Source organism: Bubalus kerabau, chromosome 4 (genome assembly GCF_029407905.1).
Source record: "Bubalus kerabau isolate K-KA32 ecotype Philippines breed swamp buffalo chromosome 4, PCC_UOA_SB_1v2, whole genome shotgun sequence".
Classification (NCBI taxonomy): Eukaryota; Metazoa; Chordata; class Mammalia; order Artiodactyla; family Bovidae; genus Bubalus; species Bubalus kerabau.
This window is the reverse complement of record NC_073627.1, coordinates 25039350-25100297: the sequence shown is the minus strand read 5'-3', so window position 1 is coordinate 25100297 and position 60948 is coordinate 25039350. Positions and strand designations below refer to the sequence as shown.

Below are 60948 nucleotides of genomic sequence, written 5' to 3'. Positions count from 1 at the left end.
GAAGCCAGCTCCTCTCCAGGGACACACAGATTCAGTGGCGTCACACCACCCTGAGGCCCCTCTGACTCTGGCCTCCCCCTCCAGCCCACCTGTCTTGACTCCAGGCCCACCCAGGCATGAGTGGATGGGAGCAGAGAAGCAGCAGAATTCAGTCATGTCCCGAGGGTGGGCAGGTGGGGCGCCTCCAGGGCCAAAGTCTCCTTACGTCCAATTTTCTAGCCTGATTTTGGGGTTGGTCCAATGTCCAGGTTTTCCTCCAGGAAGGTTTCTGAGGAAGGGGAAAAGGGGGTGTCTTGCTGCTCCAAGTCTCCGTGGCTCAGAGTTTGTTTGGAGTGCTCTTGGGAAGTGTGGGGGGAAAGTGAGAAGGGAGGGCAAGGGTGTAGGAACTTCAGGATGAACCTGGGAGAGAGTGTGGGGAAAGAGACAGGGGAAGGACGATGACAGGAAGTGCGCCATTTTGGAATAGGAAATCAAGGGAAGGTGGTGTGTTTTGGTCTTTAGTTTTACTGGTTTGCTTTTTTTTCTTTCCTTAAAAAAAAAAAAGACAAAAGTGAATCATTCAAAAAACCAAAAACACCAACAGGGGATGGGCAGAGAGAGCTGAGAGGGCCGCATCCATGGCAAACCCTTCAGAGATTCTGGACAATGAGGTGGAAACAAAGGGAAGCAGAGGAAAGAGAGATATGGCAGGGAAGGAGGAGGAGGGCAGGCTGGGCTGGGGTTATAAGGAAGCTTCTAGAAGGAGATGGAAGAATTCCTCGCTCCAAAGGAAGTCAATACGGGGATGGAGGTTCTGGAAGCCGAAGGCTTTTCTGAGACTGGGCTTGAGGTCTCATTCGAACCACTCATCTCTTTAGATGGTTTAGTGGCCTAGAACAAAAGCAGAGGTTGGGGTCAGAGAGAAGATGGGGAGCCTTTGTGCTGGCCCCCAGTTAGTTTTTTTAGGTTCTCAGTTATCTGTTTTATACATAGAAAGTGAGAGAAAGTGAAGTCGCTCAGTCGTGTCCGACTCTTTGTGACCCCATGGACTGTAGCCCACCAGGCTCTTCTATCCATGGAATTTTCTAGGCAAGAGTACTGGAGTGGGTTGCCATTTCCTTCTCCAGGGTTTCTTCCCAACTCAGGGATTGAACCCGGGTCTCCCGAATTACAGGCAGATGCTTTACCATCTGATCCACCAGGGAATCCCAATCTTTAATACATAGTAGTGTTTATATGTCAATCTCAACTCCCAATTTATCCTACCCTACAGTTTTAAAAAATGAAAAATTTCCACAAATCCAAGAGAAAATTAACTGCAAAAACCAGAAACCAGAGGAACATCTGGAGAGAGTGGTCCTCTGAGACAGGGGAGGAAGGTGCCAGAGCAGGGGTAGAAAGGGGAACACGGGGTTGGAACAAAGGGCCTGGGGTGGGCGGTTAAGTCTACAGTTACTGACAGGAAAGACAGAAGGCAGAAGAGAGACCAGAGAAGCACAAGGAAGGCCAGCCCAGGACCAGAATGGGAAGCAGGACAGGGAGCAGAACCAGACCAGGTGGGGACGGGGAGAGGGCAAGGAAGGGAAGGAAGAAATGAAACATTCGCTGCCAAAGGGGAGGCAGGAGGGGAGAAGCAGCCCGACCGGGGCCCCTTCCAACTTCAGCAGGAGGTCTTCTGGTGGAAGCTGACGAGTGAACTTGTCCTCCTGGAACCCTCAGGACCCCCACGCCCACCCCCACCTCCTGCCCCACAAGTGTTCCTCCAACTTTGAGCTGTGCCTTGTGGGTAATGGGGAGCCACCCCCTCATGACGTGTCTGGCACTCACAGGTCACCTCTGATAGTTAAGAAATAGCTGTGCCCCCTCCCCACCTCCAGCAGACCTCTGGCACCTACACTGGTCCTGGAGACGTGACAGGGTTCTAGACCCATCTGCATCTCCTAGAGGGGACGACCTCTTACAAATGCAGATTCCTGGACTCTGCCCCAGGATCCATCTGTCCTATGAGCTCAGGAATCTGCGTTTTAGGCCAGTGCCGCACGTGATCCTGCCGCACAGTTAACTCTGAGATCACTGGGTTAGGGTAACACAGACCAGGTTTTCTCCCTGTAGTTGTATCCACTGTCCCTCCCAGCCTTCCTTAGCTACTACTGGGCTGCCGTCTATGGGGTCGCACAGAGTCGGACACGACTAAAGTGACTTAGCAGCAGCAGCAGCAGTGTGATAACCAAAGTGCCCTGATTAAAGAAAAGAGGGACGAGGACTCGAAGCAGAGCACTGTGGCACACTGCAAGAGACGCCCTGCAGGTCCCGCCTGGGCATGGCCACGCCACTTCTCCTCGACCTACATAATTATCTGGCTGCTTGGCAGCCTCTATCAGATGCCTTGTGGGGGGGGTGGGGGGTGGAAAGCAAGGTGCCCCCTGCCACCAGGAAGGGAAGTGACCACAGTTATCTGACTGGCTGACAGTGAACCTGCCCTTGAGGTTGCTGATCACATTTCTTCCCACATGTGCACAGTGAACTATCTCTGGATTTTGCTCACCACACTGTGGTCTGTGGTCTACATTTTCCCCTTTATGAAAATCCAGGCATGAGTTCACTGTTTGGGTCTTCTATCTCCTTTCATCCTGACTGTGGCTGCTCACTCCTTTCTCAGAAGGGTTCCAGGCCCACAGCCCGCCATCCTTTGAATCATCCAGCCCTTTGTGGAACCCATGTGCCTGGCATGGCCTGCGTTGGAGGGGTCCCGGTACCCCGGCCTGGAGATGGACTCATTTAAAGACAACCACAGGAAGAGGAGGGGTGTGGGGTTCAACCCTTTGGGTGGATCTCTTACTCCCTTGTCACTTACTGTAGGCTCCAGTCTCGCCCCTCCCCTCCCACCATTTCCCATTTAGAGTTTTTTCTCCCAAACCCAGGCGGGCAAGGGGGCATGTCCCCTTCCTCCTGAGTCTCTCCACATCCCCCTGCGTCCCAAGTCAGCTGTTGGTTCCCTCCTGACTGTCTTCTTTGGTCTCAGCTTGCCTCTCTAGTTACGAGCTTTCCCCATTCCTTCCCTTTAGCATTTGTCAAGAGCCTCACTCCGTCCCAAACTTTGGTCTCGCGAACCTCCCTCCCAGCTTGTGCTGCCCCCTGACTCCTGCGTTCACTCAGGCGAGGTGTCCTCATTGGGAAGATGCCCCCTCCTTGTTCTCCCATAGCTGGTGCAAGGCCTTTAAGCTCCAGGGAGCAGCAGCGGTCACCAGCTTACGTGGACACCCCTGCTTTTCATCGACACCTCTTCTACTTGCTCCGTGAGCATGTTTTGTAACATCCTCTCAGGCCATCTTCCCTTCCAGGAGAGTGCCCACCACTTTTCTGAAACTGAGGGAACGTGTCCCACTGTGCCCAGTGACCCTGTCCCGTGCTGCTCAGAGTTCCCAACTGATACAGCTGCTGCCTCTGAAGGTTTTCATTGCTTCCCTGTCACCAGCCAGTCCTCCCCCGTTGCTCTTAATTATGTCCAGAGAAAGAGCTTTGCCTTTGTGACAGGCAGAAACCTCATACACAGATGGTCAGCTTTTAGCTGGGGGAAACAGGAACCATTAGCCAGATCCACCCAAAGGGTTGAACTCCACACCCCTCCTCTTCCTGTGGGCCAGAGTCTAGCCCTCTCCAGGCACCCTCAGCATGCTGACCTGTCCCTCCAGGCTATGAGACGCAGATTCCCACGCAAGTATAGGTTATCTTGGGGCTTCCCACGTAGCTAAGAGTAAAAATTCTGCCTGCCAGTGCAGGAGATGCAATAGACTCGGGTTCGATCCCTGGGTTGGGAAGATCCCCTGGAGTAGGATATGGCAACCCACTAGGGTATTCTTGCCTGGAAAATTCCATGGACAGAGGAGCCTGATAGGCCACAGTCCATGGGGGCAAAGAGTCAGACATGACTGAGTACCATTGCCCATGTAATAATAGATCATCTTGATGCTGCCAACCCAGTTGGTGCCTCCTCCAGGGTCATTCCCAGTGCCACTGTCCCCACCCCACATGCCCTTCTTCCTTATTATTTGCCTGAATCAGGCACTGGGTTGCCAGAAGAGGCAGGGCTTCCTCTAGCCCAAGGGGGAATAGAACCAATGGCAGTTCAGGCTGTTCCCTTCTAGCCAGTGACTGATCTAGGGATGAGCAATAAGAAGAGAGGGGAGATGTGTTGGGAGTCTCTGGGGAAGGTTCTCCTGTTTCTAAAATGATCTGTGGGGCTTCCCTGGTGGTCTGATGGTTGAGAATCTGCCTTGTAATGCAGGGGACACCAGTTCAATCCCTGGCCTGGGAAGATCCCACAAGACATGGGGCAATTAGACCCGTGTGCCACAACCACTGAAGCCCACGTGCCTAGAGCCCGTGTTCTGCAACAAGAGAAGCCACCACGATGAGAAGCCCGCACACTGCAATTAGAGAGTAGCCCTGACTTGCTGCAACTGGAGAAAGCCCTTGCAATAACCAAGACCCAGCAGTCAAAAGAAATTAAATAAATTATTTAAAGTCAAGCTTTAAAAAAGAAATGATCTGTATACTTACAGCCCTGAAATGAAGGAAGCCGTGTTGGGGGTGGGGGGTGGAAGGATGGGCCAACAGAACCAAAATACGGAAGGAACCCAGGTCCTGATGTCCTTGAGTAGATGAATTCCCCAACCCTGGAGCCTCCCGGCTTCTTGTTCTGATAAAACTTTTCCTTGCTGTTTAAGCCATTTTAAATTGGAGTTTCTATTATTTGTGGCTAAAACTACTCAAACTGCCACAAGTGAAGCCAAAATTGCTCCCTTGACGTTCTCGTCAACAGCATTCCCATCATGAGTGGCAGCTCTCCAAGGCTTGGTGGTGCCCACGAAGTTATGCTTCCCGCCAAAGCAGCAGAAAATCCAGCATTAGGACCACTGGATTTGTCCCCAGCAACTCTGGCTCTAAGTCCCAGCTCTGCCACTTCCTAACTGTGCGACCTCTGGCAGGTATCTCCCTGGATCTTCATGTTCTCACCTGCTAAGCAAGGATAACAGACTCTACAGCATCAGAATCAGGTTGAGATGCTGTACACAGAGCCCAAGACCCAGTGCCTGCACTCAGGACGCAGGCAATAAATGGTAGCTGTTATTATTATATCATTAGTATATTAATATTTCAAGTCTGCATTGTCTAGTTCCATTTGGATTGGGCCTGATCACTGGCAAATTCATTCATTCATCCAACCACTCATTCACCTAGCCAACAAATATTTACTGAGTGCCTGCATGTGCTGAGAACTATTCTAGGTGCTGTAGGGATGTGGCAGTGACAAAGTGGTTAATGCACATATGAAGATATAAAGTTGTTCTGAGCATTAAATAAGATATATATGCTTAAAATTGGTACAGAAAAGGAGTGCTATTTTCTATTTTACTTAACATCCCCAAATCTGATTTCTGCTCTGTGGCCAGTTTGGTCAACCCGGCCATCCCTTGGCTGACTGGCCTCTTGTTGAGTCTAGCCAATGGGGGTTAGGACAGGGTGGGAAGAGAGAAGGGGTAACGTTTCTTCTCTACTCGCTCCCGACTCAGTGTGGGTTGCAGGCATGCTGTGCCCCCTGTAACTATGATGCCTACTGTTCAGCTCTCACAGGACTCCCTAAACTGTACACCCCCAGGTCCCTCTCCCCAGGGAGGTCCAGCTTCCAGCTCTCACTGGTCCCTGAGTGCCTCAGCATCTCCTGTTGTTCACTTCATTATAGCCTCGTCACTGGAGTCATCCGAGGAGATACACAATATTCAGCAGACTGCTTAGCCCAAGTAGAAGAGGGGATGTTCAGTTTTCATGCCCACACCAAGCCCTTGATCCTCATCCCCTGGGAATCTGGTTCTTATCCCACCCCTGAATCTTTTTTTTTTTTAATGTATTTATTTATTTTAGACAGCACTGGGTCTGTCTCACTAGCTTTCTCCAGTTGCAGCGACTGACGGCTCCTCTCTGGTTGCAGCGCTTAGACTTCTCATTGAGGTGGTTTCTCTTGTTGTGGAACACGGGCTCTAGAGTGCAAGATCAATAGTTGTGGAGCATGGGCTCAGTCGCCCTGAGGCATGTGGAATCTTCCAGACCAGGGATCAAATCCATGTCCCCTGTATTGGCAGGCAGATTCTTAACCACTCGACCATCAGAAAAGTCTATCCCACTCCCTTGAGCACAACATCCAAGCACTTTTCCTCAATCATTTCCCCTGATTTCTCTGTAATACCAGGCACAGTTGTACCCCTTTCTCCACTCTTCTACCCCAATTTCTGTGTCTGGTCCTGGCGCTTCTATTCCTCTCCCTTTCATCACTGCCAAGGCAGCTTGGAGCTCCTAGTGTTAGACCCAAGAAGTGAGGGAGAGGCCTCTGCCCAGCCCCTGGCCCTGCCAAAGGGACAGTGCAGTTGAGCACAGCGGTGACTCCTCTTTGGAGAGCACTCTGTGGCTTTCGAAGCTATTTTCCACACCCAGTATTACAGGAGCTCAGAAGACTGCCCCTGGGTTCAGGTCCCCATTGTACAGATGAGAAAAGAGCCTGCAGAAGGCAGAGGACTTTGACCAGGGTCACAAACGGAGCTGGGAGGAGCAGTGCCCCAGCTGGAGGACGGAAGGCCAGGTGATGCAGGGCAGCTGAAACGAATGGAGGTGAAGCGTCAGGGCAGTCAGTGAGGGAGTTATGATTTTTTTTAAATCCAGCTGGGGCTGCAGGGCACAGGTGGTAAGCTGGGGCAGTGATACAACCCAATCAGCATTTTAAAATAGCCCTCCCCACCCCACGGGTCTGGGAGGATAGGAGAGAGGTCACAGAATTCACAGGAAACAGGAAGGCTTGCACTGGGTTCTGACGCACGGGGTGATTTGTTTCCCTGCCTCTTTGTGATGTCTCTTTACTAAAACACCTCTACAAGAAACATGTAATACTTCATTAGAGAGAAGATGCCAGGAGCAGACTGCAGAGTGGTGAAGAGGCCACCAGAGCCCAGGCATGAGGCTCGGAGTGGGCCCGGGCCGAGGAATGAACGAAGGAGAAGTGATAGAAGTAACTGGAGGGGCAGGAGAGAGGGCAGTAGGCAGAAGAGCTGGGTGCTGGGGGAGTTGGGAGTCAGGGGGAGAGATGGGGAACCTAATTACAGAGGAGGGAGATGCCCGCTGAAGAGACTGAGGCAATGTGTGCCAGAGTAGAGGGGCAGGAGGGGCGGAGGGTGAGAGACAGAGGTGTCAGGCAGTCTGGATTTGAAACCCCCTCCACTGTTTGTCAGCCGTGTGACTTTGGGTAAAGCGTCAGTTTCCTCATCTGTCAAATGGGGATAATAAGGCCCTTCCTCAGAGTGGGGAGTGTGCAGTGGGCAAACGTGTGTCTGGCAGAATGTCAGCTGCTGTTCTAGACCCCGAGGAGAGACCAGCCTGGACAGGACACGGGAACAAGGCGGTGACATGAAGAAGGGCTGGGGTGCATCTGGGGACCCGCGCAGAAGACAGCGGGCCAGTGGGGAGCTAGTGAGGGGCCTGGCTGGCCCGTCTCCACTGGACTCTGAGAGAACCCGCAGGCCCGTGTGCCCAAGGCGGCTGCAGAGCTGTGTGGTGGGAAGAGCTTTGAGATCCTGGGGTCCCAGTCCTGGCTCTGATGCCACCTTGCTGTGGGCCCTTGGGAAATTCCCTTCCTTTTCTGAGCTGTCCCCTGGTCTGTCAAGGAGGTGACTGGATTTACCCATCTCTAACCTCCTACCTCTGAGCCTAGAACCTTCTTCAAGTCATAGCATCTGGACATTTCCTTCCCCTACTCCCACCCAGCACTTAGAATACAGGAGCTGCTTGGAAATACTGAACCGCATGAGTGAACTAAAGGTCTTTCCTGACATCTAGGCCCAGGGACCACCCTGCATCTTCTGATCAGGCCACAGGTGGGCCATGGGTGAGGCTGCCACCTCTACATACCATCCTTTAATCTGAAAGAGGGTACAGCACCCTCACCACTCCTTTGCACCCCACTACAACCCAAGCACAAGGCTGAAAAGGAGATGCAAAACTGGTTTCTCCCTCACTTGGGAGGTGGCCTAAAAACTAAGAGGGAGGCTGAGTTGAGAGCAGAGGGCCAAGGAGCAGGTGGGATCTGAGAGCAGAGGGAAGGAGGCAGAGGAGGGGGAGGAGTGGCAGGAAGACCAGGAATAAAGGCCCCCTCCCACACCCCAGGGCACCGGCCTTAGAAGGGCCCAGGCACTGGGGTCCGCTCACTCCGTCCGGGAACAGCTGGGGAGATGGTCCTCTCTGGCCCTGAGTGAGGGGCCTTCTGCAAGAGAAGTGATCAGTGATCTGGCTATGTTCTCAACCAGATCCTGAGCACTGGTACTGGAGAGAGGAAGGAGAAAATGGTTTGAGGGACCAGTGGGGTAGTCCTGACTGGTAGGACCTCCCTGGACAGCCGCAGGATGGTGGGCACAGGAATACTGGCAGGAGACAGCCAGGCCCAGCAGGAGTGCACAGCACTGCCGGAGGCTGGAGGTGAGGTGGGGGTGGGGGCTGCGTGGGGCCGCGGCCCTGCCCCCGAGGCACTCAGGCTTACCTGCTGCTGGGCCTGGATCCTCATGTACTCGGCCCTCTGCTTGCCATGCTTGCCTTTGTCGGGGCTGCCTGCCTGGCCCTGGGCCGTCTTCAGCCGAGAGGCCCCTGGAGTCACCACCTTCATGGGGGGCACGCTGCCACCGCCGCTCTGCACGAAGAGGAACAGGGTCAGAGCTGGAGATGGGATCACACAGGCGCCCTAGGTACAGTAGGCCCTCTGAGACCTGGAGAGCCCTCCCCGGCTTCATACCCCCATCCAGGACTCAGGCCCACTCTCTGAGGCCAGGGTTAAGGCTTCCCCGCAGGGGAGAGGACGGAACCCCAGTCAGATTCCCAGAACTCCCAAGTGAGAGCTCTTTGGTGGTTTCCTTTAGTGGCCCAGGGGCAGCTGGTGCCCTTCTGGGGGAATTGTTTTTAAAGTAAGGGTCCCTGGCATCATTCCCACTCCTGGCAAGGGGCTCCATCCTGGGCCCTGGAGAACATATCCGAGATTTGGGAGAGAGGTCTTTATGAAAGTGAAAGTGAAAGTCGCTCAGTTGCGGCTGACTCTTTATGACCCCAAGGACTATACTGTCCATGGAATTCCCCAGGCCAGAATACTGGAGTGGGTAGCCTTTCCCTTCTCCAGGGGATCTTCCCAACTCAGAGACTGAATCCAGGTCTCCTGCATTGCAGGCGGATTCTTTACCAGCTGAGCCACAAGGGAAGCCCAAGAATACAGGAGTGGGTAGCCTATCCCTTCGCCAGCAGATCTTCCCGACCAAGGAATCGAACTTGGGTCTCTTGCGTTGCAGGTGGATTCTTTACCAACTGCACTATTAGGAAAGCCCAGGGGTCTTTATAATTGCCAACAAAGTAGGATTGGCAGCCCCAGGCCCACATTTTCCTTTGAATGGGAGGATAGGGGCGAAGTCTCCCTAGAGATGGACCAGTCCAGCCCCCTTGAACAACTCCAGGGACCAGGCCTGCCCAGAAGGGCTTTGGGGATCCAGAAGCGCAGGCAGAGAAACCACAGAGACAGAGAAAGTCAGACAGGAGAGGAGGAGGGGAGTGTGGGGATGGAAAAGGGGGAAAGTACTTTATTTGTTGGTTTACAGATACAGAGCAAAGGGGAGAGGCCCTGGTCCCCAACAGGGCTGGTTAGGCTGATCCCCGGGCAGGCCAGCTTCCCAGCCTGCCAGGGGCTTTGCCTGCAAACCCAGCCTGGCACCAGGCTCCCAGGAGGGCGGTGGGGCTGAGAGAGGCTAGTAGGAGGAGGGGGGCTGGCATGGTGCTCCTGCAGCCCCCGACTCCCTCCTGCTCTGAAGACAGACAGACTGGAGCGGCAGGCAGCCACCTGGGGACCAGGGGGCAGAGGTGGGGGGCTGCCAGGGGGCCCCGTGGCAGAGGCCATGCCCATCTGGCTCAGAGTGGCTTCCAGCTCCTGGAGCGTCTCCTGCAGGCTGTCCATCCGCTGGGTGATGGCAGCACACTGAGCCTTGCGCTCCCCACTGCAGGGCGGGGTGTGGTGTCCAGAGTCCTTGCGGGTCTCCTCTGGGGGGGTCTCCGCAGTGGAGGGTTCTTGGGTCCGCTCTGGGGCAGGTCCCCAAGGACTGGGGATCCCAGCTCCTCCTCTTTCTGGGCTGCAGTCGCCTGTCACCAGTGTCTTTAGGGCCACCCCTTCCTTCTCTAGCATCGGGCTGTTCCAGGCCTGGGAAGCCGCAGCCACCATCCCTGGCGGGGCTGGTGGATTATCCCGGCCCAGGAGGCCGCTGGCCAGAGTCCGGGGTCGTGGGGTGGGGGTTGTTCTAAGCCCGGGTTCCTCAAGCCTGGTCTCTGGTGGGGAAGGAGGGATGGGAGCACATTCCGTCAAGACGATCCGGGGGACAGAGAAGGGCCTCGGGCCTGTGGCAGCCTGAAGGAAGAAGAGAGATGAGGGAGGGTGTGATCCCTGTAACCAAACACCCCCGCGCTGGGAGGGGGGTGCATGTGGGTGAGCCCAGTCCCTTCCTGTAGCAGATGGGGAAACTGAGGCAGGGGAGGGTCCCGACTGAGTTCACCCAACAAGTTAGAGGCAACGCTGGACTAGAACTCAGGCCTCTTTTCACCACACCCTATCGTCTCCACCTCCCAGCAAAGATGCCAATTTACTTAGAAGCACAGATGCGTGCGTGCTAAGTCACTTCAGTTGTGTTCGACTCGTTGTGGCCCTATGGACTGGTTGCCCGCCAGGCTCCTCTGTCCATGAGGATTCTCCAGGCAAGAACACTGGAGTGGGTTGCCATGCCGTCCTCCAGGGGATCTTCCCGACCCAGGGATTGAACCCGAGCTTCTTACATGTCCTGCATTGGTAGGTGGGCCATTTACCACTAGGGCCACCTGGAAGTCCCACTCTACATGTTTACTTCTCAGCAGCCATGTTAAGTTCTGGGAGCAGGTCTCATGGTTACTGCCAGGAGTTTGCCCGTCTATGCGATGGGGTAACAATGACACAAGGCTGGTGGAGGATGACATGAGCTCACGTGGGCATGTGCTTGGAACAGTGCCTGGCACGGTGTAAGTGTTTGATAGATGTTAGCTATCTGTTACATAGAACTGAATGTCCGAGACCCGCAGCCCCATGAGGGTGGAGACTGGGTGTTGGCCTCTGACCTCGGAGAACGGGTCTGACATCCTCATCTTAGGCCAGAGATTCCTCGTCCCCACCCCCTACTTCTGGAGCTTTCTCTGAGGGCTTCACAGCCACAGTGGGCAGGGCTCGGCCAAGTCCTCTGCTGCACCAGCTTGGGCAAAGCTAGAGCACCCGCCTCTGTGTGAACGTCCCTGGCTCTGGCTTTTATGGGGGCACAGAGAGAGGCCCCCAATCACCCTACCACAGCTGAGTAAACTCTGGTCTAATTCTGAGAAGTCTTATACCAGGAACTGCCGCATATGCCTTCATCTTTAATCCTTTCTGTTCCCCATGAAACGGCTACTATTTTCACCACTTTACAGATGAGGAAACAGGTGTGTGAGGGGGTGTCCTGTAATTTACTCAAGGTCACTTACCCACAGCTAGCTAGTGGCAGAGCCAGGACTTGAACCCAGGAAGTCTGACTCCAAGTCCAGTGCTCTTGCCACTAAAATGAACCATGGGGAGATACGTGGGGGGCAGCAGGGACCCCTCAGCCCCCCTCCCAAGGGAACCCACCCAGCTCTGCCGCCTGCTTACCTGGATGTGGGAGGTGCAGAGTGGGAAGTCAGTGAGGGCGGCCCACGCCCACCCGGCTCCACTGCCTGCCGGCGCCTCCGGATGCAGGGGGCAGCCAGCCCGAAGGGCCAGTGGAGGGGCTCTGCCCGCTGGGCCCCTTCAGGAGCTTCCAGGGCCAGAAAGGAGTAGTGGCTGGGTGCAGCGTGCCCAGGTGCTGAGGGCACAGCTGGCCCAGTGCAGCCCTGACACACCACTCACCCCCAGACGGCTCCTTGGGCTGCTCCATGCCCATTCTCTGCCCAGCAGACAGCCTGTCTACCTGTTCACTGCCCATCTGCTCCCCCTGCCAGGGAGCCAAAGCACCACCAGGCCTCAAGCCAGGCTAGAGATCAGGTGGAAGCCAGCACTGTGGGCCCAGAGAGCCACACAAGACAGGTGACCACGTGTGTGCCTCCCCAGACCAGAGGCCCTCCTGCTCCAACCTGACTGGGCAGAGGGAGAGATGCTCAGACCACTGCCCCCCGACTCCCCCTCCCCAAGCAAGTCCCCCTGGGGTGCAGACAGCAGGTCACCCGCAAATTCCCGAGAAAGAATAAAAAGGAAATAAGTGCAGCAGGACAGCAGCAAGGACTGGAGTTAGAGTGAAGGTAGAACTTCCCAATGCTGAAGGACGGAACCAGCAGCCAAGGAAGCGCATGGATTTCTTCTATTCCAAGCTCTGTGACCAGGTGGGGCCATGGGGTGGGGAGAGAGGCTGTAAATGAGCCTTCCTCCTGGGTGTCCTGGCCCCCAGCACAAGGCATAGATTCTAGGGGGAGAAACAGAGCCCCCGCCTGGCACAGGCAGCAGAGTGGGGAGATGGGGGCAGGGGCTAGGCAAGTGTTCAAGACGAAGTCAGGTTTTGAGTTGGGCCTAAAGTCATGTAGCAAGCAAGATCCAAACTCCAATCTTGGACCCAGGCAGAACCTGGGCTTCGAGCCAGACCTAAACTCTGGCTGTAGATCAGAATTAAATACTCAAGCCACCAGGGGCCAGGCTCGGAATCAAGCCTGTAAGGAAATGCAGACCCAAGGGGCCACCAGATGCCAGGCTGCTGGAGTCTCGAGAGGGAAGGAAGGGTGATGCTCCTGTGCTTGGAGCGGGGTGGTCACGGGGTGAGGCTGTGGCAGTGGCGGGACTCGGGCACGTGACACACTCTGGCGGGTTAGCGTGAGAAGTGAGGAGAGGAAGCGTGGAGGCACAGGCAGAGAGAGCGCTGTGAGAGGTGGGGGGCAGCCCGTTACCTTCCATGTGGGGCCCGGGGCTGAGCCCCTGGGGGGGCCCAGGTCCGGGGGGGACAGCAAGGTGGGGATCAGCTGGCGGCGGGGCGTGGGGGGGAGGGGAGACACTGAGCTTCTCTCAAACACCTGGGGAGCAGAAGGTGGGGGCAGGTTTGGAGGAGGAGGTACAGGAAGGAGGGGTGGCCTGGGCGGGCACAGGGACCCTAGCCTCAGTCCTTGACCCCTCATCATGGCCACTGGTCACTCTGCCCTGCGAGTTATCTCTTTCCGGAGGCCCTGGTGGTCCAGGTCTCCAGCCTCTCAGGGAGGGGCGCTGAGAACACTTGAGTCTGGGGGACTTACAGCAGTGAGAGGGGCTCAAGGCACACGGGTGGAGGTTGTTAGAGCTTCGTTCTCAGAATACTAGGGGACGGGGTCGCAGAGCAGAGGAGGTGTCAGGGCAGTAGGGGGTCTCAGAGATTGCAATAAAAAACTCAAACATGCAGGGAGGGACTTACACCCCCTCCCCCATTACAGTGGAGAAGAAACCGGGTCAAGAAGGACAGAGGCCGGAACCAGCCTCAGTGGGGAGCCGGGAATCCAGCCCCTCATCCTAGCCTGAGCACCCCACCCTGAGATCCACATGGTGGGGAAAGGGGGGGCGCCTGGCTGATGACCTGGGGACCCCGACCCACCTCCAGCTCTGCGATGATGCGGTCCTCATCGTCCTCATCCTTGATGGCAGAGGCCATGATTGGGGGCGTGGAGGCCGGGCGGGCCACCTCGGACACAGTCCGGCGCAGCTTCACCTGGGGCTTCTGCACCTCCAGCTCCTCGGATTCGGCCTTCTGCAAGGCCCGGGCCTCATTAGACCAGGCTCTGCCTGCCTCCAGCTCACCTCCTAGGTCCTATCCCTTCCAGACCATCTCCCACCTGCCCACCCAGCTCCGCATCATCTACCAGGCCCCTTCCCATGGAGGAAGCACAAGCCAGAAGCAGGGTCGCCACCAGCCAGCCTCCTTTTTTACTTCCACTTCCTCTGAGGGAGGGGACCACTCCAGAGGGTCTCCAGAGGTCCTCTCAGGCATTCCTCCCACTCAACCCCATGTACCTGTCCGCTATACAAGGTGGGGGGTGGTACCTTGATGAAGGCCGAATCCTTCTTGCTGGTGACCACGACCTCTCCAGTGCGTGTGGTGGTCAGACCATGGGAGGAGGGGAAGCTCCGGCGGGGAGGGGGTGGCGGTGGGGACTTGGAGGGCTTCTCAGTGCGGTATCGGGGCACTGTCAGCTCATCTGCGGGCAGCCAAGGGGCTGGGGGTCAGGGGACCCATAACCCTGGAGTCTGTGCGCCACATCTGACCCCAAGGTTAGGGTAAACCTGGCTTCCTCCTCCAGGGAGGAGGAGAGGGGAAATCTCAGGGAAGGGACACAGGCCCCCTCCTCCTCTTCTACATCCCTGTGCGATCCAGCCCCAAGCCCTGTCACTCTTCCGCTTACAGCACTCATCCCTTCTACTCAGAGCCTGGTCCAGGGAACAACAGCGCTGGCCACCCCTGGGAGCTTGTTGGAAATGCAGAAGCTCAGGCCCAGCCCGAGCTGCTGAGTCAGAATCCACGTGCCAGCAGACCCTGGGTGATTTCACATGCACATTCAAGTTTGAGAATCGCTACTCTAATCCACCACCTTCCCGCCCACCCCTCAGCTCCGCCCTGGCACAGATCTTCATCCTTCCTCCATCAAGAGACAGTAGTTAGTACTATTGCAAGAGTCTGACCCTGCCCACCAGGCTCTCCCTGCCCCCAGTTCTTCCTTTGATCCCTCAGTGATTCCCCACAACCCCAAACCTCTGTGCCTGCCAACCTTTCAGCTTCAGCTCTGCTTGCTACTCTTGGGCCTGGACCCAGCTGAGCAACACCAAACACATACCTCCAGGCATTGGTACATGATGTTTCTCCCTGGAATGCCCTCTCTCACTAGCCAGGGAAATGCAAGACTCCAGTGAAAAGCCCCCTCCCATGGGAAGGACTTCCTGCCCTCTCAGGGTCTCCTGTAGAACAGCATTTAGCACCTGCCTCCTATTTCTGGTTTACACACTGGGTATGGCCTGGGACAGATTACTTAACCACATTGAGCCTTAGTGTCCTCATCTGTAAAATGGGAATAATTACTGCATCCACCTTCTGGACTTGTTGCAAAATTATAAAAATTAATACATAGAAAGCATTTGGGGTTGTTCTTGCCACACAGTAAGTGCCTGATAAACACAGATGTTAGTATTATTCTCCTACTACATTTTAAGCTCCTTGAAAGTAGTCATCTCCTTATCCCTAGCACCTAGCATATGTGTGCGTGCACACTAAGTCACTTCAATTGTGTCTGACTCTTTGCAACCCTGTGGACCGTAGCCCGCCAAGCTCCTCTATCTGTGGGATTCTCCAGGTAAGAATACTGGAGTAGGTTGCCATGCCCTTCTCCAGGGGATCTTCTGGACCCAGGGATCGAACCTGTGTCTCTTATGTCTTCTGCACTGGCAGGCGGGTTCTTTACCACTAGCGCCACGGGGAAAGCCCTAGCACACAATGGGCACTTAACAAATATACAAGTGGCAAGAATGAATAAATGAATGAGTGACATCTGCTGTTTCCTACTTGGGTTTCTGCTTCCCCTATGAGCTCACAGGCTTGGGGAGCACAGGAACCCCGTCTGCATCCCTCAGGGCTGCACCCCATCTCAGCACAGCCTGGCTCCTGCCACACATGCTTGGACAAAACGTGCAGGGGGACGACCCTCTGCCTGAACTTTCTCATCCTCCCAGTGTGGTCCTCTCAGCAGCTGTGGGAAAATCCCTGGATGCGGTCCAGCACTATCCCATCCGTCTCAGTCTTTCCTGAGTGGCCAAGGGTCAGGCCAGCACCCCGCTTCTCTAATAGCCCACCCACAAAAATTTTCACTCCCAAGCTCCACCCTCATCAACCTGAGAGTTCCTGAGGCTGGGGCTCCCCTCCTCTGGGCTCTTTGCAACCCCCTACCTGCCCCATACCTGAACCTCTCCTCCCACTGGGCTCCGTTCGGGGGGCTGCCTTCTGGCCGTGGGGGGTCTTGGGGGGTTTGTGGTCCGGGGTGGGGGCTGGGCCTGGGTGGGCCTTGCTCGCACAGTCTAGGTCAGGGATGGCCTTCAGCAGCTCCGCCTGTGTCTCCTCCAGTAGCCGGTTGATGTCCTTGGTGCTGTACTGGGTCAGGGCTGCCCGCTTCTCCTCCCAGTCCCGCTCAGCAGCCTTGAGAGGAGGGCCAACAGTCAGCACTGAAGCAGCTGCCCTGCTCCTGGACTTCTGGGGCCTCAGCCACACATGCAAGGAATGCAAAGAAAGCCTCCCATTTGATCCGAGCCTCGGGCTTCTCTTGAGTATTACATGCCTTTGCTGCGAGCCTGGAATGCCACCTTCATAACCAAGTACTCTCAGGAGAAATTTAGACCTGCTTTTAGACATTCTATTCTGTTTCATTGAGCACATAATCTTTTCTTGTACTGCCTTGATTATCACAGGTTTATGATATGCTTTCCTGCCTAGCAGGACTGATGTCACCCTCAGTATGCTTCTCAGATTGCCTTGTCCCCCAGGAACAAGTCCCACGTGTCGGCACTGGCCAACGTAGGTCGGTGGTGAGAATGCGTGAGCCTAGCCCCAGCCCCCCTATCCCGGGCCCAGCACCTCAACAGACACAGCCTTGTCCATGCTTCTCTTCCCAGGAGCATCCAGGCCTTTGGTGGGGTTGCCCGCCTTGGGGGCTGGAGTGGCCCCCTCGGTTGGCCCACTCAGCTCATGGAGGTTCAGCGGAGGGCTAGGGGGTGGCATTTCGAAGTCTAAGCTCTTGTTGAAGTCCGTCTCGGCCGTCATCTTCTTGGGGGACTGACTCAGGAGGTTGCTTGAGGGTGGCCACACACCCTCGTCCACTTGCCTGGGGTGGGAGAGTTGGGAGCAGCTGTGAGGTCAGCAGGGTCGTGGCTCCCTGGGAGGGAAGCCTGGCATGGAGGAGGCGGGGTGTGAGGGGGGCTCTGGGATCTTGCCGGACAGATGGAAGGGCCTGGGGAGGGGTGACTGCATCTGGGAAATGGGAGAGCCAAGCCTGCAACATGCAAAAGGTAACAGGTCAAAGTGCAGAGCCAGTCAGCACACCGCTGACCTCTGCGGGGAGTCGGGATAAGGGATCTGGGCCCGGTGTGTGACCCCATGGGAAATCGCAGGTCAGAGATAGGAGGTCAGGGATAGAATGACCTTCGGATCTGGGCCAGGGTGTCCGTAACCCCCCGGCACCGCTTGAGTAGCCCATCCAGGCGCTGGGGCTCCTCCTTCAGGAACTTCACTGCCTCCACCTCCACACGCAGCACTACCCGCATCTTGCTTTGCAGGCCTGGGAAGTGAGCTGAGGCGAAGGGAAGGAGTGAGCGGGAGGAGGGAGCAGCTCTGGACAGCTGGGAGGACAGGCAGTGGGGTGGGGGTGCAATGCCTGGGGTGGGGCTGGGGGTGCCCCCAGGCTCACCCTTGAGTTCAGTCAGTGTCTCCCCGAGCTGCTTCAGCAGCAGCGCCTTCTCTTCCAGCTCGGGCCCGGGCACCAGTCGGTGGTTGTGGGACACATCCCTCTGGATCTTCTCCACCGACTTCTCCAGGTCACTGCAGTCACAGAAAGACCTTTTCAGCCCCTCTGGCCCCAGCCCAGCCCCCTGAAACTGAACAGCTGGAAACAAATCAGGCCACTGGTCAGATCAAAATTAAAAGCCATCCACCAGGCCACAAGCCAAAGTGAAATCAGAAAGCCAGACCTCAGAGATGAGACTTCAGAAACACTCCGTAACAGGTGCCCCAGGTCCCTGTGTTGAAGTTCTCATCTTTAGCAGAATCAGCCAGAATCTCCCTCCCTAGGACTCACACCCTCTGATTCTCATTAGCCAAGGACACAGCAGAGAAATTGGCAGCTTTTCAAAGAACTGGAGGCAGGTGTGTGTGCTTTTTTGGGGAGGCGTCTACCTTTTCTCAAATGATCCAGACACTCAGCCTCTTTCCTCAATGACAAAGCTGCTTCCTATTTTCAGATGGCTTATGCTGAGCTTGTGTCATTTTAACACCCTACATCTTTCTGAAATGTAAATCAGACCAAGTCACCACCGCCTGTGTTGAACCCGAAATGGATCTCGACATTCTGAGGCTAAAATCCAAACTCTTTAAGTGCAGCCACAAAGGGCATGGGGGTAGTAGCTGAAAATTTGGGTCTGGAGTCAGACAGGTCCACATTCCAACCCACACTCTGCCTGACCCAGAAGAGATCTTGGAGAAGTTACCGACTGTCTCCAGATCTCAGCTTCCTTATCCCCAAAAAATGGGGATGGTAAGAGTTCCTCCCTCCTGGGGCCACTATGAGGATTAAATGAGCTGAAGAGCAATTAAATGAGCTAATGCATGGGGTCAGTCCCTGGGGGCTGCTCTTATTTCCTCTCTAGCCACATCCACTTCCTCCCCATCTGGTTTGCTTCTATTTCGAACCAGCCAGAATCTCCCTGAGGTCCTTGTATGTGCTGCTCTCCCTGTTGGTCATTCTTGTTGTTTGCCATGCTAGGTCTCCTTGCGGCATGCAGGCTTAGTTGCGTTGACCAAGGATCAAGCCCAGGCCCCCTGCATTAGGAGCGTGGACCTTATCCACAGGACCACCAGGAAAGTCCCTCTCTCTGGACTTCTATAATGCCATTTCCTCTGCCCGGAACACTCCATTACCACTACCTCCCCACCCCCCCACCCCACCCCCCCGCACACATGTGACTAACTCCCACTCATTCCCAGGTCCCAATGGGAAACTCTCCCCTTACGCTTGGTGTTGGGGGGTCTGCTTCCTGCCTGGAGCTCCTGTTTGCTGGGCTAAGCAGCTCTAGGCAGAAAATAAGATACCCTGTCTCTCTGATTCATCTCTGATTCCCAGCACCTGGCATAGTGCCTGCAGCAGAACAGAGGTCTGGTAAGTAATTATGGAAGGAATGAATAAGTGAAAGAAGGAATTACTGCTCAGGTAGGTCATCCCAGTCCTGCACCTGAGTCACTGATATCCCTGACCCACACGCAGGATGTCACATACATTCCTGTCAAATCCCATCTGTTGGAAATCAGCTCAACAATCCAGGGAGGAACAACTTTTGAATCTCAGTTCTACCATCCAACAGATTTGCTCCCCCTCAAAGCTCTGTGTCATCAGCAAATCTTATCAGCATGCTTTATATATCTTCATCCAACTAGTGGGTGAAAAAACAGACCACACTGGAGCCAAGGCCAAAATCCTGTGCGTCAGCACTACCAGTTAAAGAGGGATCTTGTACTAAGTGCCTACAGCGTGCCAGGCGCACATTCAGCCCCTCACTTTATCCTCACAACAAATCCTGGGAGTGGGAACCATTATTACCTCCAGTTTACATACAAATAGTAGCTCAGAGTAAGAAATAGAGGAAAACAATAGAATGGGAAAGACTAGAGATCTCTCCAAGAAAACTGGAGATACCAAAGGAACATTTCATGCAAAGATGGACACAATAAAAGACAGAAACAGCAAAGACCTAACAGAAGTAAAAGAGATTAACAAGAGGTGGCAAGAATACACAGAAGAATTATACATAAAAGCCTTAATGACCCAGATAACCATGATGGTGTGGGCACTCACCTAGAGCCAGACACCCTGGAGTGCAAAGTCAAGTGCGTCTTAGGAAGCATTACTATGAACAAAGCTAGTGTAACAAATAGCTCCAGTTGGGCTCTTTCAAATTCTAAAAGATGATGCTGTTAAAGTGCTGCACTCAATATGCCAGCAAATTTGGAAGACTCACCAGTGGCCACAGGGCTGGGAAAGGTCAGTTTTCACTCTAATTCCAAAGAAAGACAATGCCAAAGAATTTTCACACTGCTGTATGATTGAGCTCATTTCACATGCTAGCAAAGTTATGCTCAAAATCCTTCATGCTAGACGTCAACAGTACATGAACCGAGAACTTCCAGATAAAAGGTAAAGGAACCAGAGATCAAACTGCCAACATCCACTGCATTATAGAAAAAGCAAGGGAATTAAAAAAAAATCTACTTCTGCTTCATTAACTACACTATAGCCTTTGATTGCGTGGATCACAACAAACTGTGGAAAATTCTTAAAGAGATGAGAATACCAGACCACCTTACCTGTCTCCTGAGAAACCTGTATTCAGGCCAAGAAGAAACAGTTAGAACTGGACATGGAACAATGGACTGGTTCAAAATTGGGAAAGGACTACATCAAGGCTGTATACTATCACCCCACTTATTTAACTTACTTGCAGAGTATACATCATGTAAAATGTTGGGTTGGGTGAATCACAAGCTGGAATCAAGATTTCTGAGAGAAATACCAACACCTCAGATATGCAGATGATACCACACTAATGGCAGAAAGTGAAGAGCCTCTTGATGAGGGTAAAAGAGGACAGTGCAAAGTGAAAGTCACTCAGTCATGTCCGACTCTCTGCAACCCCCTGGACTATAACAGTCCATAGAATTCTCCAGGGCAAAATACTGGAGTGGGTACCCTTTCCTTTCTCCAGAGTATCTTCCCAACACAGGGACCAAATCCAGGTTTTCCACATTGAAGGTGGATTCTTTACCAGCTGAGCTATCAGGGAATCCCTTGATAGAGAGTGAAAAAGCTGGCTTAAAACTCAACATTCAAAAAACTAAGATCATGGCACCTGGTCCCATCACTTCATGGCAAATAGATGGAGAAAAAGTGGAAACAGTGACAGACTTTATTTTCTTGGCTCCAAAATCATTGCGGATGGTGACTGCAGCCATGAAATTAAAAGATGCTTGCTCCTTGGAAGAAAAGCTATGACAAACCTAGACAGCATATTTAAAAACAGAGACATTATTTTGCCAAGAAAGGTCTGTATAGTCAAAGCTATGGTTGTTCCAGTAGTCACATATGGATGTGAGAGTTGAACCATAAAGAAGGCTGAGCATGGAAGAATTGATGCTTTTGAACTGTGGTATTGGAGAAGACTCTTGAGAGTCCTTTAGACTGCAAGGAGATCAAACCAGTCAATCCTAAAGGAAATCAATCCTGAATATTCATTGGCAGGACAGATGCTGAAGCTGAAGCTCCAGTCCTTTGGCCACCTGATGCAAAGAACCTACTCAATGGAAGAGGCCCTGATGTTGGGAAAGATTGAGGGCAGGAGGAGAAGGGGACAACAGAGGATGAGATGGTTGGATGGCATCACCGACTCAATGGACATGAGTTTGTGCAAACTCCAGGAGATGGTGAAAGACAGAGAAACCTGATGTGCTGCATATGGGGTCACAAAGAGTCAGACACAACTTAGCAACTAAACAACAACAAGTAGCTCAGATACTAAACTACATTCCCCAGCCTCCTTTGCATGTAGAAGTGCCATTCAAATAAGATCTAGCCAATGGAATATGAGTGAAAGTGGTACATGCTGTTTCCAGGTCTGGCTTCCTAAAATCCTGCCATGCAGGCTCCTCCGCACTCGTTTCCCCTTCCTGTTGGCTGAAAATGACCCTGTGGGTAATCTTGGAAGGCACATATTGAAGACGTGCCTTATTGGAAGGCATTAGCCTGGGTCCCTGAGTGACTGCAGGGAGGAAAGCCACTAAGCCCCCCTTAGGCTCAATTAGCACCTCAGTCTTCTGATCGTGCACTCTGCCAAAGTTTGGGGGCCCATAACCTGAGCAGGCTCTGTAAGAAAGTCCAAACCAGCGCAAGTCTAGACATTGGGATCAGAAAGTGGTGGGGCTTTCCAGACCCAGCTTTAGTTCTGAAACAGTTGAGAGGTGAGGATCAGGGCAGAACCAGCTACAAAATGTGGGGTGGCCCAAAGCAAAATAAAGATTTTGCCCCTAGTATAAAAATTAAGAATTTCAAGATAATGACAGCAGAGCATTGAACCAAGTACGGGCCCTCACAAGCATGGGGCCCTGTGTGAATAACGGGTCACATGCCTATAAAGTTGGTGCTGGGCTGGGCCATGTTACACTCCAAAGGTCAAAGGTCTCAGTCAGTGGAGGCTGCCTCTAAGGGCAACATCTAGACAATGTGCTTGGCTAGAGCTACACGTGAGTACACCAAGCTGAGTGGAGCACAGAATCAGCTGTAACTTCCAGCAAGATGCCAGGGCAAAGTAGAGTGAAGCCGAGGAAGTGGACAGAGGCTGGTAAGCTAAGGCGGGGGTAAGGATGGGCCAGCAGGCCCATCCAATGCCCGGGGAGACTATGGAAATTAGGCAGGGAGGCCCCTCCCAGTCAAGCCAAAGCCACTGCAGCACCAGTCCAGATTCCACCCAAAAAGCCACCTTCGAAGTAGATGGAGAACCCTGCCAGAAGCTAGGTATCAGCCCCCAAGCTCTCTAAAGTGAGCAGTCAGAGCAATGGGTTTGATAGCAGGGCAACCCATATAGAGACTGTGTATTCCTGGAGAACTGAGGCCCCAGGAAGCTGAGGACCAGACACTCATATGACAGGAGCATAAATACATTCTTTCATCCTTCCTGCCTCCTCTGTACTTTTATATTTCCTTTTATTTTCCTTTAATGTCTCAGTACAGTTCCCTTTGAAAATTGCAATCCAGTTCCTCTGTGCTGAATAAAAAAGGGGGAAAAGAGGACAGGTAAGTTAGGTAAATGGAATTCCCTGGGGGTGGGGGGGGGGCGGGTGGTAGCCATCCGTCTACTTGGAGACCTGACCGGAGCTCTCACTCAGCTTTCACAGCAGGGGGGATGCAGTTGACTGCCACACCAGCTTATTTCCAAGTGGGATGGCCCCTTCTTTCATCTCAACCACAAGGGGTCATGGGAATCTTGCCCTGTGCGTCACTGAAATGCACATGGACCTCCAGGCTGTGTGGGCTCGAGGCTGAGGAGCAGCGACCCTTCTCAAGGAGCCCCTTGCAAGTGATACAACCAATTATGACTTTGGTGAGGAAGCCGGGTTCCTCTGAGCAGTCTTCCTTGGTTCTGAGTAGTTGACCCGTAGGAGCCAAAGCCCCCTCTGGGAAGAATTGTGAAAAGCTTAACCTTGAAAGCTGAAGCACGGAGAAGGGCAGAAACTGCTCTGATCGCCCAGCTGCTCAGAGCTGGAGCTGGAGCTCGGGGCCCTCATGCCCTGTGCTGCCAAGAGGGAGACCAGGCAGAGGAGCAGGGTCTCTGTCTCAGACCCAGGGACTGACCAGGGAAAGCTGCAGGGGGCTGGAGCTGCTCACTCAGTGGATGGACAGCGGAAGGCAGCCTCTCCTTGCAATGATGCCAGACAATCGAATCTTGGCCAGACAGCTATTTACTAAATTTGGATCAGAGGACTGTCTTCTGTTAACCCTTCCATGTCTAAGTCTTTGGGGGCGGGGTGTTCTCTGTTCCTGGAGCCCTGTTTCAGCAGCAGTAGGAGGGGAGGAGGGTTCTCCTTGGCTGTATCTGGTCTAAGAGCTGGTGAGGGTGGCAACGGTGACCAAGCTGGCCCACCGGAACACTCTACTCGAGGATCAGTATGCAAGGATCACAGGCCAGAACGAAAGCAGGCAGAGGACAGAAGTGAAATCGGGCATCTGGAAACATGAGAGTAAGGCTGCAGGCGACAGGGAAGCCAGATCTTGGACCATTAGGGAGTAAGACCACAGCAAAAGCAGGCATCAAGCCAGAATAAAAGAAAATAGGACTCCTGCCAGATGGTCAAAGGTTTGTGGGTCACAGAGACATCAGACCACAGAGGAGATGAAAATCAGGCTTCAGAACAGAGCCACGTCACCTGGGAGTCAGAAAGAAGGGAGTTGCGCCTCCCCGTGTCGGACACGACTGAAGTGACTTAGCAGCAGCAGTGATCCCAGGTTGGGGGCCACCGAGGCCGCACTCCCAGCCCTCCCCGCAGCCGCTGCGCCCAGCCTCACTTGAGCTGCTGGGTAATGAGCTCCTCGTCGTTGAGGTAGCGCAGCCGCTCCTCCTCCACCAGGGTGCGCTGCCGCTGCAGCGGGTCCTCCTGCCGCCGCGCCGCCTCCGACACGCGCATGCTCAGCTCCGCCTCCGTGCCCTTCAGCAGCGCGCGCAGCGACTCCAGGTTTTGTAGCTGCGGGACGCAGATGGGCCGGTGGACGGGGGTGGGAGAGAATGGAGGCGCGCTGCGGCGAGAGGGCTGGGAGGAGGCGGGCAGAGGACAGCCCGACCGCGGGGCGAACTCCACGGACGATACTGTTGCTCGGCTGCGGCCGTGAGCATCAGCGAAAGGGTGGGGTGGTAGGGGTCACAGGCCGAGGGTTACTTTCTGGGGAAGCATAGAGGCAGGAGAATGGCTTGGGGATGGTGGAGGGAGACAGGAGTGCCAAGTTGGGCAGTGCGGAAGGTGCGGCTGCTTGGCTGTGGCAGTTAGCTGCAGCGAAGGGGTCGGGGGAAGAGGACAAGGTTTCTGGGGAAATATAGAGGCCGGAGAATGGGGTAAGGGATATATGAGGGCAAGAGATGACCCTAACAGGGCCCTACCCACCTTGGGACTGCAGGGCTGTGGCTTCGATGAAGGACTCAAGCACTGTGGTTTGACAGAGTTTCCTTGGCTGGGACCGGAACATAACTAACACTTGAACCTAGTTCTAAGGCCGAGTTGAGGCAATGGTGGGGGTAGCCGAGATCTTACCCATTGCCCAGATGGCAACTCTCTGCCCCTTCTCCAGCCTGTCTCTACTCATTATTCTCACCTGATGGGCCCTGGGGCACTCTCGAGGAGCGGGCACAGGGATGCCAGGCTCCTGACTGGTAGGACCATCTGCTAAGCAGGTCAGGCTGGGGAAGGCTGTATGGGCTCAGGAAGGTAGCCCTGAGGGGATCTGGGGGAAAGGCTTCCGCCCAAGGGAGGGGAGGGGGGAAAAGAATGGGAGAAGGGAAGGGGCTGGGACTGCTCTGAGGGATACTGACAGGAGGAGGGGGCTCAGTAGGGTACGCTGGGGCTCCAGGAGGGCGGGAAGGATTCAGGGAAAGGGAAAGAGGGCACGCTGAGGGGGACACGGGCCAGGGGTGGTGGCTTGGTGAGGGAACAGAGATTCAGCGAGGTGACGGGAGTTCGAGGAAGGTTTCGGAGAGCAGCCCAGTAAACGGCGAGGGACTCGGGATAGGGCAGACTCTAGGGAAGGAGTTTCGGCAAATAGGTGGGTTCTGATAGGGCGGGGTTTGAGGGGGCGGGGCCCCGGAGAGGTGGTGGTACCTGGAGCTTTCGCAATTGCTGAAGCTGGCTGCGCAGGTCATTCGTGCTGTTTTGTAGGCCACGCAGGTGCAGCTGCATCTGCAAACGGTTGATGGCAGTGGGCTGCCCCGCAGGGGTGCTGCTGGCCGGAGGCGGGGGAGGGCCGGACACTGGGGTGGCCCCGCTGCTCCGGCTGCCTGACCCACAGGCTGCAGACAGGGACCACAAAGATGGGAGAAAGGGAATAAATCGTGAGCTGGGAGAGATCAGGGTAAGTTCTTTCCCACTCGTGGCCCCACAGAGTACCCAGGGAGAAGCGTGGCTCTGGCTCCCTGCCCCAACCAGTGGTCGTCAGCCTTTCTGAGGGGAGCAAAGCACCAGGCGAGACATCTTGGGCTAAGGTGACTACTCATTTACCCATTGAAGCCTGGTGTTGTAGCCCCTTTACAGACTAGGAAAAGACCAGAGAGGCTAAGAGAGGGCAAACACCTCTGGGGGAGGGAGAAAGGGTCACTCACGTGCTGAGGGGGTGGCTGCTCCATCGGAGCCTTCGATCTTCTCACTGTGGTACAGGGAAAAGATGGCCATCATGGGGTCCAGGCTGGCCCCAACCGTCAAAGCTGGGTAAGACTTTAACGTAAACTCCTCCAGTCCCCTGGTCTCAGGACGGAGTCCCCAAGAAAGGAAGGGATTCACCCCCAGCACCATGATGAGACATGGGCAGAGCTGAGCCCAGGGCTCTTGCTGCTCACTTTCCCTTCCTCTTGCCCCAACCACAGGCCTTTGGCAGTGGTGTTGGGAAAAGAACCTCACCTGGGGGTCTCAGGCTCCGAACCTCGCAGTAGGGCACTCTGCACCAGGCCTGTGAGGCTGGCAATTTGCTTCTCCATGGCCTCCATGCGCTCCCTAGGGAAGACAGTAGCCTTGATCAACCCCATCTCTGGGCATGGGGTCCCTCCTGCCCAGCCCCCCTCTCCTAAGATTGATAATTAGAGGAAAACCATTTCCTCCTCAGCACACAGACAATTCAAAGGGCCTCAACACCTAAGGATCAAGTCTACAGCCCTCCCACACACATAACTTTGGAAATGCCCTTCCCCATTTGACAGTCACCCTCTCCCTCTCCAGATTCATCTCTCGTCACTAGCTCCCTAATGGGCCCCACCCAGGGCTCTCTGGACCTCTGCACATGTATTCCCCTTGCTAGACACGCCCTTCTCCCTTCCTCTTCTCTGAAGTCATCCCAGAGTACCCAACTGCCTTAGGAGTACACCCTCCCAAGGGAAGAACAAGTTTTTTTTTGTTGTTGTTGTTGTTTTTTTTCACTGTGTCTCCCCCACTAGACAGGGCAGGAGCTGGGTTTGCCCAATTTGGCATAAACAGTGCCCAGTGCAGTGCCTGGCACACAGGCCACAAGAAAGCTATGTGAATGTATCATTTCTCCTCACCTCTCAGTGGTGCTGCTTGAGGGCAGAGGAGGGCAGGTCAGTGCCATGGTTACCTCCTCCAGCCTTGCACCCTTAGCAAGAAGCTGGATGATAGGCAAGAGTTCCCCAGCTCGGAGGCTACTTAAAGAAATGTGCCCCTCTCATCCCCACTTCTTACAAGCACCCCCTCCCCAGTGGACTTCAGCCGGCCTTGTGCTGGACAGCTCTCATGGTGGCACGTTTCGTGCCTGAGCAGGAAAGGCATTAAATAAAGAGTTCTGCTTCAGCCTCAACTCTAGTTGGGGAAACTAAGGCTCAGGGACCAGATGCAAACCCAGGTCTCCAGGCCCCTTGTCTGGGGCCCTCTCATCCATCCCTTGGGGCTGGCAGATGAAATGCCTGCCCTGCCGCAGCCAAGATACTCTGGTGACCCCTCAAGGATACTCCGGGTCTAGAAGGACTCCCGGGTCTCAGACAGACTCTGCCGTCTCCCCTCTCCCCACCGCACCCGCGCAGCCCCGAGCCTCGCTAGCTCCCTCACCTGGTTTCAGTGTCCTTGGCTGGCGCAGGCGGCCCGAACCCAACGAGCGGGCGCTCCCCAGGCCCGGGGAAGAGCTCGGGAGGGGGCGCTCCGGCCGTCGAGGAGCCCCCGGTGCTGCGGGTCTTGCCTCCGGGGCTCTCGGCGAAGACCGACGAGGAGCCCGAGTCTTTGCGGAAGGACTGGCGCACCGGCGAGCCGCGGCTGGGCGGCCCCGAGTAGGGGCTGTGCGGCGGCGGGGGCCCGCCGGGGGGCGCGGTCACGTCGGCCAGCTTCTGCGGCGACGAGGGCGGCAGGCGGAAGCCGTAGCCGTCGCCGTAGAGCGGGCCGCCGCCCGCTGCCTTGTACAGCGAGTCCTCCAGGTCGGACTGCAGCGCGGCGGCCGAGTAGGTGCTGAGCGAGCGCACCGAGCCGCGCTTGTACAGGCCTCCGGCGCCCGGGTAGGCGAACGGGTCGCCGGCGGCCGCGGCCAAGCTCAGGCGGCCCTCGTGAAGCAGCCCGTAGGGGTCGGCGTAGAGGCCCTCGCCCTTCACCAGCACCATGCCGCCCGCCTTGCCCGCCAGGTCCTCGTCCGGCTTCACATCGCGCCGCTCCAGGATGGCGCTGGGGCTCGGGCTAACTCCCGGGGCTGCGGGGGCGCCTCCCAGCCGCTCAGCCGCGTGGTGCACCGGGCTGCCGGCGTAGGAGGGCGGGCGCCCCCCGGCGTACGAGAGGCGCGAGCGCGACGGCGAGCCCGACGGCAGCCCCGATGGTAGCCCCGGCGGCGGCGAGCCTGAGGCCAGGTGTGGCGCCGGCGACAGGTTGTTGAGGCGCCGCGTGGGCGACGACTCCCGCGACGCATACACCATCTCTCTCTGTGCAGAAGACAATCCCGGAACCCCACGAGCCGGTCACAAAGGGGATCCCTTGCCTCCTGCTTAAGGAGCCAGCAGCTCCTCCCGCCCTCGAGACGCTGAGGAAGTCCCTTCTGTTCTCTGCCTTCCCACCCTCCTACTGCATCTTCGACCCCTTTCCCGTCAGGGCTCCCAGGACGGAGGAAGAAGTGGCAGAGGGCCAGGCAACAGAGAGAGGAGCAATCTCCAGCTCACCCCATGGTGGGGGATGGAAAGCAAAGAAGGAAGGGGCGGTTCCTGAGAAAGGTCTCCTAGGATATTTAGAGGCAGATTTGAGAAATCCTGATCTGACCAGAGGGAAAGTGGCAGATGAGGGGAGGGACACCTCCAGGACTCCACAGTTAATGAAGGCCATCCTCTGCTTCAGCCTCCACGTTCCCTTCTCCAAAGCTGGCCCTGGTCCCTGGTGACAAGTGGCTAGACTGCTCCTGGACCCATCTGCCCAACCTCCTCCATGCCCTGGGCCACCCCAGCCATACCCGAAGGTCCCCGTTGGTAAGGTGTGAGCCAGGGAAAGCGGCGTAGAGTGGCTCCTTCCTATAGATCTTGATAATACTGCGATCCTGGATGTCCCTGGGGGGAGGAAGGGGTGCAGAGGGTCACCATCCCCCAGCCCTGCGATGAGAGGGGGCACCTCCAGGCAAAGGGGAGAGGGGTGGCAAGAGGGGCCGCAAGCTCCAACCCCTTAACTCCTTGCTCAGTGGATCTCAGGCTGCCTGCCACCAACACACAACCAGCATCTTCTACCCCGTTTACCTCGGCCTCACGAACTGTTTTAGTTTAGCTCAAGCCAAGGCCAACCAGCAGGGGTGGATGAGTTAAAGGGAAGGCGGTGGGGCCGAGATGACCGAAGAAGGGGCGGGGTGGTAGGGCTCCGGGAAGAGAGGTAAAAGGGGCTGAGGCTAGGTGAGGAGGCAGCTGGGGAATGACCTGTGGATTCGAACCCCCCTCGGAGGCAGAGTAACGGGAAGCCCACCCCATTCCCCCCGGGGCCACGCCCACCGGACGTCCTCCAGCTCGTAGAAGACGTTGCGAGCCTCATCTTTGATAAGGATGGCTGTGTTGGGCGACTTCAGCATGCCCATGGTGAGCTTCTGCGGGAACATGTGCGCGATGAGTGCGTGCAGCGTGTCCAGGCTGCTAACCTCGTGCGTGATGTGCACGCGCCGAGTCTCCTCCCCGAACTGCAGGAACAGCACCCCTGCAAAGGAGACGCCACCCTTGGTGTCAGGGCCGCCACCGCCACCACGCCGGCGGTTCGGGGAGCCTTCGGGAGTCCCGCTGGTCCCGCAGAGGCAGGGTCTGAGGCCGGACGCCGCCCCGGAGTGCAGATGCACCCAGGCCCTCCTCATGCTGCCGGCCTCTCAAGGCACCCCAGGCAGGGTGGAGTCCGGGCGAAGAAATGGAATTGCGGGCCGGAGCAGTTGGGGCAGAAACTGAGAGTGAGGGGGAGAGATGAGGGAAGCGGGGAATGAAGGAAAGGGGGGCTGCTGAAGCGGGTGGGAGAGGGGAGGCTTAGAGAGGGAGAGGGACAGGGAAGGGGGTGCGGAGGCAGAGAGAAGTGAGGGAAGAGAGGTGGAGAAGGCGGGTGAGAGAGCAGCTGAGGAGGGAGAGGCCCTGAGGGGAGGAGATTGGAGGAGGAGGGGTGGGCGGGAGATGGGGATGGGGGAGGGGAGCCAGCGTCTTCCTAGAAAGGTGGTTGAGGAGAGATGAAGCGGTCAAGGGGAGGGAGAGGATGCCGGGATGAGCAGAACAGAGGGAGGAGCCAGTGGCCAGGAGGGAAGATGGACAGGCAGTACCTGGTGAGCGCAGCTTGGTCTGGCTGGCTGAGCGGGAGAGGGGCAGGCTCTGTCGGAAGCGGTTCATCCTACTGAAGCCTAGGGGGAGCTCGGCCTCTGACATGGTCTCCAGTGACTCGGCCGAGGCGTAGGACAGCTTGGCCGCCTGGTCGGCCAGCCCAGGCTGGGCTCCCTGAGTGTGGCGTGAGCTGCGGGTCTGCGGGGATGGGGTGGGGCGAGAGAAACCAGGCATGAGCCCCCTTTGCTCTGCCCATTGCCCCCATCCCGGGCTGGGGAGCCCCAACCGGCCAGACACACACACACACACACACACACACACACACACACACACACGAGAGTCTCCTGGATTTCAGACTTGTGTGACTGCAAGAGAGTTCCCCAAACTCTTGGGGCCTTGGTCTCCCCAGGATACCCAGCAGGTAAGGACTGGGCAGAGGACTCAGGCACCCTGGGAAGCCAGACAAGAAACCATCTGAGCAGGGAGCCATGGGCACGCCTGCTATTTTAAGCTTCCAAAGAACAACAACACAAATTTGTCACCGAGGTGAGCAGCAGAATCGTTGAGCAAATTGGGGCATTAGTTCCAGACATTAATTAAGCGGCGGTTTTGTGAGTGATGAATTTATCCTTCATGGAGTTCAGAGGGTTGGGGTGGGGGTGGGAAACAGGGTCCAGGAAGAAAGCAGAGAGCTAGGGACCCTGGGATCCCAGTTCTGGGAGGCATGGCCCCTCACAGAGCTGGGCACAATGTCCTGGACCTAGGGTGACTGGAAGAACCACCCCAAAACCCCCCAAACCAGTTGGACCCCAGTTTCAGACTACCTGCCTAGTACATGCAGTGCGCATGCTCAGCCCACACAAGCACATGGCCTGAGTGCCAGGTCTCAGCCCCTGCCTGCATGGCACATGCTGCCACACAGCCAACGTGCCTGGCTAGCCGCCCAGAAAGGCCTCCTCCAGTTCACCATAGCAGCCCTTGTCCTGAAGCTACAGCCGAGGGTGATATCTGCCTGGGGCTAGGGAAGGGTGTCACCCAATGACCATCCTCTGCCCCAGGGACAGTTCGATTACCCTCTCTTTAGGAGAGGGGACACCCTGATTTCAATTGCACTTCAAGAATCTACTTTTGGCTGAAGGGCTGGAGCTCTCATTCAGCCACAGTTCCTTCCAGTCTGCCCCAGCTCCTCCCCTCAAACCTGGTTGCTGTCAGAAACTCATTTATTTAAGGGAGAAAGATAATGAATCAGATCTACATCATTCTGTTATGCAACATTATATATATATGAGATGTATCACATATACATGTTATCAAGAAAAAGACCATGTTGTTCAGTTGTATTCTTTTTATAAAATAATTTTTAACAACCACAAATCATTCAAAACCATTAACACTGGTTATCTTGGGGCTGAGACACACCTTTCTCTTTACTTTATACATTGCCTGGCTGTGTGAACTTTATACAATCAGAATATATAATTTTTATATTTTTTGTTTTTTATAATTCTAGTGTCTTTTAAAAATATTTATTTATTTGGCTGCATTGGGTCTTTGCAGCATGGGGTATCTCTCATTGCAGCGCTTGGAGCTCTCTAGTTACAGCTCTTGGGCTCAGCAGTTGCGGCATGCCTGCTTACTTGCCCTGCAGCAGGCAGGATCTTAGTTCCCCAACCAGGGATCAGACCTGCGTCCCCTGCAATGGAAGGTGGATTCTCAACCACTGTACCACCAGGGAAGTCCTCATTTTTATAAAAACAAACAAACAAACAGTAAAAGTGTCTCTAAAAAGGAATTATTCTCCTCAGCTCCCCCTTCCGTAAATCCTGATTAACCCCTAATTCATCTCCATCTTCCTATTAACTCAATTTAATGTTCCAATTGGGTTAGCACTCTCAAAAGAGAAAGCATCTTCTTCTGATGAGCAATGTGCCCAGCGGTCCCCAAAGTGGCCTCAGAGCTTGGGGATGCTGCAGGTCAGATTTGGGGACATTAGTGGGCATCCAGCTTCAAGCATAATGCTTTGATCAGTGGGTGAGCGTGGGTCTGGGGAGGAGGGAGGCTGTGTAGGAACTGGGCCCACTTGGGGGATGCCCAGGCCCAGACCTTGGAGCCTGCAGTTCAGTTCTAGGCTGATCACCAGGGCTGGCCTGTGCCCCTCTCTTTCCTCACAGTGTGGGGAACCAGGCCTGGTCTGGTGGTCATGAGGTTGCCAGGCAACTGGAAGGTCAGTGGTTGCCAGGCTAGTGTGGATGAGGGGCTACAGAATTCAGGCAAGATGAGGCAGCTAGCGGGGATGAAGAGTAGGGGGTGGCCACAGCACCTCGGGGGGACACAAATGAGTTGCCAATAAGAAGATGGAACAGGAGCCAGAATGAAGGGGAGTAGGGATCCTAGGGTCTGAGAAGGCAGCCCCTTGCCCAGGGAACCCTGGGAGAAGACACACCCACATTCCCTGCCCCACCAGTTCCAGTCTCCATCCTGGTCTTCTGGGCTCTTATTCCATTCTCACAGCCTTTGTCGAAAACCATCCTGAGAAGAGAGAAAGTGCAATAGTGCTTCTCTCCAGCCCTGAGCTGGGACAACAGAGCAGAGAAAAAGTGAGACATCCAGAAGGACTTCCTGAATACAAGGGAGATGGGAAGAGAACAAAATAGTAATTCAACAGAGCTCCGCAAAGACAGGAAAGGGCTTCCCAAAGATGGGAAGCAGTGAGCACTGGTCCTTGGAGATGCTCCAGGGAGGACCTGATGACTCCTAGTCAGACATCAGATGGAGGGAACTTTGAGTAGGGGTGATCAGACTAGGATCTGAGGTTCCCAAAGACTGTCCACAGATGGGGGCAGAATCACTTGGGAGCTTTTAAAAACACTCTCTCCAGGGCTCACATTCACTGAATCTGAATCTCTGGAGGTTAGAGCCTGGGGTTCAAGGTTTTTGACAGGTTCCCAAGGTGATTCTGAGTGGAGAATCATGTCAGCATCCATGATGCTAACAGCTAACAAAGTAAGGCTCCCCATGAGCCAGGCATTGTATTTAGGACATGCAGTCTCTTGTCCCTTCACTTTACATCAACTCTATGACGTAGATACTGCTCCATTTTATGGAAGAGAAACCAAGGCTCAGGGAATTTATGTAACTTGCCCAGGTCACTCAGCTAGTTAGTAGCAGACGAATTCACCACCCGGCAGTTTGGCCCTCGGCCACATGCACTGAGCCCCTATGCGCTACTGCTTCCTACAAAAAGCCTATAATGCCTGACCCCACGAATCTACAATTCTGTGGTTCTCTGATTCAAGAACTTCTCTTTGGGAGGATGCATGCAAACAAGATGTTTGGAGCAAGATGGCACTGGGAGAGTTTGGAATGTATACCTCCCACCCCCTGTCATGATGCCCAGGATTTGAGGAACCGGGGACTCCAGGATGCAAGCAGCAGGCTAACGTGGTTCAGTTCTAACTCCGGTGCCAAAGAAGATGGGGAGGTCCCAGAGTGTGCTCCCCCAGGGGTCAGCGGGATGTCCTTGGAGGGCACAGACAGATCTCCAGCTGTGCATGGTCCGAACTCTCCAGAGGAGGCAGGAGAGCACCATCCTTGAGCTCAGTCCTCCACTTGGGCAACAGGTTTGGGGGGGTGCAGGGCTGTGAGTCTCTTGCCTGGCATGACCAGCTCTCTCCATAGTGGAAAGTAAGAAAGGGATGAGGGACCTATTGTAGTCACGGGGCCTCCCGTCTGGAGGGGCCTTCCTCCTCCAGGCTTGGAAAATGAAGTCTGAGTTCAGAAGACAAGGCCCTCAATAAGATCATGGGATCCAAGGCCCTCCCTCGGAGCCAGCTGTCTCTCCAAGCAGGGGGAAATACCTCTCTCATTCCCAAATGCCCTTGTGTCTCAGGGTAAGCCTGAGCACCCCCCACCCAGATTCCCAGTAGGGGTGGCCCAAACTGCCACACTGGCTCCACAAGCCCCTGGCAGGCGAACCCAGGCTCTCTCAAAGCAGCAGCCCCAGCCTGCAGCCCCAAGGCCCACCACCCACACCAGACGACCCCCTGCAGACGCACGCCCCTGTGCAAAGCATGTGCAGGGAGGGGGGAGGGCAGGACAGCACATGCAGTTGTCACGGAAGCAGAAGCACCACCACTGACCTTGAAACTCCAGTAGTTTGGCTGCTGATGGAAATAAGAGAAGAGATGGTTATGTGGGGGCTGGGAGGGGAGAGTAGGGCTAGGGGTAGGTTAGAGACCCTTGGCACTCAGCATTCAGCCCTGGGCCCTCCACCCTCCCAGGAACAGGAAGGCAGCCATGCCTGGTACATCCCACTCTCTTTGGAGACCAGGGATGGCCCTGAGCAGGCTCCAGGCCTGCTAGTGGGGGAGGGGAGAACCAGTCCAGATGTTTCTAAGTCACGCAATCTAGTCACGGTAGCAGTCCTCAGAGAGGTACAGGCAGGAAAAGATGCAGATGACCATGATATGAGAGCACGTGAGATGCTGGCAGAGATGAATCAGAGCTGCGGGATGAGAGAAATGGCATCTGGTTGTGCCAGCTGAGGGGAAACTTCCTGAAAGAGGTGGCATTGGAGCTGGGGCTTAAATGAACAGCTGGAGGTTGGGAGGAAGGGCATGGGCAGAGGGCCTGGGGCAGGCATGTGCTGGGTGTGTTGAGGAGACAGTCCAGTTTGGTTGGGGCAGAACCTGGGAAAGTAGCATATTAAGCTGCAAAGGGGCTGGGGCTAGAAGGGCACCCTTAAATGCTGAGCGAAAGAATTTAGACTTAACTAAACGAGGTGGACAAGCAGAAAGCATTTGAGTGAACCCAGGTGGGATGGGAAGTGGACCGCAGGAAGGTTGACGGGGCAGGGAGTGGAAGAGGGAGGCAGGGAGCCAAGGCCAGGGCAAGGAGGCCTGCGTGACATGATGGACCCAGGTTTCAGGGAAAGTAGACAGATGCCTGTCACCCCACAGCCCTGGGCAATGGATGGGAAGCCACGGGCAGCAAGGGATCGTCGGCGATGTCCTATGGGCGGACAGATGAGAGAGTAGGGCTCCTTGCTCCCCCAGAATGGGTTGTTAGGTTTCTCCTCATTCACAATAACCTAGAGTTACCCTGCCTTCTCCAGAGACCAGAAGGCCCCTCCAGATGGCTAAGGACAAGGGAGGAGTGGCCCGGAGGCTGGGCTGGTTCTTGGCAAAGCTGAGGACACCCTGCTGACCGGTGCCAGCCTCAGCAGGGAGACAGAGGCAGCAGATGGCCTGGCCCTGGGGTGCCTGGCACCAGCAGATGAGATTCCCTAGGCCTCAGAGCCACTGGCAGAGGAGAGGGACACCAAGGGTCCCTGATGGCAGAGGGCACCACGGTGGGGTGTCCTGTGGACCTGAATACTTTATGGCAGGGAGGAGCTGGAGAGGGATCCTGCTGGGAGGAGGCTTCAGACCTTTAGGGTGGGGATGATGCCACTAGGGCTTGGATGAAGAGGGTTACTCACCAGGACCATCCCATTGGGCCACACCCCCACCCCTCCCCCCAGCATTGCCTCTAAGAGATGCAAAAAAATAATCACATGCCTGGCAGAGGAAGGGGACAACGAAGTCTGTGCCCTAGCCAATATCTAGAACCATCTATGGACACATGCCACCCATGGGTGCTGAGTGGAGGCGGGGGCGAAGGGCTGGAGTAACAGGCTCTAGCCACAGCTGCCTGTGGCCTGGGGAAGGGAAGGGGGAGCAGAGGGAGTGGACATGTGATCAAGATAGGGGCGGGGAGGCAGAGCCAGGCAGAGGGCTGGGGAAGGTTTATGATGAGAGTCATGTCTGCAGCCCCAGTGGTGATGGACGGCTCTGCAGAGAAGGCCTCTGTCCCTCATCCAGCTGCACGTCCCCAGAGTGCAGACCACCCACAGAGCTGCGCACAGACTCTCAGACAACCTCCCATGAGGACATCACCACAAACACACCCAGAGCAACAGACACACCCACAAAGGGACACAAACACTTGGAGAAGGGCCGGCCACAGTCAGAAACAAACAGAAACTCAGAGACAGAGATATCCATAGGTGGACCAACCCCATCCATACAAACATGCACCGCCTATTCCCACCCCCACCCGACACCAGACACTGACCTGCTCACACACACTTCTACAAGCAGAATCACAGAGGCACCCCCCCCCACCCCCGCCAGCCCTAGCCCCTAGGAAGTCACGGAAACACACAGAGACATGGATGCCCACTCACACATATGCATACGCATACACAACGACTGCAGAGACACACAAAGCAACGTGCGTGCACACACACACACACACACACATACTATGCACACACACAAAGAGAGTCACATGCCTCCCTCCCCCCACTAGCCGGGTCATGGTGCCTCTGACCACCTCAGCCACTGTACCAGGCCTATGATGTCCCAGACATCATGTGTCAGGTAGGACAATCATGTGTCCTGATTCAAAAGAAGCAGAAAATGCCCCTCCCCCACCCAGCCCCAAAAGTCAACATACCAGGCTCAGTATGCAACTGGTGCCCACCTCACATCTCTGGGAGCGGAAGAGGGATGGGTCCTGGCTACAGCCATGCTAGCTGTGCCCCCAACATGGGCCTGCCTCAGGCTATGCTAGGCACATCCCTGGGGCACTCAGACCTGGAGAGATCACTAGCTGGGCCAGGGGAGAGGACTGGGTGGCACCAGTGCCACAGGACGGGCCAGCCAAGCCCCACTAGCGGGTAGAGGGAAGAGTTGCTGTCTTTGTGCTTGGTGAACTTGGAGTGAGGCTGGGACCAGAGTCCCGGGACTCGGGGCGCTGGCTGGTAGGGCATGCAGAATGCTGCCCCTCTGTCACCTCTGGAAAGTGGGGAGGATGGTCCTCTCAGGTTGTACCCACCAGGGTGAGACACAGTCTCCTGGCAACTCAGTGTCCTTGGAGAGGAAAACCGTGGTAGGGAGAGGTCCTTGGGGATGTCCTGCATCCCTGTCTGGCTCTTTCCAGGGTATTAAATCCCTGGGACAGCTTTGGGTGACTGAGAGGAGCGGAGGCAGCTCCTTTGCAAAAGTAGGGCTCTTCTTGTCCAGTCACCAGCCCTTTCCTCCTCACCCTCTTCCTGGCTGTCAGCTCCTCCTGCCCTGGCCCACACGGTGCCTGGTATAAGAGGGCCTCTCAACAAATATTTGGCCACAAATCATTGCCAAGAACTCAGAACCAGCCATGGGCAGGGGGGTGTGGTGGTGTATCTCTGGGTACTCTTCCCTGGCACCACTCTCCATCTCCTGGCACTCTGCACTGCTCAGCCTTCTAGGTCTTTTCCCTGGGAATTGCCCAGCACCAGAAACCCCTGGAACGAGGACAGAGGGCAGGAAGGGCCCAGAGAGATCTGGCTCCCCAACCCAAGGGTAAAGCTGTCTCCCTCCCCCAGACTCAGAAAGGGGTTGTCTCACCTTTCCAGAGGACAGTGAGACTGTGGGAAAAAGGGCTGCATAGGAAAGCCACTTGAGGGTCATGAGAAGGGCTCTAAGAGGATAACATGGAAGTCAACCATCTACTCTGTAGGGACCAGGCTTTCAGTAATATGGGATGGGAGCTTCCTGGAGACCCAAGGAAGCAGTGCCAGGGGGTCCTCAAACTCCCAGGTGAGAAGAGGAACCAACTTCTTTCCTGCGGGGGGGAGGGGGGGCTAAGGAGTTAACACCCTGCCTCCTCCACCCTAGGCACCCTTGGGGGGGGTGTGGTTCTTCCCTCCCCCTGCAGCTGGTCCTTTCTCCCCATCTCTTGCCCTGGGAAGGCGGGGCCGAGTCCCCTGGGAGCCTCAGCCCTGACAGCTGAGGTCTCTCTCCTCCCCTGGGCAGACGTCCCCTGCAGGCTAGGTGAGTACATGACCCCTCCCTGACCTCAAGCCCCGACGACGACGCAGCCTCCGGAGAGGGATGGGACCCTATGGGTCGCACCCTAGTTCCAGTCCCTTGGATCCTCCGTGCAGCGCACACACCCACCTCTCAACTCCAGTGAACTCGCGTCCGCGTAAACACTCGCCCCCCCACCCCGCCCCAGGCTGGGGCTCCTTAACGCCCCCCGACGTCTCCAGCCTCTCACCGCGACGCACGTGCCCGACTCCCCTGTGAACCCGGCGGCCTCCTACCCCTTCCCGGTGCAGAGTGTGGGTGGGGGGCGGGGGAGGTGGTGCTGCGGGACCGGCGCTGAGCCGGAGGCGAGGGAGCACCCCGAAAAGGTCATGACTTTCTGAGGCTGGGGGAGGGGGCGCCAGCCGCATTTCGGGGAAGGGGCCGGTCCCCTGCGGAAAGCGGCGAACGCGATGGCGGAGGGGAGGAGGCGTTTCTCGGGGATCGGGAACCTCAGCGGCCTGCACGCCCCCAGCCCCAGACCACCCCTCCGAACCGGGTGGGAGGGCCTCCGGTCTCCGCGCCCCCGCCCCGCGGAACCCGAGGCGGCGACCCCGGCCCCCGCAGCCGCTCCCCCTTACCTGCGGCCACAGGTGTATGCGCGGGGGCCCCCAGCCCCAGGTCGCGCGTCGGGCGAGGGGAGGGAGGGCGGTCCCCTACTCCCACCCACCCGGGCTCTCCCCTCCCCCGGCCGCCTCCGCAGCCGCCGCCGCCGGTGCCCTTTGCTGCAATGCGAGAGCCGCCGCCGCCGAGCCGGCCCGGGCCCCGGTCGCCCCGGTAACCGCGACTCCACCTGGCGCGGCACGGCGCGCCGCCGTGCACATCCTCTCTCCGGCCCCCTCCCCGGCGCGGCCCCGCCGGCGCAGCCCCGCCGAGGAACGGCGGAGGCTGGTGGCTGCGTCGCCGCGGTCACCCGATACGCCGGCCCGCCGCCCGGGACTCGGGTTGCAGCAGGAGAGAGGGACGTTAGACAGCTTAGTGGAAGCGGGGGAGGGGCTGCGACTTGGAGTCTGGCCTTCGGTCCCCTCCCAGGGTCGTCTTCAGGCCTCCACCCCTAACGATCTGGCCTAGGGTAGCGGGGAGGAGAGTGGCCCGTCTCCGGACCCGCCACCCTCTGAGCTTACAGCCTCTCCCCACCAGGGTCTCCGCGGTGCACCGTGACCCTTCTACCTCTCCAGTGATTCAATTCCCAGCCAAGCCTGGGCGACCTAGGGTGCCTAAATGTCCTCGGTGACATCTTATCCTGCCCGACTGTGTGACTCTGGCATTTGCTGAAAGTCTCTGGTCCTGCACTTCACAAAAAGGGGCCTCAGACACAGCCATTCGGAAAGAGAAGTTCGATAAGGACTAGGTATAAAGTGATGACAAGATCCCATTCACAGCCACTGTTCTCTGTACTTCAAAGCCCTGGGGTGAAGACCCCTTCAAGCTCTCCCCTTCCTTCCAACAGAGTAGATTCCAGATGCGGACAGTCCTGGGGCCCCATAACCTGGGACATCAAGTTCACCAAATCCAGCCTCACTTCCCTCCATCACTCCAACTCAAGACATTTCATCTGCTCCATTTGGGGCTCACACCTCATCCCCATCCCTGTCCCAGTCTGACCTCCACTGCACATGTGACCACTCTAGATGAGCCCATTCCACTTGCTATGTAGCCTTGGGGGCAGACACATCTCTGGTCCCTAAGTTCAGTCAATACTGGGCCAAGAGCTGGGAAGGGCAATGAGCTGGGTGCCCTGTGAATGATGCCAAGCATGCCAATCTCATGGTAGACTTGAGTTACACACAGCTAAGAGTCCCTGCTCTGGAGCTGTTTCCTAGGCTGTCACATTTTTCCTTCTCCTCATTCTCATTGAAAAACTTGACTTCCTGCCCTTCTCCAAGGGGAAGGAAGCAGGATGCACAAAGAAGAGAAAGGGTTCCCTCTTAGATTCTCTGCCACAGTACCTCCTCTGCCACCCTCAAGTCAAGGCCTCCTCAGGGCTGCCCCCGGCCTGTTGCAACTCTGACTCTCTGGTCCCTCCTCCCCTCTGGGGCTTCAGATGCCTGTTTTTCTCCCACAGAAATGTCCAGGGCTGAGCTGGGAGGCCGAGCCCTTAAGATACTGTCTCAGGGTGTCCCTGTCCATCTTCCCATCGAGGAAACTGAGGCTTGATGAAGAACCAGGCAATCAGTTCAGAACAAGTGGCTAGATGCCAAGGTTGTCTTCAAATTTTGAAATTAAGCATCGGACATAGCAAGAAGGGTGGGAGAGAGACATCATGAAGGACTTCCTGCTGATGAGACATCAGGGAAAGGCTGGGTCTACTCAGAGATGGAGGGCGGGTGGGGATAGCGAAATGAGATGGTCTGCAGTGGGGGTGGGAATCGGGCACAAGAGATTCCTGAAAACCAGTGGGGGAGGGTAGGAGAGATATACTTCTGTTTAAAAGAGAGAAGAATTAAAAAAAAATTTTTTTTAACCTATTCCCCTTCAAAAAAATTCCTTCCCCAGAGCCAAGCTTTGGCACAGGTTTGGGGAGGTAATTGGAGAAGGAAATGGCAACCCACTCCAGTATTCTTGCCTGAAAAATTCCACGGACAGAGAAGCCTGGTGGGCTACAGTCCATGGGGTCGCAAAGAATCACACACAACTGAGCAACTAACACTTTCCCTTTTCCTTTGGGGAGGGAATGGTAGGAATTAGACTATCAGGGGAGAGTACAGGGCATTGGAGTCTTCTGAAAATGCAGGCTCCACATAAGAGAAAGGGGTGCAAAATTAAAATCCTGGATCTCCCCTTTCCAAAAAAATCTCCCCAAAGCCCAAGTCTGCCATGGGTTTGGGGGGTGGGAGGAGATGGGTGACTCACCTGGGCCGGCTGGCCAGCCCCGGAGGGGGCGGAGTCGCCATGGAGGTGGGAGCAGAGGGAGCTGAGGAGGCACACGGGGTCCACGGTCCAGCCGCCAACCTGTGTGTGCGAAGCGGGGGACACCCCATTAGGGGGAGCGGGCAGGAGCCGCTGGGGGATGTGACGGGGCGGGGCGGGGAGTTCCTGGGGCAAGTTTGGCACTGAGCTCACACTGCAGAAAGACCCTGTGACGCTGGCTAGTCCCTTACCAAGTCTACGTCCCCTCCATCTGTTTCCGGGGCTTTCTCTCCAGTCAGGCTGGGGGCTCTCTGAGCCCAGGTCAAAGCCCTCCCCAGCAGATACTCCTGAAGTCCTGTTCATCAATTCTTCACTACCTCTCTGGACATTCTGCAAGGGAGCTGCCCCTCACCTCTTCCCTCTTCCAGCTCTTCACTCCCTCCTGGCTGAAGCCAGACGTGGGAAGGAGGGGGCCTCACCCCAGTGTACCTCTGGCCCTGCAGCACGGCTTTCCTCCCCGCCATCTTAGGGAGGCCGCTTTCTTCTCCCACACCACACGGAGACTGGAAACCCATCCCTTCCTGGTTCCTCCAGGCCCTCTTCCCCCTCAGCATCCTCAAAGTCGTCCACCTCTCACTCGGTCACCCCACAAACATGTACAGAGCCCCAGCTAGGCTTAGGCACTGAGCCCTAGATACAAGTGAAACATCTGTAGGTCCTACCCACTTGCGCGCACGGCAGGGAATGAAAGAGTGAAGGAACAAAGGCATGAATCTGCGGGTGGCTATGCTTCGATTCATTTACTAAGTATTTACTGAGTGCCTGCCCTGTGCCAGTGACCGTGCCAGGCACATAGGAGGCTCTCAGACATGCCCACATCCTCTCTCCCAGGCCTGCTGCCCCTTGAGGCTGCCATCCAGTTTGTCTCCATGTTTTTTTCTGGCCAGACCTCCCCAGACAGGTCTGCAGCCCAGGAGTCCTGTCTCCTCACCACCTCCAACCCCTGACACTAGCCGTTACATCATCATAGCTCGGGAAAGGAGTTCTCTATACCCTATGGATCCAGAGATCCTGGCTGGTTGCAATGGCTGTTTCCAGACTTCAGAAGTGCAGGGGGCCCTCCTGCTGGGCCTTCCTCCCCTTCCTCGGGGATATAGGACATTCCTGGTCCCTTCTCCCCATCCATCCTGGGCCCTCTCTCTTCTCAGACTCCATTCTGCCTTGGTGACTACACTTACCCCAGGTCCCACTTCCATTTCGGCCCACCTCAACCCCTTTTCTAGAGTCTTGAGTTGTATATTCAGTGCCTAACAGATGTCCCTGTGAAACACCTCTATGCCCCCTCTAACTCATCTCTCCTCTTCCAGTCCCTCATCGCCCCAAATGTTTCCCTCCCAACCATCTTATTTCCCTCTAAGCACCACCAACATCTCCCTGTCACCCAGGTTTTTCTGTTTGCCTTCTGGATCCAGACAGCAAACAAGCGTTGCTCATCTTCCTTCCACCCCACCCCCACCCCATCCCTTTCCCTTCATCCTCCCTAACACACTCTCTTCCTCCTTTCCTGCCCTGCCTCCAGCCACTCCCCCTCCTATTCACCATCTAAAAACAACCATGGCCCTCCTAGTCTCCACCATCTGGCCCCCACACCTCCCACGGCTCCCACCCTGAGCTTTCTGCATCAGCCTGTTGGACCTCTACGCCAGTCCCCAAAGCAACTCAGATCTATACTCACCTCCCATCTTCCTACCTCCTAAAACTGTTCTCTTCCCCCATGACCATTCAGACGTTTTCCATCCTTCTAAGCCTAGTTTAAGTACCTCTTCCTTCACGAAGCCTTCCCTGACCAGGGCTGTCCACCTGAACTCCCTTCCTCCAAACCCTCTTCTGACTGACTGTGCTACCTATACTTTAGTTTCACCCCATCTAGATCACAAAGCGCCTTGCCCCCTCCTCCTAAGCCAGAGCAGCAGAAGGAATCCGCTGAGAGGGACCCCTGAGGGGGAAGGCCTGATCTTCTTCATTTGCAACTTTCCCTTATCCCATTTGGAACTCTGTTCCTGGGAGGGCTCTGGAGATGGAAAAAGGTAATGGCTGGACAGAACTGGAGGTGATAGGAGAGGCAGATAAAGTACCAGATATGTTCCAATATATCCTTGTTCCCTGCAGTGAAGATGGAGGTGGGCACAGTCTTCCTCCTACCCAGCCACACCCAGCAGTACTTGGAAAGGGGGACAGAGCTAGACGGCTGTGGGATCAGAGACTGACACCCCAAGGCTTGACTGAAAGGATGCTGGCGTGCTGATGGGAACAACTCCCCTCCCCTCCACTCCTTTTCCCAGCTGAGTCTCAACAACCAACATGCAGCAGCTGTCAAGGCCCCACACCAATGTGGGGCTGTAAGTAGAAGGCCAAGACAAAACAGGCCTTACTTGTAGACAAGAAGGCTTTACTCGGATGCAGAGATGCATCCAGAAACCAAGGATCTGGGAGAGTTTTACAAAGGAAGCATTGCACCTCATGTAGAAGGAGGCGAGTCCTGGACCAGGGAAGCTGGAGTCCTGACTCCCCTCTAAGGCTTACTGATGACAGGAGAGAAACAAGGCACAGAGTGGGGAGTCCTCTACCTCAAACTCACCCAGCAAGTCTTGGGGGAAGGAACAGGGTGAAGAATGGGGGAGGAGGGAAAGGCGTCAGGAATTCTGGGCTCTGTTGGGGCACAGCCCACCCAGCCTTCTGAAGCTCCTCCCAAGGTCTGACCTTCCCTTAGGGGCCATATCACAGAGGTGCCCACCCCAAGGTACTCCAGCGCCAGATGGACCCTCAGACTCAGAACAGTCAGTCCTGGAGGCTGTCCCCTCTTCATCCCCACCACTCTCTTGACCTCCCAGACAGCCTTCCTCTGCTCAGCCCACCAGCCCCAGTTGGAGGCTGGGCTTTCTCTGCCCAGTCCCACACTCCCAATTCCAAGACTGCAGGCAGAGGTCTGGGCTCTGAGCCTCCATCCCTTTACTCCTCAGGCTCCCAAGAGCCAACCATCAGATTTCGGCGTCCCCCCCTCTGCCCCAGAGGCGTCTCAGAATCAGGATGAGCCTGGCGGCAGGGCCGCACAAGGCAGACCCCCTCCCCAGCCCGCGGCCGGCCCCACTCACCTGCTCCCGCATCCTGTCTTGCTGACCCCGCAGGGCTAGGGCATGCTGCGGGTACTTGCTCTTCAGGTGGTCCATGAAGGCATCGCGCTTGCGGTCGGCATCGGCCTTCTGGAGCCCGCTGAGCGCCTCCAGGCTCTGGGCGGCGATCACCGTGTGCCGCCGCTCGGACGTGTGCACCAGCCCCACGTTGGAGAAGCGCCGGCCCCCGCTGCCCCCGCCGCCCCCGCCCCCCAGGGTCCGGTACTCCCGCGGGTACTCGGCATCGTCTGCAGACAGCATGGGGGGGCTGCTCCGCTCCGGATCTGCGAGGGGGGAGAGGGGGTTCGTCGGGGTCACGGTGCGTGCTCTTCCTGGGACTGCCCATCCCCCACTGGGGTCACTGCGAGGAGGGGCTGACCTAAGGGAGGCGGCAAGAGGCACCTGGGGTGAAGCAGGGGCTGCCCAACAGGCACTAGGAACAGAAAAGGCAGAACGGGGGCTCCAAGAAGGCTGGAGGGCAGAGGCAGTGTCCAGCTTCCTGCTCTTCTGCAGGGTTTGGAGGATAATGATGCGGGTTAGGGGCTGGCCTTAGGAGCCAAGGAGGGGTTGGGAGCAGGGGTCCTGGGCACCTCTCCAGCCACACATCCCCTTCCTTCTTCCTTAAGCTGGGGTGAACAGGGGAGGGAAGCAGGGTTCCTTTCAGATGCTTCCTGCAAACTGTGGAAAGGAGCCTGCACTGTCTTTCTTTCAAGAGCATCCTCCTGGGAGTGGGGTGGAGGCCAACCTCCTCCCTCAGACTAGCATGTCTAGGACACACGTGTCTTTAGGCTGGGGGTTGGCCTGGAAAAGGGCCAGGACTAGGGAACAATGGGGCAGGGGGAGTGAGGGCAAAAATCACACTTCCAAGAAGATGCAGGTCCAGGGTCTGGGGCTGGGGACCCCCTTCCCCGCCCACCCCGAGACAGACAGACAGACAGGAGAGGCTGGGCACAGAGAAGACAGTGAGAGATGGACTGGGGACAAACTCAAAGAAAGCAGACAGAACAGCTCAAGCTTTCCCCGCTGGGACCCTCCCCTCCCCACCCTTCCTTCAGTCTCCCTCCCAACACACACAAGTCCAAGACCTGTAAGGGACGCACAGGGGACAAAGGACAGTACAGAAGCGAAAGAAAGAGAAGGCCGGGGGTTGAGGTCTCCATGCAGAACTCTGAAGCCCGTTCCCACTTGCCCACCAGCCCTGAGCCCTCCCCTGGCCTCCCCAGGCCCAGTTCTGCGGTCTCGCACCCTCCAGCCTCCATGCTGACCTTCCCATAGCCCAGCAGGGACAGTGGTTCCAAGGTGTCACCCACACCAGGGATGGGAGGACCTGCTGGGGCTTACTTGAGCCATATTCCTGGTCATAACACGCATTTGCCCTCCCTCGTTTCCAGAAATCACCCACTTAGCAGACAAACACGGTTTTCCCGGCATACCCCCAGCCTCACAATCCACTAGTCTCAAGGGTGAAACCCTCAGGGTAGCCTCGGTCGGGAAGAATCAAGCACCATAGCAGACACAGGTAGCCCAACGCAGGGGCTAACTCACAGAAGCCAAAGCGGGCACAAGTTGGGGGGGCTGAGGATTCTGGGACCCGACCAGGTTCCCTCCAGTGCAACCTCGCTTGGCCCCCTCCCTCTACACATCCACTGTTCCTCAGGCCCCTTCTGTCCACCGCAGGAGGCAAGAGGACATTCAGCCACATTCCAGAGAAAGCCACCCCTCGCCCAACACACACATACACTCCTCCCTGGATGTGGCCGAGGCATGTACATCTCCGGTAGCCCCAGTCGACCCAGCACCTCCCACCAAAACCAAGGGAAGAATGGCCCCCATAGACCCAGAGCTCTGAAGTTTCCAAGGGTCTGACCGATCACTTATCATGGCCTTCACACCTTGCTGCACCGCTGTGGGGGTATTACCGTAATCCCATTTCAGAGATGGGACTACTGAGGTCAGTGAAGTGCAGTGACATGCCCAAAGCTGCAGTAAGTGGTAGAGGCCAGATTTGGCTCCAGTATTTATTAGAGTCACCTCACCCCTTCTCACCACGCCTTCCTGGCCAGGCGACAACTGTTTGCCGATGGAACAATGATGCCATTGGCACTCCTTGTTTACCTGCTGTCTCCCTACCCTGGCGCTGGTCCCTCCCCCAGACATCTGTCCCTCAGTTGTGCTCCCCAAAGTGAGGTCCAGACACTCAAGAGATGACTATGGGAGGAATGCTGTTTCAGAGCTTAATAGTTATACTTTTATTTTCAAGGATTAAAAAAGAAAAAACAAGAAGGCCCAACTCCTGATTTCATGGGTATCATTCCTTGGGATGGCAGTGAGCTAAGGTTTCCTTTTAAGTGAATGCATTAAGTTCAAAGTGAGTTAACAAAGAACAAATTGAGTTTGCATTAATACAGTATGAAGGTTCCCTGGTAGTGAGGAAATTCCCGAAGCTGGCACCTGACTGAGGCTGGGAGCCCAGGGCCATCTTGATGGGGACCCAGCCCTTGCTCTTGAGGAGCTAGTGGCAACCCATGGTGGCCAGTGAATACGGCTGAAAAGAAGTGACCTGAAAATCATCCAGAAGAAGGATGGCCGGGATGGGGGGCTGCTCTGGGTGCTGGAAAAATAGCCCCAACTGGAGTCAGGGGATTGCCTCCCATGACCCTTAAACTCTGTCTTCCACTCACCCTCACCACCAGCTGGAGGATCGCTACCTCATGGGACACAACTGAGCTGGAAGAGACCCTCCATGGCGGAGCGCCCTGGATACTTTGTTATCTTCCTTTGCCCAGTGTGGGGTGGACTCTGCCCACAGCCTCATTGCTGGAAGCCCAGCTTTCAAGCCCAGCTTGAGCCCTGCCTGAGCCAGAGGGCACCCCCCACCCCCTGCCTGTGCCAGCCAGCTAGGCTCGCCATGCCGCCTAGGGCTCTGGATACCTAGGTGCACTGGGAAAGGTCAGTTCTCATCTGCCCTCCTGCCCTTCCATGCCCCTGGACTCAGAAGAGTTCCTCATGCCCACCTGCACCCTCTGTGCCAGCTCCTGAGGAGCTGTGCCAGCATCCTTCCCTGGCTTCTATGCCAGTGTCCTTCCCTGGCTCCTGGGGGTAGGGCAGGCGGTAAGCCAGCCTGAGAGAAGCAGGGAGGGTGGGGAGGTCCAGGGTCACCCAGGCTCTCCCAGGTCGATTAAAGGGGCCGAGGTGGGGCTGGCAGGGAGGGGTCCGGGCTGCCAGAGCAGGCAGCAGGGAGGCAGAGGCTCCAGACACTGAACGTGTGCCCACAGCCCTATTGATGACTACAGCCCCGTAATCCTCACAGGAGTGGATGGCACTGGGGGTAGGGAGGAGGCCGCTGAGCAGGCCCAGAGACAGTGGAGCAAGGACCAACCCCTCCCTGCCTCCACCACGACAGGGCTCAGCCTCAGGCGCCCGGACACTGGCAGGTGCACGCAGGGCCATGGGTGAGGCCGGACCTGGATTCTAGGGGGTGGCAGGGAGAGGAGGAAGTAGGAGAGACAATGGGCTGTCTCTGAGGGGAGGTGGGGCTTTGATTTGAAATCTTTAGGCTCTTTTGAAAACTAAGAACCTGCAAGATCCTTGGCTTTCTTTAACAAAGAAACTCAGGGAAAGAGCTGAGGTACCTGCTGACCCAGGAGTCCTAGCTCCCTGCTCTGCGCAGAGTTCTCTCCGCTCTGTGGGCCCCAGTAGACTGAGACAACTGGCCTGGGATTCTTGGTTGGGGCACCATCCTGTTGCCTGGGGATAAAGAGGCCCTTGGGGGCACGGAGGGCTCAGGCAAGAATTTATCTGAGCCAGCCCCGGGCGCCCAAGGTCGGAACACTGGGAGAACAGAAGCCCAGACCAGAGACCTCCTGGGTTTAGAGTCAGCTCTTCCTCTGAGGGGTCCCAGGTTAGCCATTCTTTTAGTTCTCCATTCTAAAAGCCTCTTCTCTCTCAGAGCCTGAGGGTACTAGTCTGTAAAATGGGGACAACATCTCTAAACCCCCCTCCTGGGCAGTGGGTGAGAAGCTGGCAAGACAATGAGGAGAAAGCACATTTTGAACTAAAGACATTCCTGGCATGTGGGCTGTGGGACAGAAGGGCAGCCTTCCCATTGCCCCGGGCCTGCTCCAGCCACCACCAAGGCCTCAAGGGGCCCTGACCCTCCCCAGACAGAGCAGCTCGGTGAAAAGCCAAGGAGATCAATTCCAATCTAGCAAGCAGTGGCTCTGGGTAGCAGCGGCCCTGAGCAGATCGATGCTTCTGTTCACCGGCAGAGGCTGCTGAGGGATCTATCTGGGCAGGGGTCTTGTGGGTGGGGGGACCTGGGGAGGCAGATGGGACAGGGAGGCCTGAAGGCAGTAAGCAGACTGGATTCTACTGGGGCAGGGTGGAGAGACAGGGGATGCAGGGGAAAAGTGGGTGACCCTGGATGGGGAAGCAGAGCTGGGGTACACTGCTGGAAGGGGCCTTGGGACAAACAGCCCCTGAAGCATGGGGGTTGGGGGAGTCAGAGAGATAAGTTGGAGGTCTTGCCATCTCTCCAAGGATCCTCAGTGCGCAAGGCCAGCTATAATTTTTGAGTCAGAGATTCAAGCTACAGGAGAGATGCCCAGGACTAGTGGAATCCAGCTCAGAATGAGGGGAAAGGGAAAGTGGAGAAGGGGGGGTGCTATCGCCTCCCTTAGCTCTGCCTTCCCTGCCTGGGCAATGGGGAAGTGAACCTGTCTGGAGGCTGGGATGACCAGGGAGCACTGGGCGCCCCCCAGTGGCCAACTGCGGATAAAGGCGCAGGTGCTTGGGAAGAGAGCGACATTGTTATTTGCTCCACCAATTCCAAATTCCACGTTTATTTATGAGCCCAATTTATTTTTATCCTCACTGCATTCTTTCACATGAGATCACTGTAACTCATGATGAGAATTAAGATCCCAAGGTTTCAGTGACACTGTCTCATAAGCCATCCAGCCCCACCCCACCTTGCATCTTTACCCCAGATGTCACCATCGCTTTGTCCTCTGGCTGCCCCAGGGCAACATTTACACATGACATCATCTTCAGAGGAAGAGAGTGTGGAAAGGCGAGGGGGAAGGGAGAGGGGAGAAGAAAGAGGACGGGGAGGAAATAGAGGGAAGAACAAAGCCAGGAGCTACAGAAAAGAGAAGGGTCTCACTGGGGCCCCTGCTGGGAGGACCAGAGTTTAGGTCTCTGGGTCCTTCTCCCCAGAGATTGGGAGGGCTGGACAAGGCCCCTCCCATGGGGACCTGAGGTCTCACAAGCGGGACCCCAACTGTGGCCTGGGCACCAGCTCAGGGAGTCCAGAGGGCCTGGGTCGGCAGGCAGGGCAAGCAGTGGGGAAGGGGGTGGGGGTGGTGCATGGAGATTGCCAGAAAGGTGGAGGGCCTGGCTCAGACCCCAAAGTGCCCCGTCCGCGTACACACACACTCTTGAATACATACAGCACAAGTCCCACCATCTTCAGCCAAAGCAAGAGGTGCCCAAGTCACCCAGGAGGAGCCCTGAGGCGACTGCCACCATCGATCGTGCCTGACAGTTCCATCCTGCTGAGTGGCTGGCTGGGCAGTCAGGAAGTGCACTGTGCTGGGAGGTCAGAGGCCAGAGGACAAAGGTCAAGCTTGGCAGAGGCTTCAAGAACCTGGATGAGGCAAAGGGATCATCCCTTCCCACCCCTTCCTTGGTGAAGAAGCTGACCCCTCAGTCTCCAGGCGCCCCTGGCTCTGGCCCCCTGTGTGCCCACGGCCCTCAGTCAGCTGTCTGTCTGTGGGTCCTTGGAGCAGAAGCCCATCTGTGTCTGTTTTCTACAACCATCTTTTCCGCCCCATACCACAGCAACCAAAGTCATTTTCCGGGCAATTGCCTTTCTGTAAACATTCCTGTGTAATATCCCCCCAAATTGCTAATGCCCAGCACCCTGTTGAGTCTCCCTGTCACTCCAACCAGAGCCTCGGAGGTGGGGGCGGGCAGAGGGAGGAACAGGCATCAGGAGGAGGGGATTAAGGACAGGGCTTCATGTCCAGCTCCTGGCATGAACCCTCATACCTGCCCCCGCCGTGTTCTCCCATTCCCCACCAACCCAGCCCCACTCCCCTGAAGGTCAGGCCTCTTCAGGAGACTCTGCCTGGGCCAGGAGGGATGACAAAGAAGAAGAGGGAGGGGATCCCATGGCAGAGAGGCCTGGGAGGAAAGGGAGAGGGCTTGAGAGCATGCGGGCGATGGTCAGACAATAAAGGTGACTCCGTGGGACCTGGGAGCACAGGGGCAAGGCCAGGCAAGCTGTCATCGCTGGGCCCCCAAGGGAAGGCAGTTCCTTTGTTCCTGAGGTGTTGGGAAGGGAGACACAGAAGTGGGAAGAGGCCAGGTGGAGACCATCCCCACGATGGACCAATTCCCCAAGGCAGGGCAGTGCCGGGGGACGGGTGCAAGGCAAGAGGGTATCAGAGGCAGGATGGTCCTTGGCTGGAGACACGGATGCCCCCTCACCACCCCCCAGCACTGACCTACAGAGCCACCATGGAGAAGGGCCTAGGTTGGGTCGATTCTCCTGGCAGTACAGCAGGGAAACCAAGGACGGGGGAGGCTGAGTGAGTTAACTGTGTGGACTCCCTTCCCCAGGCTGGGGGGAGAGGAGGAAGAGGACTGTGAACCCCCTGGACTCTTCTAACCCCTTGCTCAGGGAACCCTGCTCCCCTGCTCCTCAGCCCCGAGGGAAGCTGGGCATCTAGACTCTAGAGGGTAGCAGGGTGGGGACCACAGAGTCTGCCCGGGAGGGAGCCAGGAGGCAGGGGCGGGTGTAGGGCACCGTCAGTCACAGCTTCATGCAGGCAGAAAAACACGAACCAATTTGCACAGATTTAAAACCCACCGAAGACCACTTAGTTGGTAAACGAGTCGGAATCTAATTAAAGGACCTGTCAGGCCTGGGGGAGGGAGAGCTCACCTGCCTGGGTCTTGGCTGCTCCCAGCAGGGCTTCTGGAACTTTCCCTAGGGAGAGGGCATCTGAGAGGGAGGGTGTTGGGCTCCCTGGGGGTGGGGCAGGCACTGCCACAGCCAGAGGCTCCCTGAGCCAACTCTTCCCTCCCACCCTTCCACAGGCCGACTCTGTCCTGTGACCCTGTCCGCTTGCTCAGACCAGGAGCACCGCAGGGCAGGGCTTCTTCCCTCCAACTGGGCACATCGCAGGGCAGGGCCCATGCCTCCTCCCTCAGACTGAGAGCCTTTGTGTCCCCCTCTTAGACTGGGGACACCCCAGAGCAGGGCCCCTGTCTCCCCCATCAGACTAGGGGCTCGCCTAGGACAGAGCCTTGTCTCCCCTTAGACTGGCCAAGACCTGGGCCTCCTCTTTGGGGGCACTAGATAGGGCCCCCATTTACCGCTTTGGATTAGAAGCTCCCTCAGGGCAAGGCCCTCATCTCCCCCTTAGACTGGGGCCTCCTTGAAGGCAGAGGTACCCCCTTCCCCCACCCAGACTGGGTGGTCTTGCAGGACAGAATTAGGTGGGGTGAAGAGACTCACAGGCCACCTCAGGAGTGGGGTGGGGCCTGGGGACAGTCAAAGATGCCAGGCTTGGCCTCAGTGCCATCTCTGCCAGTGCCCTGGCTCTGCGTGGCCGTGGAGTCCTTGTCCCCTTCGACCTGCTGCCCTCTCTCTATGACTCCCCACAACCATAGGACAACCCTCTCTCTGGCGAGTTGACCGCTCTTCTCTCTCAGCAAAGCAGAGTGATGTCTCGAGACTGTTCAACTAAGCCCTGCCTGCGCCTGCCTTCACTCCAGCCAAATGCCTCTCACGGGGATGGAAACCGAGGCACCAAGAGTGAACCTGAGTCACAGAGGAGCTGGAAGCAGAGCCAGGAATGGAACCTGAGCATCCTGGCCCCCAGGGACAAGGACTTTCCCACTCCCCTTTGCCACTTCCCAGAAAGCAATGGCCAGGGGATCCCTTCTCCAGGCCCCAGACCCCAGGAGGGCAAGACTAACAAGCTCCTTAGGAGAAATCAGCAGTGAGGAGGAAAATGCCATGGCACCCCAGGCCCCAGAGAGAGAAAGGCCATGGGGCACAGTCCAGCTACCCCCTCAGGTGCCCATCCTGGCCCAGCAGCTGCTCACCGCACAGAAACCAGGGTCCCCATGTGGCACCTGAATCATACTCCTCAGACAAGACTCCCTCCTGGTGAAAGAGCTGACAAGCCAGCCTCCTGCTCAGAATTTCAGATATGCAACCCTCCCCCACTGCAGGTGAAGCTATGGCATGACCAAAAATTCCTCGACTTGGAGGAGAAAGAGCTCTGTTCAAACCCAGCTCTGCCACTGTCTGGCTGTGTAACCTTCAGAATGTTAGCAGCCTCTTGGAGCCTCAGTCATGTCATTTGTTTTTGGTTTTTTTTTAAAACTGTTAACACTCAGACGGGTGTGCAGGTTGTACACTGCACAAAGGCATCGGCCAGGGGTGTGGGCGGGGGACAGGCCCTTCCTGGTCTGCCCGATCCCGTGATTTCCTTTCACTCCACAGTCATTATCACAACCAGGATGGTAGGGGGTTGCATTTTTAGCTGATGAAGATCTGGCTAATTGGTTTCCCCAGGAAGGGCGGGGGCGGGGATGCAGAGGGGAGCACGTCACCCCTAGTCTGAAGCCCTTGCTGGAGAAGCTGGGAACGGCCCTGGCGTGTGCCCACACAGCCCGCGCTAACAAGCTAACTCCTGCCTGGCGTCTCCACCACCATCACGCGCCCAGGGAAGGTGTCCTGTCAGCCCCACATCTCCTTGGAGAGGCAGCGGAGAGGAACACAGGCAGTGAGGAAGGGAGGGAGGTGGGGGGAGGCGGGAAAGCAGACGCCTGTGCTCCAGCTCTGCCACTGCTCTGGGGAGGCTGCCAGAGAACCCTCCATCCCCTGCAGGGGAACTCGAGCCTCGGGGTGCTAAGACCTGGGCAGCGGGTGTAGGTGAGGAGACCTTTACCACACCCGAAGCTGCCTCGGGCTGAAAGCGAGCCCAGAGGGAGGCATCCTGTTCCCAGGAAGAGGGACTCCAATCTGTTGGAGGCAAGGGAGTGGAAGCCCCACCATGCACCCCAGCTCCCCAGAGGGAAGTGCCGTCAACACCCAGGCTTCCTCGAGGGTCTCACAAGTGTTGGACAGGAGCCCCAGCCTGGCTGGATCCTTCCACATCCTCCTCTGAGACACCGCTGTTTGTGGGGTCAGGTTCTCTCGGGGAGCTATTCCCAGCCCCACACCCCAGCATCCAGACAGCTCCCTCAGCCACCAGGACAACGGGTCCTGGTGTCTGCAGTCTCCAACCACAGGCCACGCTTCCACTTGTCAACGCCTGTGCACCGTGGTGCAGGCCGACATGCCCAGCACAGGCTCACAGACACGTGCCCAGTCACCAGGGGCTCCCCTGCACCCACCACAGGCATCCACACACAGAAGGACACACCTGGGCCCAGCCGGGACTGGGTCACCACAGAGCCGCCACCCTGACCCACCACTGTGCCATCTTGGATGCCATGCAGGCAGACAGGGCATGGTGCCCACACACACATCGTGTACATTTACCATCCCCTGACAGATTCACTGCACGTGGGAGCTCCCTCGGGTGTTAGTCTGAGGCCTCTCCAGTTTGGACTGAGAGACACTGGGAACCCCATTTGCCATCCTGAATCCAGCCACCCTTTCCCAGAGACGCGATTTCCATGGCCCTTCTCTTGCTTTGCCAAGTTCAGGGTCTCTGAAAGTGTTTACATTTCGTCTTGACATAAAAGCCACTCCACTTTCACCAGTGTTTACCCAGCCAGGCAATGCCAAGGACCGAGAGGCCGCTTCCAGACCTGGCATGCCCAGCCCTGTCTCCCTCTACAGGTTCTCAGCCTCCTGAAAGGAGCTGGCGGGCCTTGGACCCACTTCCACCTGCTGCCAGAGGGCGAAGGACAGGACTTCGAGTTTCAGCCCTCACCTCACAAGGTAGTTACTCTGCTGCCCTGAAGGCCGACTGAGAACAAACAACAAGTGTGCATCCCATCAGGTTCCCTCCCCAGGGACGCTGAGGTTAGTACTGGAAAGACTCTGGAGGATGGAAGAGGCGGAGCCTGAGAAGGCAGGAGGAGACTCAGGGTTTCCTGCCTGCTTGCTGGGTCCTCACTGACCTGAAGGTCTGCTCAGATTCCAGGGGCATCTTTCAGTTCTCCCTGGTGTCTAGACTGAACCGTCCACCAGAGCAGCATCTGGGAAGGTGGCGCGTGAGCTGGAAGGCAGGGAAGAAATGCACGGTCTCGCCTTCCATCTGCAAAAGACTCGAAAACTCCAACCTCCCATCTCAGTTAAATCCACTCATCCGTGTGGAGTGATGAGATGTGAACTCAGCACCAGGCTTGCTGGGTGCTCTGGGGGAAACAGACCAACCATGAAAGACAGCACTCCTGATACCCAGCCTCCCACCAGCATACACTCAGGGCGGTCCCCAAGGGGCTCTGATAGCCACTCTTCATTCAGTGCTCAGACACACCTTGTGAGGTTGCTCTCCCCCATTTTACAGACGAGAAAGCAGAGACTCAGGAAGGGGTGACTTGCCCACGGTCAGAGCTGGTAAATGGAGAAGCCCTGGTCTCGACTGTGGGGTTCTCAGCCGGGATCCCCCTTCCCTCCTCGATGCCCTGCTGATTCATCCCTGAGTCTTTGTCTCAGCCCCTGGGCCAGAACTCCTTATATCCCCTCAGTCTGTCTAGCTTCCTAAGAAGGAGGACTTGAATAGCCCCCTCCCTAGTGAAGCACAGAGACCCTCAACACCATCCTTTCTGGGGAGACCACACAGCAGAAGAGCATGAACCCTTCCCCGGGACAGGGCTGAGAGAGGATGAGGGGCAGGGAGCAGGACAGCCCCAGGGCCCCTAAAGCCCAGGATGGGAAGGAGGTTCCACTTTTCCACAGCCCTCCCCCATACCTCAATTTGGTGCAGACCCACCCCCCCAGCCCCTGCCACAGGCTGTGCCAACACCAAACTGCAAGTCCTCCATATTTCAGGAATGCCATCCAGTCGGGACTTGGATACCTCCAGAAACAGAGACCTCATTATGTCTAAGGCACCAGATACCTTGTGGGACCCCTCCTTCCTTAAAGTGAGCCAGAGTCTGTGCCCACGGCCCTCAGAGGGACCTGGGGTGGGTCATGACTTCTCTCTTGGGGCCAGAATGAAGGCTCCTGAACCCAAATCTTCTCCCTCAGCCCGACACCTCAAGTCCCTCCATCTGTGGGCTGGCTTCAGCCCTGGGCTACCTGCACTGCCCTCTGCTGGATCAGCCTCATGTTGTCACCACTCCTGTTAGTTGGTGGCCTTCAGAACGGCTCCAATTGTCCAGACGAGGTCTGAGCAGCCCAGGTGACCCCACTGCGTCTGCACTCACCAGCCCTCCTCCTGCCCCCAGCCTGTGTGCCAGGAGAAATCAATGCCAGGGCAGACACAGCCCTGCTCTGGGACCAAGATGGACCTTCCTTATCCCCTGTTCCTAACTTTCAGGCCTCCCCTGACCTCGAGCCTCAGGGCCAACTTGACTCTTCCTGCCGGGGATGAATGATTCCTGGCAAAGTGAGTTCAACCTGCCGGCCCCATCGAGGCACTTCCCTCTGCCTTCTGATGCCTGGCCTCACCAATGTGGTTCCAGGAGTCTGCTCAGGGTCTTAGCCTCTTCCTAGCAACTATGGGCCTGTCAGCCCAGCCAGGCATATCCCAGCTCCAAACACCAAAGCCTTTGCCCAGGAGTTTGAGTGGGCAGCCTGCTCTGCCCATAATTCTCTGGTTAGTGGCCTGAGGCCCTTGATACCCTGTCCATCGGCCAGGCATTGCAGGGGTGTGTCCAACCACTCTAAGGACTGGAAAACCACAGCCCACACGATAACATCTGAAGCATGTTAACCATACAGTGCTTCCTCCTTGTTAACCTACTTCCTCCTCCCCAGACTCTGCCCTACTGCCAGAGGGCCCTGGATTGGAAGGAGAGGCTCCCTCCCCGCCCCCGCTGCTTCCCAGCACTCTGCCCCGTATCTGCATGCCATGCTCGCACGGTGGCTAATTCTGGCATCTCATCAGACAGTGATTATGGGGGAATCAGCAGTACTGTCATCTCTGCAGCTCGGCACCTGTCACCACGCCACCATCCCCAGGCTGCTGGGCTGGGACCGGAAGCTGAGGGAGGAAGGGTTTACTGGGGTGAGGGGCATCTGCTCCCTCCTCGCCTCTGCAGCCCTCACTTCCTTCAACCCTTTCTCCCCACAGGTGTGCAGCGCATGTCAACCAGGTGGCCACTAGCCACTCCAGAGCTCCCTGATAACCAGGCCAGGTATGGAATGCACGTGCTCTGGGTCACACACAGGTGTGTCGAGGAAGGACACAGCACGCCAAGGTTCAAATCAAAAAATGCCCCTTCCCTTAAGTGTGACATTGAACAAGTTATTTTACTTCACTGGAGGTCAGTTTCTCTAATGGGGAAAACAATGCCCACCTTGAGCAGAGGGGAAGAAATAAACATATAGAGTATCTAGCACAGTGGCTGACGCACAGGTGATCATGTATTCAGTCAACAAACAATGCGTACACACCTACTGTGCGCTGGGCAACATGAAGATGCCAAGGTAAGTGAATTGCAGTTTAGCAAAGACCACACTGGGTCTAGGCATGGGTCCTGGTCACCCTGGGGTGTAGGCATTTTGTTTGGCTGGTAGTGTTTTGTTTTGTTTCTTTGCTTTTTAATGCCTTTAAGGAACATAAGCAGGCTTCTCTATGGTCCTCATCCACGGCTTCACTCATTTCCGGCCCCTGAAAGAACTGGGTTTGCTGCCCCAGGAGCGAATGTGAACTCAGAGGGGCGACACCAAACTGCAAGTCCTCCCTATTCCAGGAACGCCACCCAGCCGGGACTTGGATACCTCCAGAAACAGAAAGCTCATTACATTTAAGGCACCAAACATCTTGTAGTGCTCAGAGGGGCAAGCCTGGAGGTGGTCAGGGAGGGACACTTCAGGGAGGAGCAGAGGTGGGAGGTAACAAAGGCAGGGCGTTCCTGGAAGAGGAGGTGCAGGAGCAGAGGGTCACAGAGGGAAAGGCGAGGCCCACTGGGAGCTGATGGAGACAGAGGCATCTCAAGGGGTCCTTCCTAGTGCTGGATTTCCGCCAGGCTGTAGCGCCTCCCGCTCCTCCAGACCGTTTCCCAGGTGGGTCCTACTGGTGGAGCTATGACGTACGACCACGGCCCCTCGCCTCACGAGCAGCATCTGCCGCCCCAGCCTCGTCACTGGGTCTCTTCCCTGGCCCCACGCAGCCCACCCTCACCAGAGTGGAAAAGGACTCTGGCTAGAACCGAAAGGAGATATGCACATGAGAATTCTCTAACCTCCAATCCACTTCTGACCCCTGACTTCAGGGTCAGGAAGCCCCCCACCCCTCCCCGAGACTCCCCCAGGGGTGGACCCAGGAATGCGGTAGTGGGAGGGAAGCGGAAGCGGATTCCCAGTGGCTTGAATCACAGGGAACCGTGCTTGCGGGGGTGTAGAGAGTGAGGCAAAGGCACAGCCCTCTACATGCAGCATGAGGGACAGAGGCTAGACTTCAGGAAGACTTCAGGTGGAAGGCACAACGGCAGGACGGGGAGTAGGGCTGCAGTTACCATCTGTGTGACCCTGGGCATGTTACTTAAGCTCTCTGGTCTGTCACCACCTTTGTGAAATAGAGATTACAGCATGGAGCTCATGTGACAGCTATGAGGGTGAAATGAAGGGACACAGGTACAGGGCTTGATCCAGCATATGGCTCATGCAGTTTTGAGCAAAATTCAGTAAATATTAGTCATTTGTATTTTTATTATTACCAGGAACACTTCCCCCCCCAAACTCAGTAATGACTAAACGAACCCCCCATACCTTTCCAGCCCTGCACTCCCTTGCTCTCGCTGAGCCACGGAGGGAACGTGGAAGTATCTTCTAACTAGAGTCGGCAGAAGAGCTGACCCCACAGGGCCCACTTCCAGGGAGGCCTCTGGCCCCAGATGACGCCTGCCCCACCACAAACAATCTAATAACCCTTCACAGCACATTTTCAACCCCCTCCCCACATGTTATTCTACTCTGGGTGGTAAAGCCGGACAGGGGTTGCTCTGGTTCTTTACAGATGTAGAAAGTCTTGGGAGGGACCGAGCTCCCTGTCTCTGGGAGTATTCTGGAAGAGGGTAAGCGAAAGAGGAAGACATTCACTCTTTCCTCTTTTCCTAGTTCCTGACCCTCAGCCTTGGCCCATCTGTTTGTGTTGAGAAGTGGGGCGGGGTGGGTGGTGGCTTGTGTGACCAGGACAGGGGCCGAGGAGAAAGGCAGCAATTTCAAGTCACTTCTGCCTTCTCCTGGCAGCAGCCACTGATAGGGGAGGGAGGGGAGCAGCATCGTTGCTCTTTTAGGAAAACGGTAATTTTAATTAAGAGGCAGACAAACGAGCGCTCTGCAGATTGTCTCCGAGCAAAGTTATTAAAAAGCCATCAAGGCGGCGGCAGCCACAGAGGCAAGGAGGGCCGCCTGCCCCATCTGCCCGCCCGGACTGGGGCCGAAGCATCCTTCAGAGAGTGGAGAAGGGCTGGGGGACACGGAACCTGCAAACAGCCAAGACAGGGACTCTGCAACCCCTCTTCAAGGTGAGACAGGGGCAGCACTCAGACAGTACCCGGCTGGAGCTGCCCCACCCCAGGGAGGGGCTGGGGGAGGTGCAGAAAGGGAACCACAATGGGGCAGCCCCTGCTGCGGGCCAGGCTCTGGTTCGGCTGCTGCTTTTCCTATACTCTTCTCTACAAGCCTGCCATTTTATAGGCAAAGACAATGAGGCTCAGAGAGGGAAAGTGGCTTGTCCAAGGCCAGCAGCTCAGACATGGCTTAAGTGAGCATTTGAACCCAGATCAGGCTGACTCTCAAGTCCAGTGCCCTAGGCTGCTGGTCCCAGGCACAGAAGTGGAGGTGGGCTCCCAGAGGCTCTCTAAAGTGGCCTCTGCTCTGGCCCAACAATGCTGCTCACAGTCCCCAGGCTGCATGGATTGGGACGTCCAGTCACTGCCTGCTTGGCGGGAGCACGCTATGAGAGGAGTGCCATTGGGATGCTCAACAGAGACATGCAGTGAGGAGCAGCCGCCAGCAGGGGGAGCAGGGGCGGATGGGCATCGGTGGACAGAGGGTCACTGCCCTTTCGAGTCAGCTGGCCAGGCCACAGCCTCAGGCCCCACAGCCAGTGAACTCTGCCAACCCCTTAACCTGTATCCCCACACCACTTAAGCAACAGAAGAACCTTCGCTGTCTTCGTCACTGTTGGCCTCTGAGCCTAGCCCAGTGCCTGGCACAGCGAAGGTGTTCAATTAAGTCCATATTGAATGAAGGAATGGATGGATGAATGAATAAACGATTAAATAAATGAAATGAAATCACAGATTTACAAGTACCTATAAATGCAACAAAGCTGTACTGAGGTCGACATGGTCCCATCTTCTCCCATCCCCCTCCACTGGCTGATGCTGGAACATGGGCTGTACCCCATAAGAAAGGCCCCTTGCTCCTGACCCCTCTCCCCAGATCTCCAGTTCCCTTGACAGAGGGTTCCTCCTCCTCCCCCTTCCCAGCCCCCACTACACGGAGCTTTGCAGCCAGCACACACATATACATGCACACGTGTTTGCTCGCACATACTAACTCACATGCACACACGTGCACACACGGACACATTCTCTGCCAGGCAAGGTGCCCTCCCCAGAGTCAAGTCTCTGCTGCCCTCTCCCCAAGCAAAGGCCTGGGCCCACCAGGGATAGCCCCCTCCCCCATTTTGCCAGGGAGCGGTGGGAGGCAGGATGGTAGGGAGAGGCCCCCCTCCTGGCTTACCAACCTGGAGACTTTAAACAGAGGGAGCAGAGTCCTGGAGCCTTCCCTCCCGCTGCACGCTGGAGCCCTGGGCGAGGGACAGGAAAGGAGAGTGTGAACGAAGGCCCAGAGCCGGAGGACAGGAGCTGGAGAACGGATGGGGCGGGGCGGGGCTCCCACATTGGGATGGGCCAGCCGGGCAGGGGCCTTGGCCAGGGGGGCAGGCGGGGACTGGGACAGAGCAAGGCAGAGCCTTCGGAGCTGCCCCTTTGGGGGTCCCTGAGGGCTGGGGGGCAGGCAGGACAGAGATGGGGTGCTGGGTCAAGAGCCGGGGCTGAAGGGACAGAAACATTGGTGGGAGACAGACAGAAGACAGACAGCAGGACAACACAAAAAACATGGGGTTCCTCAGAGTGGGGTCCCCAGGACAGACAGCCAACAAGCCAGGCCTGGTTCTCCTCCCAGAAATGGGGACAGCCTCTTTACTGGGGGCCCACACAAGACCCCAGATGAGAGCACCTTGGAGGGCCCATCTGCCTCCCCCAGCCAAGGCCACCCCATTCGGGAAGGTTGGTGGGTTCAGAGTCCGAGGGCCTCCCTTCATTGCTCTGCTGAAACCCCCTCCCAGCCCAAGAGACCCCCATCGGCTCCACTCATCCCCTAACCTTGAAGAGGGCCCCCTTCTCTGTCTGCAACAGAGGAAGCAGCGGTTCTTCACACCCGACAAGCCCACGCGCACACTCGCTGTGATGGGGACCATGTCGGAAAATGGCACCCCTGCCCATACCACCCAAAGCCCTGTGGCCAGCTCCTGCTTCCACGCTCGCCCAATCCTCAGCCTGCCAGAGCAGGGCCCCTCTCAGCTGTGCATCCCGCTGCCTCCCTCTCGCTCGCAGGAAGTCCTTCTAACTGTACTGCCGCCCCCGGGGCCGCGCTGCCCATCTTCTGCCTTGCATCTGGGGGTGCGCAGCACTACGACCTGCCTGCCTGGAGACACTGTGGCCTGGGCGTCCTCTTGGGCCCAGCTCTCACTGGGCTGGTTCAGACCCATCCACACCCACATCACGTCTGGCTGCAAGCATCCTCAGAGCCCCCTGCCAATCTCATGGTTCCAATTTTCCCACTGATTACCCAAGATGCAGGCACCCTGGGGAGAAGCAACTGTTGTACCCAGATGTTGGGACCTTGACTGGGTGAAGAAATAAAAAATGTTCACTAACATATCTAACCCCAGAGGGCTTCCTGGATAGGCAGTGGGGTTGGGGGTGGGGCACAGAGGGGCACCAG

General features: G+C 56.5%; 1 protein-coding gene across 1 annotated transcript; it reads right to left on the bottom strand.

The window, feature by feature from the left end:
- Positions 1-203: 203 nt before the first annotated feature.
- Positions 204-31502, bottom strand: SRCIN1 (SRC kinase signaling inhibitor 1). The gene is made up of 17 exons (XM_055579624.1): positions 31476-31502; positions 29878-30073; positions 29081-29279; positions 28558-28651; positions 27189-28039; positions 26034-26126; positions 25739-25782; positions 25242-25429; positions 23941-24116; positions 17527-17657; positions 17262-17409; positions 16698-16944; positions 16028-16262; positions 14126-14280; positions 13680-13832; positions 8558-8704; positions 204-870 (listed from the first exon to the last, which is right to left on the bottom strand). The coding sequence occupies exons 1-17, from the start codon at positions 31500-31502 to the stop codon at positions 736-738; spliced, it is 3219 nt and encodes a 1072-aa protein (XP_055435599.1). The 3' UTR covers positions 204-735.
- Between the last annotated feature and the right edge of the window lie 29446 nt (positions 31503-60948).

What these genes read in the sequence shown, in the direction of transcription:
- SRCIN1 (XM_055579624.1), bottom strand. Translation starts at nt 31,502, where the DNA reads ATGCCGCAACTGCTGAGCCCAAGAGCT. An exon ending in AGCAGCCACCCCCTCAGCAC is followed by an intron (nt 25,430 to 25,738) that starts GTGAGTGACCCT and finishes CCCTGTCTGCAG; the next exon opens with CCTGTGGGTCAGGCAGCCGG. An exon ending in GACACTGACTGAACTCAAGG is followed by an intron (nt 17,410 to 17,526) that starts GTGAGCCTGGGG and finishes CCTTCGCCTCAG; the next exon opens with CTCACTTCCCAGGCCTGCAA.